The sequence below is a fragment of the Toxorhynchites rutilus genome, chromosome 1, assembly GCF_029784135.1.
Source record: "Toxorhynchites rutilus septentrionalis strain SRP chromosome 1, ASM2978413v1, whole genome shotgun sequence".
NCBI lineage: Eukaryota > Metazoa > Arthropoda > Insecta > Diptera > Culicidae > Toxorhynchites > Toxorhynchites rutilus.
The window spans coordinates 63,879,015-63,951,103 of NC_073744.1; the positions used below are offsets into that span (position 1 = coordinate 63,879,015).

The 72,089-nt window shown below is 38.3% G+C and overlaps 1 protein-coding gene across 2 annotated transcripts; it reads right to left on the minus strand.

Annotated features, from left to right (window-relative positions):
• Nucleotides 1–545: 545 nt before the first annotated feature.
• Nucleotides 546–39,972, minus strand: LOC129762949 (GATA-binding factor C-like). 2 transcript variants are annotated; one of them, XM_055761582.1, is made up of 4 exons: nt 38,794–39,972; nt 9,377–10,189; nt 2,549–2,700; nt 546–1,598 (listed from the first exon to the last, which is right to left on the minus strand). In XM_055761582.1, exons 1-4 carry the CDS (start codon nt 39,029–39,031, stop codon nt 1,365–1,367), a joined length of 1,437 nt encoding a protein of 478 aa, XP_055617557.1. In that variant the 5' UTR covers nt 39,032–39,972; the 3' UTR covers nt 546–1,364. The 2 variants fall into 2 exon arrangements, with proteins under 2 accessions (XP_055617557.1, XP_055617558.1); XM_055761583.1 differs by lacking the exon at nt 546–1,598 and adding an exon at nt 1,605–2,465.
• Nucleotides 39,973–72,089: the final 32,117 nt, after the last annotated feature.

Genomic DNA, 72,089 nt, shown 5'->3' on the forward strand with positions numbered 1-72,089 from the left:
ATATCAGATGTAGCGTTATACATCTAACACGTTGAACCCTCATTTTTTCTTGCTGCGCTTTCCATTCAGTCCGCATCAAGAGCATTTTCACAATATCAGTGTCGGTCTAAGCTCCCAAAGATATTTATTGAATTTATTGATTTGCGGTCAGCATTGGCTTATTGCTTCCATCTGGAGAAAACAGCTGCATTAACAGCTGTGGCATGTTAATGCTCCATCGCATACTGCAAAACGATTGAGTCATTTGACTGGGATGTTCTTCCACATGCGGATTCTTCACCTATGGAACATGCACTTGCTAAACACCGCCTCAATTTATACGAAAACAAGAAAAATGAGGCTTGATGAATGGTTTGCTTCTAAAGGGGAGACTTTTTTTTGTGGCGTTCACAAATTGCCATAGAAATGGGAAACTAACCCCAGAGATCGGAGTTGGATTAACCATTTCCGCGAATGCAGTTCTGATCTAATGCTCGTATTTACCACCGTTGGGGGTTGCATTTTTACGGCTCCTACGCACAGTAGCCGCAGATGGGAACGTGATTTTTACGGGTTTTCACAGGAAAAAACAAACATTTCAACGCGAAACGCAATGCTCCCCGACGTTCCACTGTTTTGCTCTTTTTCGTCGACCCTCTTCCATCATTAGGCGTCATCATCTGCACAAAAACTATAAACCCAATTTTACGACGTCCCCTCCACACTCTGAAAGGGTGCGGTGGGCCTAAAACTACTGGACTCGGCAAAATTTAATTACTCTGCCATGGACACCCCCTCTTCGGAGGGATCCGCTGGAGAGTGTCTTTGCTTGGCCGGTTGCTGACACGGAATTAAAGAGAGGGGGAAAATTGGCGCGGCACCGAGGAAATGTCAGTTAACAACAGACAAAAAGCAGAATATAATCATACACAGAGCGGGGGGTCCACCGAAATGAGGGAAATTGTGGTGTTTTCCATTCATTAAGCACATCTAATGGAAAAAATATTATTCAAATTTATGCAAAACTGCCATTTGCCTGGGTAGCGGAAGACAGTTTGGCTTGGTCTGTGTCTACGTGGTATGAAGCATTAAAAAATTAAAACTTCATCAAAATCGAATCAGGAGAAAATGAGACACAGAAAACTACAACGAAAGCCACATAATAGCACAATGCGGAACTGGAAATAAGCGGTCCGTTTTCCATGTTCGACAGCAACAGAGAAAAAAGTGATGCTACAGAATCGCAGGTGAACCAAAAATGAGTGTTATCGGGCGTTTTAATTATAATAGTCATCAAACCATCAGTGAATACATAATACAGAGCACTGCTACACATTTGGCGGATGCCGTTTGCCCTGCTGTCCTTGACAGTGGTGGTGGTGGTTTTACGGCAAGTTTTGGGACAAACACACTCGGAACCGTGGTTTCGAAATGGCAGAAGAATGCAACTTGGCTGCATTGTATAGCGCCCGCGAAGTACTTACGTTATGCAACTTGTAGTACAGTCCACAGGCGTTACAAACTGGTTCTCCGCTTTGGTTCCTCCTCCACAGTGATGTGGTTGTGGTCTTGCAGTTTGCACACGAAGTGCCCGCCCGCCTGGCCGCGCTTTGCTGGGACTGTAACGAAACCGGGGCGAAAGAAAGAAGACAGAAGTTTAATTATTTTAGTCTGACGTGTTTTTTTTTTGTTCGTTTGGTAGAAATCTAGCAAACGGCTGAAGCGGGATGAGAGATTCCGCTTCTTGTACACACACTGAGTGGTTGTGTAGAGCTTGTTCCATGGGGTTTCGAATACCGGGCACCGTATGAAACAAGATCAATTTATGTTACCGAAGCCAAAGCGCTAAATCGCACGAATCAATAATCCAGCATCCGAACAGGGACCTGCATATCGGCCGGCCGTCCGTCCGACCGGAATCAACTTGTACACACGCTCGATAATATTTCTCACACATATCTCTTTCTTTCTTCATCCCTCCGAGTGCAGCTTCTTATGTTGCGCAGCTCATATCGATCTCGTGCTTCATGAATTTCACGCTTTTTCTCACACCGAGAGACAGAGAGACAGGGAAGCACCTATCGGTATCGTTCGCATATCAAGTAGTGAGGGCCGGTCTCGGGTAATACCGCTGGCAAAAATCGACCCCGAAAACAACGACCGATCCGCCGCTGTTGATGTGCGATTGCCATACTGCCGCCGCGTGCCTTCGGGAGAATCGTTGATGATTGGAACCGTGATTCCGAGGCGACGCAGCACGCAAAAAGGATCTCGTAATCCTTTCCCGCAAAAAGGGGGCTAAACCTTGTTAATACATCGTATGTCGGATCGCTTTTGTGTGCGGAATCGGGTTTTGGGCACGTTGTGTGCTACTTTGGCTTTGGCAAGCAGTGTGCGTGAAGGAGTCGTGTTTTTGTGTTTCCCAGGACTATCGATGAGTGGCGCTGCACACTTGACGTAATAGGACGTGGCTTGTTGAGCATGCTCTGGACCATTCGGTAGAAAGCAAGGTGGTGGGAGTGTAAACAAACAAATCGATGGGAATAAATAAGGCAGGGATAATACTCACGGTAACTGGTTTCCGTTTTGGCTTGATCAACGGTCGATTCTGGCCGTTCATCTTGTAGTAGAGCCCGCAGGCATTGCACAGATAGTGTCCGGTGGCATCCCGCCGCCACAGGGGCGTCGAGGTGGCACCACAGTTGACGCACTCTCGTCCTTCTGCGAATCAGAAAAGGAAAATAAAGTTCAGTAATAGATAAGTCATGTACCTTAAAAATGTAATATGTGTATCATTATTTTCATAACGTGATTTTATAATGTTTTATACTATACAAATGATATACCAGTGTTGGGGAGTAGCGCATTTTCTGTTATTTTTAGGGTCATGTAATGTAATAAATCGGGATGCCAAAACATGTGCTAAAAATTACTATTTGGGTGTAATGCTGAGATTGTACTTCAAAATTGAACTTAGAAATTCAATACAGATATCAATACAGATTTTCTGAGAAAAAGACCAAGATGAAAAGATTTCTTCAGACCAAAAACACATATTTTATTATATTATGGCAACCCTGCTGCAAATCATTTAAAAAAGATTATTTTGACGTAAGAAACGAAAAGTTTGGAAAATCTCCACAAAACTTTCGAGTGCAGTGAACAGTAAGCCGTTTTGAACGAAGATGACACTCAAACGCAACAACAACTCTCAGAGATCAATTAAATTTTTAACTCAAGAAACCATCTCCGTACGTTCGAAGGCCATGGGTAAGATCCAGAAGATCGGGGAAATGAGTTCCACACAGATTGAACGAAAGACAACAGTAAAACCGAAAAAAATCACATGTGAAATGATGTCCGCCAGGTACAAAAAGCAAGTCGTTTTTCCATCGGATTGTGACTGGCGATGAAAAGTGGATTTATCTCGATAATCCCAAACGTCAAAGATCTTGGGTAAGTCCTGGGGAACCATCCGCATTGGTTTCACTGCTCTTTGTTCGGTGGGATCAGGAGGGTTTGATCCACAGAGTACCAAAAAAAGGCAGCACAAAGTGATTTTGTGGCATGTTAATGCTCCATCACACAATGCAAAACAGGTCGAGGAAACGATTGGGTCATTTAGTTGGGATGTTCTACCACATGCGGCGCACTCACCAGACTCCACCTACTCGTGGTTCATTCGATCTAAGGTAGACAGATGCAAAGATTTGCGCTGAACATGAATCGTTTAGCGTTGCAATAAATAGGTACAAAAAATAAGAAAAAAACAGTGAATGTGAAAATTAAATTCAATTTTGCTTCGATTCGCTTCTTGTTGTAAGGATCGAAAATATCTGAAAGAACCATCGATACGTTTTGACGTAGGATTACATCTTTTTGGAACATATTGGGACAACAATAGAACAACTGAACATCGATCACTTCACGAAAATTAACCATTTTGAGTGCCGATTACTTAATCATTTCTTGATGAATTGATCAGATGTCGATCTATATTGCGATCGATTTAGACACTCTTTATAAATCTGTTTCGATATAGACAATTGTAAAATTGCCAATATTTAATATGATAAAACAGCGTTGAGAGCTTTAATTTTCCCATACATTTTTGTAGATCGCAACATGTTTCTATAACACAGACTAGGGAATCTGTATGGTTGTATGGTATGTGTTAGGAAAACGCATTGTGTTTTACGCACATGAGGAAGCCGGCCAGGTTAGGGATTCTGACAATTTGAACATTGAATACTATTCCATTGGAGGTAAAATTGCATGAAACAGAATTGACATTATATTGGGCGGTGGGACACACATTCGTGGCCGTTGATAAGCTGGCTAATGTTTTTGAAACCCTCAAACCCTCGATTCGAAAGTTTTACCAATGATAGGCCGACTAGGCCGAACGAAAATGTTCTTTTTTCGTTAGTGTGGTAATTGCAGCAAGCCAACACGGAAAATTCGATGTTTTCAATCATAATTTATAAGTTCTAGTTCGCACATAAATTCGTATCAAATTGCAATCGTATAAAATATCAATCAAAGGATGCATCATGTGCATCCGAAATCGTACGAAATGAAGAAACACGATTTTCGATGGATTATGTGAAGTTCGGTATAACGATCATCCTAGTATCGTGACATGCAGTATCATATACGCACATTTTAGTCATTTCATATAGCATTTTCGGGTCAAATCACATATCAGTGTAAAAAGCATCGTACATCGTCATATATGCGTATTCAATATGGTATATAGGTATATCGCCTCCACTTTTGCGTGTATGAATGCATATCGCCTCCAATTATGGCTATTCATACGGTTTATTGTTTGCTGGGATGATAGCTCTCATTGAAATCCGTCGTTCAAGTTAAACACGAAACCAAACAGCAAATTTTCAATCATTTGGACGACTTGATGACCAAACCTATTTTACTTTTGTTTGAACTATGCTTGCCATTGATTAATAAGATGAACAAAACATTCCAAACAGAAACACCCGAATTGAGTCAGATTCTTTCGATAACTTTCAGAACTATCTGCTGTAATGAATCGTCGAATGGTTGAACAACGAAAGCTCAAATAAAAATATAAGTAGAGACAGCACATATCCATTTAATTTAATTTAAATGAAAATATTTCGTCAGAATCTGTCCGTATACTGAGCACATGGCTTCATAGCAGCAGTAATATCCAGTTTTAGAATTGTTTATTTGCTACCCTTAATAAATTACAACCAGTACATTTTTGTGTGTGTTCCAAAATATGTTATAATAAGAAGGGTATTTACGTAGCGCAATGTAAAAAGGCATACCTCGGTAACGGTTTGAACTTCCATTACACCTCATGAAAACATTGTGTTTCCACTACATTGTATATGTTTACTTGTGCTACGTGGATACTATCAACAAATTCAGATATAATACAGATTTTCTGAAAAAAGTGGTAAGATAAAAAGATTTTTTAGATCAAAAATACAAATTTTATTATGGCAATCCTGATGGTAGGATCTAAAATTACGAAAAATTATTTAAGCCCCTTATCACGGGGCCTCAATAATAGTGGCTTTAAAATTTCTTTAGTTCCATGCGTTGGCTGATCGCTGCCTAGGGTGGAACTGAAAATCGAATCCCAGAGCAAAACAACTTATACCTCTGGTCCGTCATCGAAGAAAAAAAAACAAACCATGTAAGCTAACGTCTGAATTGCATACAATAATGTGGCTTGTTGGGGGTCTTCGTAGCCTAACTGGTGTCCGTTGCTAAGCAAACGATCGTGAGCTCAAAACTCGGGACCCTCAATCGACCTTCTTTGTGTGTTATTCCAGCTACAACGGTCACGCAACAATCATCATGTGACGGTGATTCAGCTTCTCTCTTCGTTCACACACGCTCTGCTGCCTGTATCAAGAAACACCATTGGTGCTATTAATAATACAACAATGGAAGCCTCATATCATCTGCCCCGCTTCGTATAGTTCAACTGTGAACAGTGGAACAATAGTGGAACCATACTTTCATAAGATACAAATGTACATGGGAGGTTTTCCACAATACATAGGAAGAATCGGAGAATGGAAGAAAAGGCAAACAGCGGTGTAATTTTGTTCGATGAGAGTATTGGATCGATTTTCATGCCAGCTGGCGAGAGTGCCTCTATATATGTGTGTGTGTGTCATAAATTGTTGTTTCTATGCATTACCAAAAGTAGATTGAAGTGGTTGAGAAATACACAGTAGTGATGCTGGGGGAAAGAATATATAATCGCCTGTGATTGAATGTATCACTTGCGAAACTGTACCGCGGCATTGTTATAAGGAAACAAATTCGAACATTCTGTCAGCTTACCTGAATGAATTGCTCTTGCATGAATTATCATTCCAACTGTTTCTACAAATCCACCCATCAACCCTTTTCAGGGCCACCAAAACACGGAAGAGTTATGTAAAATATTTCGATGCGTTATAAAGTAACATCCGAGTATAATTTATGGATTATTTCTTTGCGAAATGATGTTTCTGTACTTTTCGAGTTTTTGACGCGTACACAAACGAACAGAACATTTTAAATCACTTCGAAACACAATTTCAGTTCACGATTTTGTCAAACATGTGAAAAAAAAAAGATGTTTCCATCACATAGAACACATTCATTACTGAATAGTCGATTTTCATTAGAAGCCCAATTTTAGAAACGCACTCTGGTCATATCTGGTCAAATCATTTTTCTTTCAATTTTCCAATTTTTTATGCCGTCACAACACTCCTTGAAGTGGATTGTATATTGTGTCCAACTTTGAGCTCAATCGCTTCCGTACTTTTCGAGGTATTGACGCGTACACAAACGAACAGAACATTTTTATATAATGACAATAATTTCGTAGTCCTACATCAACAACGTGGTTGTGTCGATACATCCTTTCCAGTTTTTTTTTCAGTGAGTTTAGGATTGAGAAAAATACAAACTGTAAAATTGATAAAATTCATTTGAAAATTTTACAAATTCAAAATAACACTTTATGTTTATTATTGAGGGTCTCAGAAGGAAAGGGGCGTAAGTGATTTGATCGATTTCTCTTCATCAATCCGCCGCCGCGGATTCCGCGAGTAAAACCGCAGCGGAGGATCTACAGTGTATTGTGAATGAGACATGTCACACAGAGCGGGGCGGTTTTGGAAGCGATTTCAAATCGAGAGAAAAACCGTCGCGATATCCGCGGCGGCGAATTCGCCTAATGTGACATCAGCCTAACTCATTTGCAAAAACGTTCCAATTTGAGTTTGCTATAGAATCCGATAAATGAGGTTCTGGTTTATCTTCCACTAAGCTAAGTTATGACCAAAAGAGAGTCGATGTAGAGAAATCGATGATGTCACTCACATCCCTTTCATTTTGAGCCCCTCAATTGTTATCTGTGTGAGTAATTTAGTGTAAGATACGAAAATTATAGCATTAGGTAAATGTCAGATTTGGTTGGCCGTAGTCGAGGCAATCAAGTAGAAAGTAAAACGATAAAGTTATAAGCTTAGTCATCTAATTTTCCTCCATGATTCACTGTTATCTACTCTTAGTAGCTGAAATAAAACAAGAAGCTGGCATTAAGTGGGTGTGTGAACGAAGTCCACCGCTTCGGAATACGACTAAGTATTTTGTTGTGACGCTTGAGGAAGCAACAAAACCGGAAAAATATTGAAAATATCAACTGGAAAGATTTCCGGATAAATCATAATGGTTTCGTATTTGAAACTGAATCAGTATCAGAATGAATCCGTATTTTTAGCTTTACGTAATTTGTGCACCATGAGATCGTTGAGACCATAAATTTCGTCTTTTTTTTAATCAAAAGATTAAGTTGCTTGCAGAGCAACTTAAATAACTACAATTAATAGAGGTTTGCAAAGTAGGAGTAAATCATCTATTCGCGTCGACGACATTGAGCTTCGTTTACTAGTTTAGGGAGCGTCAAAGATAGTAAAAGATTTACAGGCGGAATGAACACGTTTTTAAAATTAAAATTATTAAATTATCTGTATCAAATCAGTAGTCTGTTTGAATGAAAAACACTTTTTTTTTGCAGGTGGTGAAAAAATCTCATAAGAAAACTGTTTTTGCAGACAACTTTATATTATAATGAAAAGTTTCAGTAAAAATGTCGGAAATAAATCGACAAATGGATAAACAAGAAATACTGGTTCAAATATTTGAATAATAGATTATATATATAAATATTTAAATATTTGAATAATAGATAGAATTTTCATTCAAATTTTAGCATTTCTATAGTGGCCTGGTGCCTTCAAATCTGATAGAGATTACATTAACGATTTTGGGACCCAGATTATGGCCCCTAATTGAAAGTTGCCATCAGTACTGCCACGGTAACACTGTCATCGCGAATCAATACTTCGATATGTTCGAATATAAAATTAAAGCCGACATAAAAATATCATGATATTTTTCTCGTTTTTTCTGCACATCGACAAAATCCATCGAAACTGTCGATAAGGTAGGGTGCAAGATTTAGTCTGGGTGAAATTTACATTGGACATTATCGACATCACTTGCTAATGGGAATTTCTGCATGGAAAGATGAATAAACTGTTGGGTTGTGCAACTTGTTTTGTGGGAACTATGAGAACATTTAAAAACATGCTATTCGCGGAAAGTGGTCACAATTTTAAAGCCTGGTGCAATTGAAAACATTCGATTGATAATTTTTTTGACAGTTTGACAGGAATAACCATTGCGAATGCGCCCTTCAAATTAGGTCAAATCCGGAGGTTCTTGGACAAAATGGTTTAAACCTAAACCAGCTAACGAGGCGTGAACGTAAGAGTATTTTTTATACAAGTGAACAAGTGATTTTGTTATGTATATTTTTTTACAAAGATCGCCCGATCTTGCGAACGACTGTTAGATAACAAGCAGTTCCCTACATGTTGGCAGAATGCAAAAAAGTGCTGAGTAAAGAGTACGATACACATAGGAAGAGATACATTGATGTAAGTGCTTACTAACAACAGTGACACACGATATAGACACGTTGTGCGAACAAAACAATACTACAAAATCAGAGAAAATATACTTTACATAATAACATTGAAACACAATACTTATGATGCGCAATTTCCGCAGATAGTGTGTTATGATACATTCAAAATTGTCCTTAACCATTGTGTTGCGAAATTAAAACAAAACAATAAATAATTAAAACCAAAGCAGAATGTTCGAAAACAAGCATAATAAGATAATTTTGGTCGAATCTTTGTACATACAACCGCCACTTTATACAGCATTTTCTGCAACAATTGAACGATTTACACAATTAAAAAAATAATATTAACGTAAGAAAGAAACAAATAAAAAAATACAATCCCACACCGTGTCCATATCTTACCGGCACTGGATTTCGCTTTGGCCCGCTGCGCCTTCATGTGGGAGCTGTTCATCAGGGGCGCCCGGGAGCTCTGCTGGTACGATCCACCGTTGCCTATGCTCCCGCTGCCACCACCACCACCACCAACCCCGTGGCCGTGACCGGTCTGGTGGAACCCGTAGCCGGTGTGATCGTACCCGCTGGCTAGCCCACTGTGGCCCTGATCGAACATATTGAATGAGTTGGCGGAATTTTGGTAGGCCCCGCCTGCACTACTACTGCTCCCGCCATGACTGGCGGCACTGGATGCGGAACTGTTGTTGTTGGTGGTGCTGTTGTTGGTCGTACCTTCCCGATGTTTTGGCTGGTTCTGGTCCACATCCGCTCCGTTCCGATCGGCGAGGGAACCTCCCGTTAGGCATGGCTTCACGTCGATTCCACAATTGTCCGCCGAGTGGGATGAGATGCCGGCGTGGTTGTTGTTGTTGTTGTTGCTGGACGATGACGCGGCGCTCAGCGCACTGGACGCCGTCTGGCTGTGGTGCATGAAACTGTTGAGGGTGGTTTGGTATTCTGTGGGGGTAGTTTGTACTGAATCCGGGGTCGAATCCTTCGGTGGGGTTGGCGGGAACGAAAACAAATGCTGACCTGCCGCGGCTTGACTGCCCTGCAGCTGGTTCTGCTTGCTCTCCTGTGGATCCTGGGGGCAGCTGAAGGGACTGCTCCAGCTTCCGCTGGCCGCAAAGGGTTTGGTGGATTCGTTGAACCAGGATAGCGGGCTGGGGAAGTGCGGGCGGCACACCTGGGGCGTCATGTGTGGTGACATCCGCGAGGCTGCAATCAGAGAAGAACAAACAATAGATTAGAAGGCGATCAACGGGAGCAGTGATTTTGGGGGTGGGGTCTAGGTTACGATCGGCGACAAACAACACGCACGATTTTAAACCGAGGATCATAAAGCAAGCAACACGACACTTTTGGATATTCTCAGAATCGGATGAAAGCTCCAGGCAATTACCTGTCGGAGCTATGAATATTTGGCTAATTTTTATGACCTCCTGATTTCGATAAGAGCATCGTAGAGGACAATAAAGCGTTGGATAAAACATAAACCCGAACAGGGTTTCGGATGACAGCAATTGGATCGGTGGTTGGATAGATTGATTATTTACCCGATAGCGCGTCGATGTCATCCCCCAATAATAATAATAATAAACTCTTCGATGAACTCCACGAGTTGAAGCATAGAGAGTAGTTTTTAGTACAACATGGCTCCCGGGGAGAGATCATAAAATAATCAGAAAACAAATTGGGTGTTACGTTTTAGGGCGGGCGGTGTGCGGCTTCTGGCAGCTTCTCCCCAAATCTTTCTCTTATTTTTAGGAGTCTACGTCTCGGAGTTTCATATTCTGTGAAGAGTGCTATGACAGGCAGTCGTAAATTTTTGTCTAGGTAGCAGCTGGCTTCGTTGATTGATCGCTGGGATTCGAAAAACTGCTCAAAACGGTTGAAAGAAATTGCCAATAAAAATGCGAATGCGATGCTGTATCGTTAATAACATGTTGATCGTGAGGTAGATGATTGTTAGATTCAAAAACACGACAAAAATGAAACCATTTTATAGTTGTTTTTAATACGACTTCAAATGTAATCGTCGTAAGGGGCAAACTTATTTTTTGACATAAAATTTCCCGTTCTACTGTTTGTGGTTCGGTTTTTTGGCTGCCATATCACAACTGCTGGCATGAGCCGTGTCCCAATGTTATTTTTCAGAAATATATAGTATGTATAGTATCAATCATGCTCTCGAGTTCAGATTTTCTACACTGAGATAAATAATAAGTAACGAGTTTTTCGGTAAATGCTACCAATCTATAGTCATTCTCTACCGTACTAATTATTGGTATATCATACGAGGAGAAATGGGTACACATATATGCCAAGCAGAATCATGATTCGTAAGCCCAATATCGGCAACATTTTTCCGGCGTAACGCACGAAATGCTCGTTTTAGAATTATATCGAAACTTTTCCCTCCCTTCCCTTTTTAAAGGAATTGGATAGAATAGGCACCTAAATATAACTATAGGATATGTAGAAAAATAATAAAGTCATAACAATATCATTATAATGTTTATACTATACTTTCCCTTAATTTATAGTATGGATGGTTTGTACTGCAGCTTTTCGCGAAACCCATATAATATGAATTTGACATGTGTTATTGTTTTCAAATTAAAAAAAAATTGTTAGATCAAGTAAAAGTTGTCTACAAAATAAGTTTGAACTTCATTGAATAATTTATCCGCAAGTTGGGGCCAGCAAGAAACTCAAACACGTCGCTTTGGGCGACGAACGTGTTAATCACGTTATCGAGCAGTTTTGTGACGATATTCTATCAGTGATTTTATGGACATGAAGCGATAAATTCGAGACTCTCCAAGTGTTGCTCAAATAAAACCGATCCTTAAATCTAGTTCCACAGTAATGTCCAAGTGGTGGGAAACGTTATTTTGATCTGCTCGAATGGTATGATTAAATAATAGTTTATTTTGCTATTTCATGAGCTACATATAAATACCATATAAATGCTTCAAAGAAAATTCTATTTCTTAAGCAATGGAATGGGTAAATTTTTTTTAGATAAATTATAGTCGATCTTCCTCAAGTAAAACCAGCTCAAAGGATCCAGTTTTCTTCCAGTTTTTTAAGAACAATCTTCCAGTTTTTGAAAAATATTAATGGCAACCCTGTTCGGACGCAATGACAAAGAAAATCGTATACAAGTTTTGCATAGACCGTTAAGTTTACTGAGTGTTTTGTTTTTATTTCCGTTTAATGGGGGTATTTTAGTCTAGAAATTTAAATAAAAATCTTCATATTCCTGAAATTTAGACATAATTAGAAAGGGTGGAATCGTGTGTGCCAAGGTGCCATTTTTTAACTCCCTCACTTCATCAGCTTGTAAGTATTCTTATTTATTTTATTAAAGAAACAAATAATGAGATAATGGATAATAAACAAATTCTTTGTTTTATTTGTTCAGAGTTCGAAAAAAAGTTCGAAATTCGTGCTTCTGCCCTTTAAGTGTAACTTTTTTTTTATTACAACCAACGTTTTTTTGCGACTTCTCACAATGTTATTGGTTCAAAAAGTTACATTGGACTTCCGTACGAAGCACAGCAAGTAGAAATATAAAAATATGCAACTTGACAACGGATAAAAACTGGTTGACCATTGTTGCCAAAATTCTTCAACTTCCAGATTGAACTTTGGATCGTAGAGCTGGTATGTTCGCCGTCGTATGTTCAAAGAGTCGAGCGGTGGAATGGACTAAGGGCGAGCAAAGCAAAAAAAAAAACAAAAAAAAAGCGGTGGAGGCTTTGATTAGCTTCCAGATTTAGTTAAATGCAGTTTAAATCCAATTAGAAAACGTTGACCAACTCCAAGGTCAACGTCTACAATATTCAAATTTACGAACTTTGCATCGATGATCCTCCATCAAACAATTTGCTCCGTTGAATGTAATGCCAAGCAGTCGAACATGAGCCTTAAAACACCGGCAGCTAATGCTAATTTTGGTAGTCCGTCATGTGTTGTACAAAAGCTGCTTTGCAGTTGAATAAACGTTTTCAAATCGGTTCTCTGGCATATTACTCAGGTAAACATCGATGGTTGAACAAAAGCTTCAATTTGGTCTAAATAAGTTTTCATACAACGTATAGTTCAGCATATTTACTTAGCGATCACTCAATACTATTGTTTGACCGTTATTTAACTGATTAATTTTATTACAGTTAATGCTCGGTTTGTGTCGGTAGGGTAGAGTGTAAAAATTCGAATAAAAGATATATTTCAGGCTTAAAATGCGTCTGTTCAGCTTTGATTTGTTGTACAAATGAAGCACCCTCAAAACTATCCACTGGCGTATTATCTAGCTAAATGAAAATGGTCCAACAAAAGCTTCAATTTGGTCTGAATAACCAAATTGAAGCTTTTAAGTTGATCGACCATTATTCAACTGACTAGTTTAATAATAGCTAATGATTGTTTGTGGGGATCAGTTGCGCCCCCAGAACATCTATTTTGCAAAATATCTCAGAACTTCCAAAGGTTTCAAGAGGAGATGGAGGTGTAGCGTTACTGAGGACGACTAACGACGAAAGGTTTAAGAATTTGATAAGAATATTTATCTATATTTTTTGTACCAACCATTTGTAATTAATTAATGAAACAGAATTTATTATTACAATGTATTATCATCGAACGCTCCATGCAGAGTATTCAGAGAAAGTGCCGCAAGCAAATTCTGAAGTACCCTTCTGTTGATGACATACAGCTGTCTCTCAGAGCACCTCACTTTTGCGTTACCGAGCCCAAGAGGAGAAAGTCTCCCGATCTGAGATCCTGAAACCTGTCAGAAGAGTACAAAGTAACACAAAAAATGTATGCAAAACCTACACTCTCCGAATTCCTCCTCCTGCGCATCGAACCCATTAGAGGCATTCAGACCTTCTGACGGCGGGGGTAGAGATCTCTTCATCATGTTCCGAAGCTTGATGTCTTAATTGAAGCTAATTACCACTTACCGGCGTGAGCGGCGGTTGATGCTGCCGTTTTAGGCCGCCGCCGCCAGAGGACGAACCTTCCTTGGCATGTTGAGGAACCATGTCAAAGTCAAATTGTCTGCATGTAGGAAAGAAATAAAAAAAAAACAACGCCGGAATGGAGTGCGCCACCGAAAATTCCGAAACCTGAAATCTTCGCTTTGATTCCCGAGCGGCTCATCAGCATCATCATCATCATCGCTGGTCATGGCGAACCAAACAATCAAACTGTCATAATTCGATTTAACCCCAAGCTACTTGCTTACTTCTGTTTATCCAAACCATATGTGTTGGCTTAATTGAAGATTAAATGGACGCCGTTCGAGGGCAGCGCGGAAGAGGGGCGGATGACGCGACGGCGATTGGATATCGCCGACCTTCGCCAAGTCAAGATATTCACGAACGGTGCAGCCGTAGTCGTGGTGTGGCTGTTCGCAGTTTCCCGCGAAATTATGGTCCCAGCTTAATAGATGTATTAAAACAAATCGGTGTCTGCTGCTTGAGTGACTACGATGGCGGCGGTCCAAAATCATTCACGAAAAACTAGAGCACCACATCTCTTGTTAGAAAAAAGAGCCATCGATCCGATCCCTTAACCATCCATCAGCCATTAGCCGAGACGAGGCAGCGGTTCGTGTTAATCCATTAAGAGGTTTTATTCTGGTTTCTTCTCCCGCAAGCGTCTCCGCAAGCTCTTCCGAAGTGGGAGGATCGTTACTGCCAACTGCCTTCTTCCCCGGAGACGACGCGCTGCTCAAAACATGCCGAATCATGCTAAATAAAATCGAATTATGTTGAACTGTGGACAAAAGCCGGCGCAGTAGGGCTACAAGGGGACGCGTTCTCGCCGTCCTTGCGCCATCCGAGTTGAAGGATCCCCCGAGATTCCAAGGAATACAACGTCGCGGGACGGCCTAATGGACCGGCCGTTTGATGCGTTCGGATTCCGGAGTGCGTGTTTTGAAATGTGGTGTTGAGTTATGAAATCTTGTCTCCGTAAATTTCGTGAGATCAGGTCGTATCATTACGCTCAGGGGCCTTCACACCAATATTCCCAGGAGGAAGAATTTATACCTTGCGATATTCCGTGCTGCGGCTCGGTCAATTAGTTTACGGAGCCCCGAACGCAAGCCTCTATTTGCAATGATATAAATTTGTACCGGTTAGTGGTTCCTGTCTCGGGGATTTATCAAAATGCATCAAACTTCCGGGGGTCGGTTGGTGTATGTGTGTATGTCTGTGTGTTATCTCGTCTTTATCAGCCTTGCGGGCTGTTGCTCGTTTTCCTCCGACCACTGACAGCTAATAGATCTCGCCCTGATTGCCGCCAGCACGTACCCAAAATTACTCAACCAAAACCAAACTCCTCACCTACAAACACACAAACGCCGGTGTCCGAGGCGACGGATCTGGCGGGTGCAAAACACCGAAGGAACCAGTCACGCAGCCCCACACGCGTGTACTTGTGTACACCAGCAATGAGAAGCAATCATACTTTGTTGCTGCTGAAGGCCCATCCGGGAGGGAAGCAAAAAAGCGACTCCCTTCAGCTGCCAGCTCAAGAATGACGGGCAGCGGACCGTCTCCGATGGAAATTGGGTTTTGTAATTTATAATTTGTTATGTTTTACCCAAATTTGAATGACCGAACGGCCGAAGGTCAACACGCTAGCGACTTTCTTAGCGCGGGTGGTGTGGATCGACCGTCGTCTGTGGAACTTGTTTCCCGCAGGCCGCAGGGGCCGCGCCAGTGCCCTGCAGGTACTGTACTCTAATGGCCGAAATATGCTGATGAGAGTGATCGGCAGCGATAGCAGCAGCCAGCGTGACCAACAAAGAAAGCACTAATTACTGAATATTTAACGCATTTTTGAGATTAGCCCTCGCACATTATAGTACAAACAAATTGGACTCCATGTAAATTTTTTTTTTGAAGGCGCTCGCGGCCAAGCCATAATCCGCCCGCCGCTGATAAGTAACCGTCGTTTCGCTGAACGGATGATTTAGCACTCAATATCGAAGGAATCCTTTCCGGTTATTCATGAGCCGGTGAGTTGGCTGTGCTCAAGCCATCATTAGCAGCGGATTTGCAGCCCTTCCCCATTGTTGTCCTTCGAGCCCATTTTATCCGGCCTTGCCTTGGAGGCAGCTTTAATCCTTTTTTCTCTTGCGAATAGTCGAGCTGCTGCACTTGCAGCAGCATCGGGGATCATCCGAGAAGGTTAAGTGCAAAAATCGACCCCGTCGTCTGAATATGGCTTTTTTTCGGTTGTTGTTGTTTGGTTTTATTCGTCGATCGTGGCTATTGTTGGGAAGGTTTGGCGCCAGCGCTACTTTGGCTCCGCTCAAGGGCTCCCAGCATGTTTGCTCTGTGCTCTTTGTGTACATGAGTCATAAGGACCTGCGGTGAGGATTATCGGATAATTTGTTTCTGTTGGCTCTAAGAGGGCTCTTCACGTACCAGCAGGGGGTGGGGAAAGCGGAGAAAGCGAAAAGTGAGCAACCCCATTTAGGACACTGAAGGGCTCAGCTGGTCCTGGCGCGCAGAAGTAGAGCAAAGTGTGTGGGTGTATGTGCGCGTTGATGTGGAATTGTGACCTGGGCCGCTGTGAATTGGTAGGTGGTAAGAAGCAGTTGATGAAGTGTTTTGCGGCTGGTGGTCGTGTACAAGGAAGTTGTTCTATCACCGATAGAGGATCTCTCAAGTGGTCTAATAAATAGCCAACTCAAGAAACGTCAATTAATTGCAAGCGAAATGATTTATTTATCTGCTTTGAATGCAAAAACTCTTATTCTGTCCTAGGCCAGTCGCCGTGAGAACGGATCGCGCCCTTCAGGATTAAATTAAATTGGTTGTGTCATTGGCAACTCTTTTTAGATGCTTGATTCTTGACAATTGACAATTTAATTTTTAATCAAAGTCCAAAAACTTCGTTCTCAAAATTGACATCGAGTTTTCTAGTAACGTAACGTAACGTTTCTAATAAGGTTATAAACAGATCGCATCCACCCAAGAACATTCCATGGTAGACCAGAAGCGACACCTACACTTGACCTCAAGAACCGCAAAAGTACCGGTTGACAAATCTACGCAAAGCTGCACTAGATCATGCAACATTTACATTAGTGATGATGTTTGTATTTGTACGCGCTTCGAAGAGAGATTCGGTTGTGATTATTTTGATAAATTCCTATGCAAATTCATTTGAACCATTAAATGATGTCAGTGAATGGTGAGAATATTTGATTTTTGTATATTTACAATGATTTCAACGCGAGATTGAACCAAAGTCATAGATAATAATCGAAATTTTAAAGTTTGGAAATGCATATGATTACTAACACCTATACCAAGGAATTCCTCATACGTTATGGATGAAAAAATTGTAGAATTGTTTTTCAGCGTAGGAAGAATACAGGATACTGGGAAATATGAAGAAAAATTCTGTTTTTTCTCAAAAATGTTACGAATTTCAAACCAAAAAAAAAAAAAAAAACAAAGCATCATCATTTTACTCGCTGCGCCATCTGGTTGAATATATATAGTGGATTCGTCAAATTGCAATGACAACGGTACGGTGTGGACATCTGAATACGAAATTAGTTTTCCACTAAAACTTATTATTTTAATATAAAATTATATTCAGATACAATTTTTGAAACAGATTTTTTTACCACATGAAGAAAACAAAGTTTTCCATTGACATTGAATATTAATACTGATACGGAGATGTTAATTTTCATTCATAATTTCTATTTGGAAGGTGTTCATTCTGCCCATTATTATCTTTGACGCTTCACTAACTCGTAAAACGTAGCTCAATTGACGAATTTACGTTGGTTTTACAACCAGATGGCGCAGAGAGTAAAATGAGGATGTTTCGTTTTTTTGGTATGAAATTCGTTCAAATTTTCTAGAAAAATCAGAATTTATCTTCAAAGTTCCGGGTTTCATGTATTCTTTCCACGCTGAAAAGGTTAGAAAATCATCATTTTACAATGTGTTATGTTCATTACGAGGAATGGCTTGTTATAAATATTGTAACTTTAATTTTTTTCAACTAAGTAAACGATGAATAGAGTGTTTTGCGCTAAAAATACTGTAAATCCTTCTCGTATCGACCCTTACATAACCAATGATATCAGCCAAATTGATATGATATCGTTTTCATCGCAATTATCCATAGTATCAATAACCGGTATGCATTATCAAACTAAAAATTTTCGAAGATTATCTATGACTTTGGTCAAGTCGCGTGTTAAAACCATCGTAAATATACAAAACTCCAACTTTCTTACCATATACTGACGACATTCAATGGCTGAAATGAATCTAAATTGAAAAAAAATGAATAATCACCACCGAATCTTGCTTTTCAGTGCGTAAAATAAACATACACCCTCACTTTTGTGGTTCTGAGCTCTAATGCAGATGTCGCATGAGCTGATTCAGCTTTGCGTAAATTCGTCAATGGCGTGCCATTCATTTCGTTTTCACCGTGAAGTGTAAACGGGAATAAGGCCCTCATTCTCGAAAATGTCTTGGCTGCTAGCGTCGGTTGTAAAGTAACCCACATCTGTAAATGGCTCACCAAATCGCATTTTTCGAAGGGTATTTGGACACATGTTTCGTTCGAAGCACTCGCAGCCAGAGTTGCCATCTATAATTTTTCAAAAAAAATCAAAATAGCTTAAAATAGCTTATATTGGGTTGTATGGAAAGCTCGCAGCCAGACTCCAACATTTTTGTCGTATTGTCAAAGCGACATGGAACACGATGGAACACGACGCATCACATCAACTAGTTCCGGAAGTTTGTCCTGGATCGCTGCCCTCACTTTGTCCAGTTGCGAGCAGAATTTGTGGGAATTTATCGACTGTGTGCATGGTAGAAGCTTATGATACACAATTTCTTTCCGATCCTACCACAGACACAGAGTATCCGTTTCATTTAACTTATCTAAAGTTTTCCACCGTTCAAAATTGTTGTAAATGAGCCAAGGCTAATATTTTTTAACGTTGTTTCCGTTCCTAGTTTGATTCTATTCTTTGTTTTATTACTTTTGTTGCTTCGTTTCATACTTGGACAATATTCCTCTTGCAACTGATGCTTGCGGCAATTTCACAGCTATACGCTATTTGCATTTTGATTTGACACTATAACAACGGTAATAAAAATCAAAATAAACAATAAAATCACTTCGAAAGTGATTTTATCGCAATTAATGATTCTTCAACGCAGCGTCTCCACTTGAAGGTTCGAAAATAATGACTGAAGTTTTTGGTGACGTAAGCGCTCACCGTATGTTTCAATTGAATTACAAAAATCATAAAAGTCCTCCGGCCCACGTTTGACAGTGAATATTTACTGACAGACAATTCTATATAAATTATGCACATTCAAGGTTAATCAACTGAAAATAAGAAAAAAGGGGTTTTTCTTCACAGAGTGGTGTTGGTGGCTACGTCAACCATGCATATTTGGACAGTTATACGGTTTTTGAACCATTTATACACATATAAACTCTACCAAATATCTGTTAATATGTCATATCTGAAGTTAGATTCAGAAGTCAGTAATATAAAAAAGATCTCGCAACACTATTTTCCATGTTTATTGAATTCGTGTCGACGGCATTGAGTTTCGTGTCCTGTCATTGTGTAGCGAAAATCATAACAATTTTTAAATTAAAAACTATGAGTGAAATTTTACTTTTTCGTGTGAATATGTATTCTACGTAATAGAGGAATACATTTTTTTTGCAAATTGTGAAAATTAATAAACAATCTGATATCGATTTTATATTATAAAAGTGCAGTTTTGTGGAAACATCAGAACATGTACAGACAAATGGGTTAGTAAGAGTCAGGACTACGTTTTTTAAGCAATAAAAAAAAATTAAGTAAATATTTTCATTCAAAATATGATGATTTGAAACTGTCTTCGTGTGTGCTAGTCTGATAGAATATCTTCTTTTCACTCTAACTCCAAGCTTTAATAAATGTCGACTATACTTTCGATAACGCAAATCGCTTCAGAATAGATAGAGAAAAAAAATCGAAAGAAAGAGTAAGCGTTATACAAGTGCAGATCGGAGAGCTTTTTATGTAGGCTATTATGACAGTTTTCATTTCCAGTCAGAAAAAAGTTTTTACAGGGATCCCAGTATATTTATTATGAATCATGTTTATTCTGATTAAGCAAAAATCCGAAAAACAGGTTTGTTTCCGAAAAATCAGACAAAATTGGGTTGCTAAATGAGCAAATGATTGACATGCAGCTGTCAACAAAACCAGGCGGTCAGTCCCCAACAGGAAACATCAGTAAAGAAACGATTATATTCGTTGAGTGAAGCATAAAACATTGAATCAAATCAGATACTACGCCCCCACGCTGCATTTGTTTGCAGTTGCACACTGAGTGATCGCAGTGTTCGTTGACATAATCGATGCAGTGTGAAAACGAAACGGTCTCAAAAACAATGAAAAATCACCGAAAAAGATAGCAAATCTTATCGGTCGCTCAGGGAAACTAGTTCATAACGCGATTCAGTATGTCCGGAAACATCAAACTAGACCAAGCGAATGGCTCGTCGAGGAAAAACAACAGACAACACCAAGAATAATTAATCTCCGAATTTCAGCAGAAATTCGTGGAAGGATCGCTGAGGATTATGGGATTGAACTGAGCAGCCGAGCATTCAGAAAGAGATCCTTGAATCTTGATCTCAATCTCAATGAGCATTTGTGGAAGGACGTTAAGGAGTATACCAACATGACAACCCCCAAAATAAAGCCTACCTATGGGAGGCTGCCTAAAAAGAATGGTATAACATCCCTAATCAAAGATGTCAACGACTCTTTAAAAGTATACTGCAGCGATTGAAAGTAGTTCTGGCTAAGAAAGGATCCCCCATCAAGTACTTATCATAGCGGAGAAATATGATTGAGTTATTGTGCCCTTTTTTGAGTGTAGAGCCTCCTAGCGCGGGTTTCTGAGGTTGTCTGTTTATCAAAGTTTATCTATAGTGATCCGGTCCACTGCTCCACTTTTCGAAAGTAGAACGTTTTCCCCTCTTGCGAACGAAATTTCGAACTGAAAGTTGAGGAATCAACTAATAATGATCCGCCACTTAGTTACTTATTTTTCATCTTTATACCATTTCTAGAAGATCGGTAATTGGGAAATGGAAATACAAAAAATTCGAGGGGTTGTATCCAAGACACAATTGCTTAGGACGTAGGACTACGTAACCTTTTTTGTGAAATTTGTTGGTTTATCATTTCGGATATTATTTGCGAATACAACGAAAATTCATAAATAACACTTCAGTAAAAAGTTCCGGGGACCCTGAAAAGGTTTAATGTCTTGGGTGGTTTTGCAGAATCATTTCTAAAAGCAACGATTCTTTCTTACCAATGCACGCATTGCACTGGGTATTTAACGAGAGACATCTTCCGTTCAACAAGCATCAAACACGCGCACACAGTTGCAGCGATAAAAATGAAACATGAAACGCGAGAATGACCGTTTATGAAAAATCGATTCTCGATTCTCGGTCAAAACCGTCAACAAAACCGTATTGCATCAGAACAGAGTCGATGCGCACGAGAGCAAATACGGATGGCAACTAAAAGTATCGAAGGTGTGCTATTCACATGCACAGCTAGCGTTCACAGCTCGAGGGGAAACATAAAACACAAAACGAGCAGAATAAGCGACCTTTGTTATTTCGGGCGCAGAAAGATTCTGAGAATTTTCCTCAGAGGAGATGCAATACTTCTTCTTCTTCTTCTTCTTCTTCTTCTTCTTCTTCTTCTTCTTCTTCTTCTTCTTTTCATTTTCTTCATGATTCATTCGTCTCCGACTATTCCTATTCTGGCGGCTGCATAAGTTTCTCGTTATGGATAGCTCTGTTCGGGAAAGCACTAAAATGGACAGAACAAATGTATGGGGAAATGGGAATGCTTCCAATTTTTATCAATTTAAACCATATACAGACTATGGGATTGTAATATATAACATATCAAACAAATCTTATAAAATTTCCGATTCCATTGGTATGCAAATCGTGAAAACCCGTTCGCAACAAAAATAGTTATTAACATTAACTTTATTTCATAAAAACGTGACCTGTTTTCTGATTTGGCACCCTTAATGTAAGACGTAGTCCTACGTCAAAAAAGTCGTTTCTCCATCGGATTGTGACAGGTGAAGGAAAGTGAATTTATTTTGAGAATCCTAAGCACCAAAGAATGCCCAGGGGAACCATCAATATCGGTTGCACGGCCAAATCACAATGGACGGAAGACAGCACTTTGTGTTTGGTGAGACCAAACATCCCGAACCCGTTAATATTGATCCATCTCGATAACATATGATCAATTTGATTTGAGGTTTGGATGAAAAACGACCAGAGTGCCGAAAAAGGTAACACAAAGTGATTTTGTTGCATGAAAATGCTCCATCACATTCTGAAAAAAAAAAACGGAACCGAAACGAAACGATTACGTAATTTGGTTGGGTAGTTCTTTCACATGCGGTTTACCCCATCAGATTTGACTCCTTCCGAGTACCGTCTGTTTGCATCGATGGAAACGCACTTGCCGAGCAGTCGTTTCTATTCTAGTGTTGCTCTGGCCAGCGAGCAGTCAATCATTTGTTAGATTGGAAAGTAATTCTAAAATTTTTAAATAGCCTCGTAGCTGTAGAGTCAGCTGGAACAAAACCACACGACCAATAAAATTAAAAATAGTTAATTACTATATTTGATTTCTTTCTAAAATAAAATCCGAAATAGTGGAATTAAACAAAATAAGGTCATATTTGAATTCAGAATATTTGATTTTTGTATATTTACAATCATTTCAACGCGAGATTGAACCAAAGTCATAGATAATCATCGAAATTTTAAAGTTTGGAAATGCATATGATTACTAAAACCTATACCAAGGCATTCTCCATATGTTATGGATGGAAAAAATGTAGAATGATGATTCTCTAACTTTTTCAGCGTAGGAAGAATACTGGATACCGGGAAATATAAAGAAAAAATCTGATTTTTATTAAAAATGTTATGAATCTCAAACCAAAAAAAGAACAAAGCATCATCATTTTACTCGCTGCGTCATCTGGTTGAATATATAAAGTAGATTCGTCAATTTGCGATGACAACGGTACGGTGTCTACATCTGGATACGAAATTAGTTTTCCAGTAAAACTTATCATTATAATATAAAATTATATTCAGATACAATTTTTGAAACAGTTTTTTTTGACACATGAAGAAAACAAAGTTTTCCATTCACATTGAATACTAATACTAATACGGAGAAGATAATTTTCATTAATTCTGCCCAAAAACCCATTATTATCTTTGACGCTTCACTAGCAAATACTCGAACATCCGCCGCAGTATTTCTGTTTGGGTTAAATTAATCAATTGATCACAGGTAATCAATTAGATGTGTTTTAATCGTTATTTGTAGAAACAATTAGCAGTGTTTGAATGGGTATTCTTTTTCTGGATGGTTGTCATATCACACATATTGTGGAAAGCTCACAGTTTAGCCTATGTCAATGTATAACGCGTTTTTAAAGCCATACACTCATGAGCGTCTTTTTGCCAAGTGCACTTGAAAATTGTGATAGATTTCTTAAAATAACAGAAGAACATCGCTCTAGCAGTTTGAGGAAAATACTTATGGATTGAGCTGAAATTCCGAAACCGATGCTCCGCCGCTCGGATCGATCGTTTCGCGTAGGTACGCGTACATATGTACGCATCTCACAGGAGGCAGCATCATTAACGCAACCACACGCGCAATTCCACGGGGTTACGAAGCTTCGAGCATAATCAGAGAGTACGTGATGTCTGGCAGCTTCAGCTATGCCACGGGACGACGCATGGCATGGCTTCGAAGAATGGCCATTCCATTTTTTCCGTTGTTATTGTTGTTGCTCTGAGCTTTACTGTGTGTGAATTTGAGATGGCGATTCGGGATTGATGAGCACGACGCACACAAGTGCCATGCCCCATCACAATCACATAACGTTATTTTCTTGTGTAGTTTGAGGGCTTGAATTGGTCCATGATTTAGTACTTGGGGTTGGTCGTTATTTTCTTCTTCCAATTGTTATTCGACTGGGGTCTCATCTGTTCACCTCATTTACATTCTTTGGTTTCACGAAGCAGAGCTCCATTCTCGATGGAGAGGATAATTTTGGGGTTGTTTCATAGTTTAAAGAAGGATTCTATAGACACACCCTACGTTTACTCATATACATATTCACTCCAACCGTGTCAGATTTTGTCTATGATTTACTTTGTTTTCAATCGATGTTTTTCTTCGTTATCTTCTTATTGCGCGGAAACATTCTCTGCAAAACTTTAGGCTTTCTCCAGAAAAAAATAATTTGTTAATATCATGAAAATCAAGACAATCACTAATGCTACACTTTTTCAATCAAAAACAGCTTTCATAGTTTCGTGTTTTGTATAAAATATAGCAGTGTAAAACACACTCAGAAAAAATATATATTGAGAAGGAATGGGTAAATTTCGGGAGAAGCAATGCAATGAACTTTTTTATTCATGTTTTTCGGCTTTTGTCGATGCAATTATTAGGAATTGAGATCAAATCAAGCGTGGTATTGGGTAACCCCAAAAAAGCCAACCAGCAGCAACAGTAATGAGCTGAAATCCATTCCGACATAATCTGAAATGTCGCATAAAGTCCAGATGAAAAAAGGTAGCCATTCAATAAACCAATGTTAATCCATTCGCACCCATTCACACACCGCCATAATTGTCCAAAAAAACTCAGTGAAGTTAATTAAATGTAAACTGTAAGTACCATAAATAATACAGCTGGAGAATAAGGTCGTTTTTGGCCAATTGTAAATGGGTGACAGGACTCCGAAGGCTTGGTTTATCTTAGCGCTGGAATTTTAACAACTGCCCAGCTTATTCAATACATAAGAAAGGGTTTCTCTTTTAAAAACAAAATCGTTTGCGGTTTTCCTCGTTTGTGAGGAATGTGAGAGGCACATAAAATTGTTTTTTTTTTCAAAACGAGCAACAGCACGTATGTGAATCGCTATTAAATCGATGTAGAAAGTACATTGGTGGGAACCATTTCGAATAATAAAATCGACAAATACAAAATAACTTGTGTATTCTGTTTGTAAACATAATTGACACACTGTGAATATAATAAATAGAGACGTTTGCACCATTCATTTGAGTATATTGCAGAAATCATTAAATTTGATGCCATTTTTATTTTGGATTAACTCCTTGGGGTTCGATTAAAGATATTCGAATGCACTTCAAACAAGGAATACCCATTGAATACTGATGTAGGTTTTGTGTTTGGCGATTTTTTGTCTTTATCGGGAAAACGGAAGAACGGAAAAAAATTCTTCAAAATTGGGGTTTCTGTATAGTCAATAATCCAAATAACACCAATGGCTTTTGTTAAATAAATATTTTTTACAGCATGGTCGTTAACATTTTTGACGCCCCGTCACCCAGATATGGGTGACACTTTCCTCGCTCAAATTGAGTAGTATTTTTAGAAGGAATTTGATAGAATAGGCACCTAAATGTAACTATAGGATATGAAGAAAAATAATTAAATCATAACCATAATATTATACTGTTTATACTATACTTTTTATTAATTTATAGTACGGATGGTTTGTACTGTATTTTTTTTGCAAAACCCCTATACTATGACTTTTTTTTATCCCTTTTGTTTAATTTAGGCTCATTAGCATTTTAGCTGTAAACAGAGCCGAATTTGAATCGTGTACATGTCACATATTTATCATACCTATAATTAGCACATTACACAGTTGCCATTTTTCGGCGTTAGAGTATTCCCTTCTATACCATTGCAAATGGTACAAATTTACACAGTAGCCATTTAGGCGTAAGAGTTTTCTATCTGTTCTTCCATTATCCAGTTAAGACTGGACAGCGGAGACAGTCGTTGATCCATTGTTGAGTTATTTATAGAACAGCAGCCCGATGTGTCTTGCAGAGCAGAGCAGTTGTATGGATGAATCGATCTTATTTCGACCGTGGATCGATCTCCATCGCTGATGATTGTTGCGTGGACGTTGTTATTCTGTAACAACACAAAGATGGTCAATGGGGGCCCTGAGTTTTGAACTCACGATCGATCGCTTACCAAGCGAACGCGCAACCAATGTGGCTACGGAGACCCCCCATACTATGACTTTGGAATGTGTTATTGTCATCAATTCGATTCGGGACAGTGACTTCAATTGAAAACAAACATTGCTAGATCATGTAAAAGTTATCTATAAACTTTGATCTTCGTTTAATAATTTCATCGCAAGTTGGGTTCTGCAAGAAACTCAAAAACGTCGCGTTGGGCGTCGAACGTATTAATTGGTTAAACAACGAAAGCAAAACTTTCCGCAATTGACGCTTCATCCGCTAAAATGTCTCCATTTTCTCGCACAAAATGCAACTTACACCGATACAAGCGCACAATCGGAATTATGGTGAATTGTTTAGATGAACCTAACCTCTCATTGTGATGTTTTTGATGCTACCTTTTTTACGGAAAAAATATTTTTTTGACGAAAAACTGGTTCCACCTAATGAAATGCGGCGGGTTTCTTCAATTTGCACACCTAATAAGTGTATTCATTAGCACATTTTTTTTATTCGTTTATCATGCGATTAAATTGAGAATATTGAGAATATTTCGGATCCATTTTGTGCACAAATACAATGGCACCCCGATTATCCGCGAGCGGATGATCCACAGTGCGCGTTCTATTATAATTAATATGTCAGTTGACTCTTGCTCTTTTGTTTTGGTCATGGCTTCCACATTAGTTGACCACTGGTATGCATGATCTTACAGATGAATAGTTTAATGATTTCTGTATAGATAAAACAAGATTTCCATGCTGAAATAATTTTTTTCGCGCTTGCACTTTATTTTAAGTCGTTTATTGCGCCATCCGCAATTTCTGTTATTCCAAGTGACCGCGCGTGTAATCGGGGTTCTACTGTAGTTAATAATGTCTGGCCTTATGAAATGGCCAATTAAAACATACATGAACACATAAACATTTGTTGTCATTCAAAGACACAGTCCCGAAAACAGTTGATGTATGTTTATTTATTCATTCAAAATAATCAGCCGGCCTGAACATACCCTAATGATAATTTCACTTGAATATTCAAAGAATTATGCTAAATTGGTAAGAAAACAAATAATAATCGTGGATTCATACGCTGCATGAAGGAGTTATGCTTGAGAATTGAACAAGTTTGAAGAGTTAAGTGCGCTACACATACAACGTCCCGTCACCGTGAAGTCAACGTAAAGGAATGAAATGTCAAATATTCTCCCATGGAAATCGTATGGTAGCATTCACAAACACAATCACCGGCAACTTTGACGTCGGCAAAATAAGTCCAAGAGAATAGTTGACGGGACAGTGACGGTGACGCTGTATGTGTAGCGCACTTTAACCAGAGCATCGTCTGGAACACAAAGAATTGAATAGTCTAGGGAAAACTCTAGCAGACGCAACTTGACTGAAACCAAGCGATAACAAATTGAATTTACAATATTAATACTGAAATGAATTAATGAAACTGAATTTAAGTTAGAGCACTTCATGCCTTCTAATAATGAAAATTTGGTGTTGTCGTTTCCGTGTTTCATTCTAACGGGTGATTTTTCTATTTTATCAAAATCAATGCTCAGTTGAAAATGTGTTTTTTGTTTTATTGAGAAGTTGCCTTTATCGATGAACAGACTTTTGGCTGAACGTTAATAAGCAAAATAGCCGTATTTGGTTCGATGAGTACCTATGTCAAATCTCTTATTTATGTCGGTAAATCAGCATCGATTCGAGCACTGGAAGACTACAAGTTCAGCCAGGCCCCGGATGCAGGCCAGTATATAGAAAACGAAACGAAAACTCCACCAAAAATCATTTCTCCGGAGATTGAGTCATTCGAAAATGTAACAAGGAATATGTGTAACAACGCCATCATTGTTTCGGTGTTTGCTGCATCTTGAACGCAACCGGCCGACGGGACGTGGGAGAATATTGGCAAAGTGTTGGCCGATAATTGGCGTCAACCCTAAGCAGAAGTCGGGAGTCGAGAAGATCATTTCAAGATGGCCACATTTTGGCCACTGTTTTGTTGGGCTTCCATTCTTGCGCCGAATTTAAACGTAGGAAACATACTCCGAACCAGAGCATAAAAAAACTCTTCGCATGGAACGGTGCGCACTTTCATGTTTCACACCTTTTTCATGTGAATATGCAAATCAGCTATAACATTTCCGATATAGAAACAATTCAGCTCGTGAGAAACTGGTTCCAATAATCATGTTGGAGGCGATTGATTTATTAGTCGGACAGTTTCATCATATCGATCAACGCGAAGCCTAATGAGAGCCTGAAGATCTGTGCAGACAGAAAATGGTTAATGCAATGAAATCTTCTTTCAGAAATAAGTTTCGATCTGAATTGAGTTCCATTTGGGGATATATGATTTTGCAAGATTTTTGAGGGAATATATATTTGGACGAATCAGTTCACCTTCTTTATATTAAATTTTTGTTGTTTCGTTAAATCAGTAACTTGAGTTTAAAAATTACGAATCGTAAATCGTGGAGTTCAATTGAAGCTTTTCTGCGAACTCGTTCTTGCTTGGATTGATTTCCAAACGAAAAAAAAACATGTATCATTTTCTGTGGAAACACGCACGAATTCTGGTTCAAGTAAGCCGAAAATGGGTCTACGAGACAAGAGCTGTTTCCGCTTGAATTTTGCTTCAAGTCGTGGATATTGGGAAATAGTTATGCTGTTGAAATATCTGCTGGAAATAGCGTCTTTGCTCACGAATTTTTGATTGGATTGAAGGAAATAAAAACGGAGTCTCTGTCGAAAAGCTTCGTTTTTCCCATATTGTGCTGAACCTGTGCAATTACCGGGAAAGTCACTCGCCACCCGTGATGATCAAACTGAACTGTGAATAGTTCTGTAGATCGTGCTGGTCGTGAGACTGTTTGAATCTTTTCAAGGATCGTTCAAAATTTCAGTCAAAATTTCAGGTACACCACGAATCCATGTTGATTTCAAAATGGAGTTCAAACAGAAACTATTCGGACCCGTTTGGTACACGAATAGTTAGCTATGCCAGTAGAAGAAAACGGTATGAAACGTTCAATTAAAACATACACTAACAAATAAACATTTGCTGTCATTCAAACAAACAGTGCCGAAAACAGTTGATGATGTTATTCATCAAAACTAATCAGCCGGTCTGAGCATGTCCAAATTCGCTTAAATATATTAATAATTATGCTAAATCGATAAGAAAACATAATAATCATAGATTCATACGCTTTTAGACATACATGGACGAGTTATGTTTGAGAATTGAACAAGTTTGAAGAGCTAACCAGAGATTCTTCGGAGGCATCCAAATTTGAATACTCTGGGGAAAAACTCTAACAGAAACAACTTGTTTCTGTACATAATTTTAACGAGTGATTTATTTTCTTTTAGGTGTTTCTGCGCATTTTTTCTGAAAGATTTCAAGTTGTATAGTTTTGAAAGTTAATAATTTTATAGTGGAGGTCAAACAGTAACCAAATGTATCTTGAGGTCTGGTTTTGTGCAAAACCAAACAGATCATTATCATTATGCTTCCAAAGTTTGGTTTTGTTTTGAAGACCAATTTCACACTAAATTATGTTGTGCTTTTACTCATGATCTGTTTGGTTTGAAGAGGGAACCGAATTTGAACAAAAACCAATCGTGAATTGAGCTTGAATTTTATGTGAAATAAAAAAAAAATTGAGTTGAATCAGACATCAGAACTAAACCGAGTTTATGAAGTTTTTTTTAGTCATTATAAATCCTAACTATTTCACACTTTTCGTAATATTTTTTTCAACTGTTTCTGTGAAATCAAATCAAACAAAAATAAGCGAAATAGTAACGTGAGGTTTGGTTTAGTGTAAGTACAAACAAACTTTGAATGAAATCAAACAGGTTTTGAAGAGAACCTCTCAGATCAAATTTTTGTGTCATGCATATTTCGCAGTCAGTTAAAACTATCTAGTGGTATTTATACAATTGCGGTTCATTTTAACGAGTTGCTCGAATTTCAATGAAAAACCAATCCAACATTGAAATATGGTTCTCGCAATAAATGTTTTTGTTTCAGCTTCCAACAACGAATTCAAGTGAGTCGGAGAACACGATGAGTACTCGTGTTTTTTTTTTGAGAAGATGTAAAAAGTGTTTTTGGTGACAATTTAGTTTCACTGAATACATACGGATTAAATTAAACAAATTGTTAGCCCAAGATCCTCCGTCGCTCGTTAGTGTCTTGGCCACGGGGGCCATAATTTTCAATGTTCATAACTGGATCTCTGGATTCCAGTTTTGTTAAAATCCGTATTCCTATGGATTGTTTATATTTTTTGCAATACTTCGAATCAAAAGTTACTTTTCGTTTAAATATACAAAATAAGTTATTGACACGTTGAGCCCAGCGTCAGTTCCTAGGGGCCGACGTTGAGCTATTTGGTAGGAAAGGGCTGACTGACTGGGACTGACAGTTACAAAATAATAATATAAAAATATATACGGTTTGTTTTCGGATGTTCTACAAAATGTGACTTTCTAGTCGAATTGCCGATTTTTTCTATTTATGCAATAAGTATCTTTGGGAACTGGGACCGACACTGATATTGCGCATTTTTTCTGAAAGATTTCAAGTTGTATAGTTTTGAAAGTTAATAATTTTATAGTGGAGGTCAAACAGTAACCAAATGTATCTTGAGGTCTGGTTTTGTGCAAAACCAAACAGATCATTATCATTATGCTTCCAAAGTTTGGTTTTGTTTTGAAGACCAATTTCACACTAAATTATGTTGTGCTTTTACTCATGATCTGTTTGGTTTGAAGAGGGAACCGAATTTGAACAAAAACCAATCGTGAATTGAGCTTGAATTTTATGTGAAATAAAAAAAAAATTGAGTTGAATCAGACATCAGAACTAAACCGAGTTTATGAAGTTTTTTTTAGTCATTATAAATCCTAACTATTTCACACTTTTCGTAATATTTTTTTCAACTGTTTCTGTGAAATCAAATCAAACAAAAATAAGCGAAATAGTAACGTGAGGTTTGGTTTAGTGTAAGTACAAACAAACTTTGAATGAAATCAAACAGGTTTTGAAGAGAACCTCTCAGATCAAATTTTTGTGTCATGCATATTTCGCAGTCAGTTAAAACTATCTAGTGGTATTTATACAATTGCGGTTCATTTTAACGAGTTGCTCGAATTTCAATGAAAAACCAATCCAACATTGAAATATGGTTCTCGCAATAAATGTTTTTGTTTCAGCTTCCAACAACGAATTCAAGTGAGTCGGAGAACACGATGAGTACTCGTGTTTTTTTTTTGAGAAGATGTAAAAAGTGTTTTTGGTGACAATTTAGTTTCACTGAATACATACGGATTAAATTAAACAAATTGTTAGCCCAAGATCCTCCGTCGCTCGTTAGTGTCTTGGCCACGGGGGCCATAATTTTCAATGTTCATAACTGGATCTCTGGATTCCAGTTTTGTTAAAATCCGTATTCCTATGGATTGTTTATATTTTTTGCAATACTTCGAATCAAAAGTTACTTTTCGTTTAAATATACAAAATAAGTTATTGACACGTTGAGCCCAGCGTCAGTTCCTAGGGGCCGACGTTGAGCTATTTGGTAGGAAAGGGCTGACTGACTGGGACTGACAGTTACAAAATAATAATATAAAAATATATACGGTTTGTTTTCGGATGTTCTACAAAATGTGACTTTCTAGTCGAATTGCCGATTTTTTCTATTTATGCAATAAGTATCTTTGGGAACTGGGACCGACACTGATATTGTGCAAACGCTCTCGATGCGCGCTGATTGGAAAGCGCAGCCAGAAAAAATCGGGGCTTAACGTGTTAATAATAGATAGGCTGACCAAATAGTTCAGGAATAAAAACGAGACACGAAAGCAAAAAACAACGAAATGTAATTTTTTGAAGAATTTTTTGAAAGAGTGAATAAAACCGAGAATAAAGCTAAACAATCAAACATTCTTAGATTTACCTACTTTGTTGTTTTCCACGAATTTTATTTGTTCATATTCTGATAATGGAGAGACTTTGCGAAGCAAATCAGGATTATCCAATCACAGTTATCCAACATTGAGTCGCGAGTTTTTCGTTTCTCTCATAATGTTCATCGTACAAAAATTCTAATTAGTAAGCTTCACGAATTCCTTAAACTCTTGAAATTTGTTTTCCGTTTCTGAAAATATTTGCACTCGACGATTTGTTATTAACATTTTTCCAACATTTTATCTCATTACTTATAATTTCTTTGATCATTTCCAATATCATACAATTAGTTTTTAGCTGTCTCAATTGGAGTTTTTTCTCTGTTCGTTCGGAATGGGCTTCAATACAACCCATTTAGACTGTAGTGTTAGCTCCTAGGTTAGCCTCCCATTTTCAATGATATTTTTCATAGGCTTTAAGAACACTAATGAAATCATCAGAAATGATAGAAAATTCAGTGACAGTGACGTCGTCTTTTTCAACAAAGCAATAACTGATCTCCGGTTAAAATCAACCATAGTTTAAGGCTAGGTTTCAAATTCATCGCGCAGGACATTTTTCCTTTGGAAGAAAATAGGAACACAATCCGTCAAAACTACTCCTCTCGATAAAAGATCCAAGAGAAAGAAATCATGTGTTACCATTCACATCGAAGCTGTGTAAAATCTCTGCGATCACAATGAGTAAAATTTAATTCAAATTTGAAGAAAACTACACGGTGCTTTTTTGAAGGAGTTATTTAATTGCATTTAAAACTTTTTTATATGACACGATCAATAATCATCTGTAGGTTCTTTTCGTCAGTGGTTCTCTTAGAATAACTTATTGGACTGCATAAAAGTGTATCTTTTTTTGAACAGCATTTTCGTTTTCTTTTTAAAAAATTGTAAAGAAACATATTTTCAACAAATCAAAACGATATTCAAGAACGCTAATCATATTAATTCACACTCAGTTGATTCTTTACGAGTTGAAATAGTTATCTGATAGTTCCAATTACTATTAAAACAAGTAAGTAAAAATCAAACTAAAGTGGAAATACAAAAAAGTACCATGAAATAGAACTTTTTTCTTATAACTAGACAACCAATGTGGCGGACGCAACAAGTTTCATTTGAAACCCCATTTTGTAACGTTTGAGAACCCTTCAGAGTTTTATCGGAATCGGTCCACGAATTCCGAATATATGGCGGAAACAAGTTGTGGAGCCATAGATTCCAAAACCTTAAACAATACAAAACCCGCCATTTGCACCTGCAGCTCAAACTTTAGATTGAGATTTGAGAAAGGCACGACTCCAACTTTAGATGGATCAAATAAGATTTGGTATCCTCAAACTCTTGAATTTTGGTTTATATTACCATAGGTGAAGAACTCAATGCATTTTTATACATTTTCGTGCATATCAAGCTATGAAATAAGGAAAAAAACTAGGTTAATGAATTTCACCCCAAAGGTACGTTTTTGAAATTTTCTGCTAAAAATTTTCCAAACTAACATTCAAGGAAACTTTTCAACAAAACATTTCAGAGCGTTTTTGTGACCCTGGTATCAGTACTGGTTTCCAAATGTTATTATGTATAGATTGAACAAAACATTTCGGAAATATTTAAATTTTTCTGAAAATTGTGACCAATTTACCCCCGGTTTACGGTGTCCTTTTTAGTCTTTTGATATCTTGCTTGTAGAAAAACGGAAACCTTAAACCTTAAAACAGTGATTTTCAACTGGTGGAGAATTTGGTCATTAAAAGGGGGAATTCTTCAAGGGACTATTGCACATTTACTTCGCTTTGAATTTGACAATGATTAACAAAAATTGCCACAAAAACTTTATTGGATACGCTAAAATTTACGATCCTCGGCAAACATTTCAAAATCTGGAATGTAATGTTCAATTGAACAATTTCACAATGTTTGGAAGACTTTCGTCAGAGAATGATGATGGAACAGACGACGAAACAGTACAGAATACCATTAAAAAGGAGGCCCATTAAAAAGGCAGAAGCCCATGTAAAGGCGTAGGCAGAACTCCTGGCAGAAGAAAAGTTGAATTTATATTGAAAATAATGACAAAGAAATAAATATTTTTTTACACTCAAATTACAGTACAAGTTCAGAAAAAGAGGGACAATTAAAAATAGTCGAAAAAACGGTACTGTCCCGATTAAAACGGTACGTTTGGTCAGCCTATTATTTTTTTTTTTGATGATGGTCCCGCCTCCTTCCCCTTCAGAGGTTTGAGCAAGACGAGTTATCTAAAAGATAATTAATTTTTTTTCAACATTGAAATCAGTTTAGCAAACATCTGAACTGATTTTATTTACAGATATAAGTTCAAAAAATTGCAATGTCCAAAAAAGCCAATACTCAGTCATGTCCGCCACAGAGCCGATAGGGTCCCGACGAGGCCCTTGCAGCCAAGTGGTCCACCAGAGCACAAGTCCAACCGCCAGCCTTGTTTTAGATTGACTGTGAATACCCTCATTCAGAGAAATCGAGAAAATTTCCTTTACGAAAAATTCCTAGACCGGCACTTAAAAAAAACTTTCAATTTAATATCCTTTATATCTGTGTCTCGCACGCGACGCTCAAACTTTTGTAGACTACTTTTATTTTTTTTAAACTAATACAACTATAAGAACAACAAAATAAAAATAAAAATAGTCCATCATCACCAAGATCATGACAGACATAATAGAGATCAATACAAATTTTAAAAAAGATGATTTAAAAAAAAAATAAATAATCTACATAATATAATCCGTTCAAAAAAAAAAAAACTTCGTCAGATTCATTGAAAATATTGAAAACAAACTGCAAAAAATTGTCCACATTAAATTATCCGTTCGTATAAAACTTCGTCAGTAAAGATCTTCGTCATAAAAATAAACAAAAACTCGTTCAGCTGTTAAGAGAACACAGCTTTTACATGTGAAATACAGTGCCTCTTAAATTCTGTAAGTGTTGTTGCGCATTTAATATGTCTTGGCATCGAGTTGAACACATTTATTCCTTTGAAGTACAACGAATTTTGTGAAGCACATGACAAGAAATTAGGTGTTCTTATTTCATTCGCGTTTCTAGTGTTATAACTATGAAAGTCACTTCCTCTTTCAACTCGATCACACAAATATCGAGGCAGCAAACCGTTAATTACTTTAAAAATGAACTCCATAGTTCAATAAACAATTCTTTGCTTCACGGATAACCATTGCAGAGCGTCCAACATTAAAGATGAGGAAGTGAATCTGTTACATTTTAGTATCAACCGCATTATTTTGTTTTGCAAGCACTGTAATCTCGATATTTGTGTGTCATTGGCTAAAAATAAAATGGAAGAGCAAAAGTCTAAATGAGGAGAGATGATGCCCAGTTAGCCCAGTTAGCAAAGATTTATTAATAAGGTCCAGCAAGATGTGATCGATGACATGAAAGCAATCTTGAATAACTCTAGCATTGACATTATCCACTCCAGCCGTTTTTCCTAAAGAAAAGCAAATAGTTCTAAGTTCATTTAATGTAATTGGGTGAAAACTTTCAAATCTACAGCTACTGTTAACCGGCTGTTTTATTTCATCAGGTTCATCAACCAATTCAATGGACTGATTGATCAATGAAACACTATTGACAAAATAATCGTTAAACTAAGATGCTATAGCCTGTTCAGACTGTTCAAGTATGCCATTAAAAGTTATGGACCGCGGTTTGCTATTACGAGGTTTTAATAAAGATTTCAAAATTTTCCATAACTCCTTGCTGTTGCTTTGATGCAGATCAATCTTCCTCTGAATATATTCACAACGAGTTTTCTTAATCGACTGTGAATATATATTGCGCGCGTTTGTGTACATATTCCAATGATTTCCATCATTTGTTCTACAAAATTTCTTGTACCATCTGTCTCTCTCACGTTTAAGGCGTAAAAGATCCAAATTGTACCAGCTGTTCGAGTTTTTCATAGGAACAAATTTTTGCGTAACAAGCCGATTTGTACACTCTTTCAAGGTATTAGTTAGAACAGCTGATGATTCATCTAAATTACCGACCTTGAATGGAAAATCCAGGCTTCTCACTACGAGATTCGAAACAGCATGCTTCGAATATTTCCTCCAGCACTTTAATTTCACAACATCTTCATTTACCACGAGATTATCTACAATATTGATAATTAAAGTCTCATGATCGGTTATTTTCAAATTGGTATCCGTGACTGTGTAAATAGTATCAAAATTGGAATAAACATGATCAATTAAAGTTTTACTGTGCCTGGAAATGCGCGTAAATTCATGTACTGTTTGTTTCAAACTGAAGAAATCGGATACACGCTTCAAATGGTTCGAATTGTAGTCATCACCAGCTAATATATTCAATTTGCTAGAGTCAAGGAACATTTCAAGCCAGTTTTCTAAAATTTCAACAAAACGCAAGTCGCTTGAGCTGGGACTATGATACAAAACACCAAAATTACCCATCTTCATGCCATGTTCAACTGTAATGCCCAAGAACCAGTTACCATCAAACACTTCGTTGAGGCGAAGATTGAATTGAACTGATTCTCTGACATAAATAGCAACACCGCCAGTGTGCCTAGAATGTGATAAACACGCAGCAACATTATATCCCGGAATACTATACTGATCAAATGATTCTATTTCAACAATGTGTGTTTCAGACAAAAGGACTAGAAATGGACGCTTTTCCTCAACAATCTGACGTAACGCTACGTAGTTTGTTGACAGTCCCGCAATATTCAAATACAAAATATAATATTGGTTCACAATTCTTCTGGAACCTGGTTGCTATTTATTGAAATGCAAGCTGCTTTTTTTCAAATTTTTCAAAAAAGTCTCTGATATACTAAACATTCAGAGATAAATGCGGCATGATTGACGTCCAAATTCATTTTCCGTTCTTTATTCATTTTCAAACAATTAACACATTTCAACACAGTTGACTTGCATTCAGATGTCTTGTGTTTGAAACATCGAAAACATCGGAGGAATGCTGATCGCTGGGAACAACAGCACTATACTTCTCACCCAAATTGCTTTCGATGTCATCTTTCACATTGTCTATATTAGCTCCAGTTGCACACTCAACAATGATGGAGCCATTTCTTCCATTTCTGAAATTACTAATTTTGTGTGTTCTTGGATCTAAGCTTGTTTGGACTCTTTAGGCTTGATTACAAGAACCGGATGAGTCCTACGATTACTTTGCATGATACTAGTACTATTACTATAACCCATTATCTTATTGTTGTTAGAAGTGTTCGCACTTTTAACAACATCCGCAAAACTTATTTTATTTTCATGTACATTATCATCATCATTATTTTGAAATTTTCGTTTCTAATAGAAACATTCTGTTTGCGTGAATTTTTTTAGGTCGCGCAATGAGGATTGAAAGTGCTTGTGCAAACTATTGGAATAAAGCCTTTTTTTCTAACTAGTTCGACTAGTTGTTTGGCGGAAGATATTTAATTATAAAACTTTGTTGAATCGGAACGAGCCTTTAAATTTAATAAACAAAACTTCAATCCAAGTTGAGGTTGAACTTGGTTAAAACCCATGTTTAAATTGATTGAAATTCGGATTGAATCCCGTTGATTTTTTTTTCATAAATTTCACATTACTGGTACACAATTTAAAACCATGCCGAAATTAGACTAATTTTTTTTATGGACAAACTAAAATTTATTGCACTGAAATTTTGCGGGAGTCTTTCCCACGTGCATCTCTGATCGAAGTTTCATTGAACTTTTACCAAAATTTGCCACAATTCCGAATGATTAAGAGAAACTTAAATAAGCTTTTTTTAGCAAAACCTTTTTCTATTGCTAAGCTAAGTGTAGGATAACTCTTTTATTTAAGTTGAATGCATTTTTGCCCAAATCATAGCCATGCTTAATCTTCACTTTAATTATCTTCTATATCCGAGCTTCGAATTCATTTAAGATTCTAATTTTGTGGGGATTCTCTTCATCGAAATTCTCTTTCGTTAATAACACAGCGGTAAAAAGCATTTCCTGATGTATTCAACGATCAGGAGTGTAGAAGGTAACCTCGTTTATCAAACTATGTGACAAAACTGGCACAAAATCTGTCTGCAAGGCGAGAGAGAAAGTCAATGATGAAGAGAATTGGTCAAACTCCATAGAGATTTAGTACAATCCGTGGGTTTACCTACGGATCTGCAGATTCGTGGAAATCAAATTAATCCTTAGGTTTACGGATATTTCCGTACATCTGGCATCTCTGTATATAACACCATGATATCTAGCAGTGATAAACATTTTGGAATTGTACTGATTAATTTTAAGAGACACAATCCACATAGTGACACCATCCAAATTGTAATTGCTATATTTGACCAATTTGGTAACAAATTCAACTTAAAGTCGGGATCACATCAAACATTAGGATACAACGGCATCTTTCAAACGATTCAAATAAATTTCCACTTGAGAGTGATGATAACATGCAACATTGGAGCAGACTAATTCCAAACACTGATTCACACTCATTTTTCAGGACCACATATGTCGACAACTTCTGGGTTCTTCTGTGCGATCACTCGTCGCCCTTCCCCCACGATCACAGCCAGAACACGATCACTTGGTTTTTGGTTCGAATTGCTACTCACCATGGGTACCGTATCCGGTCGGGTAGTACCGCCGGTGGGCTGCTGCCGCCGCTGCACCGTTCTCGAACCGATAGAACGCGTTCATATCGGACGTATCGACGCCACCGGCTCCCGACTGCTGTCCAAGGGAGGCTGCTGCAGCCGCCGCTGCTGCTGCCGACGGCCCGAGCGAACTCTCGGCCGCTAGGCGCTGGTTGTCGTACCAACCGCGCGCTTCCACCGCCGATGCATCCATCATGGCGCTCACGAGCTTGGGTTGATTGTTCAAAAAACACTTTCACAAATCACTTGCGGGGTTTGGGTCGTTGTAAGATATCACGACACCTGGCGACACTCGCGCTCTGAATCGTCACTAAACTATTCAATTCAATTTCTTTTCGGACCCTCACGGTCCACTGAGTATTGTATGTGTGTTTTATTCAATGATTATGGTGCCGCATCGATTAATCTGCCACAATCAGGGTTCTTCACTGAGTTCACCGCTTTCCTCGCACAGCTTCCAAGCTCATTCAAATCTCTTGAAACACTTTCCTCCTTCTAGCCTTTAGAGGTTGGTCCGCCGCTTGACATCTGTCGTACGCGCACTTGGCCCAAGCGCCATACCGCGTATCGTTCGAGCTCCGGACCCGGGATGGGAAAGGATTGCTGCAAAATCTCCGTTTCACAAAGCTTTTCTTCGCAAACACGAAAAAAACGGAACCTTTTCTCCGTTGCACTACACTTTGGGGGGACCTTCACAATTCAATCCAGTTTGATCACCTCACACGCGCGGGTGTGCGCGCTATTCACAATTTTAATGGATTAACACTTAGCATGATTAAAGCGCAAAACACGATTCGAGCTCGCTGACGCGTCACTCCCTCGCAGCCCGAGACTAGATCCTGCCGGAGGAACCTTCCTTGCGTTCACCGCCCGTGTGCAGCAAACAGGCAGGAATCCCGGAGTCGGAGTCGAGCGCACCGAGATGAATAGCGGGACAAGAAAAAAAAACACCCAGGAGATATATCCCGACACTTTGTTTTGCTTTTCACTGTTGTGTCCCAAAAGAAACCGAGGAACCGAGTCAATAATCAGTCAGAGGCAAGGTGTCCACAAGAGATCGTCCTCTCTCTCACAGCGAATGTAGCAGCACAAAAAAACCGCGCAACCACGACGACGGCCTGGGGTCGACTGAAGCTATTAATTGTTGAACTATGGTTGTGTAATACACCTACCCACTCAGGTACCCACACCAGCCCAAACGACTCTGGCGGCCAGCACTAAGCCAGCGACAAGGCAGAACCAAGCGGTGGCTTCGGCGCTTCATTGCGTTGGTGTGCGCTGGCCCCGTATGCATGTGGATGTGCGCATCAAACCTTCAGCAGTTTCTCGTCGGCCAGGAAAAAAAGAACGAGGAAGTTGAAAGCCAACACACAAACCAACACCAATGGACCGGGGTGGCGCACACACAACCATGCGCCCTTGTTCTTCCGAAGTTGCATGCATAGTACCCCGGAGGGTTCGAGCATCACAGCAGCCACAGAGCAGTGAAGAGAAAAGCGAGAATCGAAAGGAGGCGGAGCCAAGCGCTATCCAACGGCCCAGTGGAAGGCGTGTTGAGGCGATGAGTCGAATGAAGTCGAATCATCTGAAAGCAGAAAGTGCGGTTGCATGTCGTCGTTTTATTCTCTTTTTCCTCCCACTCTTCGGAGCTTTTTCTTTTGCGCGCGCTCTCTCTCTATCTGTCTCTTGTAGGACTCTTTCCTCCATCCCGGACTGGACGATCGGGGCATATGTACCGTGGGTATGGTTATGTGTTGGCGGACCCGAAGTGACGGAGTGACATTGGCCAAGTTGTTGCAGAGAGCACAGGAGGCAACGTTTGCCACTTTTTTTTGTGTCGTTTCAGCATGTTTGCGGGTGGATACGCGTAGCGTGCGATGCAGTCCTGCTGCTGTCAGGGAAGGAAGCAGCGCAAAAAGGAAAATGGATACCAACAAGTTTTTCAGTAGTTACCTATGCGCGTTTGTGTGTGTATGTGTTTGTGTTTGCACTTCTTTTTTTTGGATCTCTTCCGAGTGTGGCGCTTCCGAAAACCCGGGCGGTTTTGAGGGTGGGTGGCAATACCGGGAAGATACATTCGACTGCGTAGACTGAATGTGTTAATTTTGGGCGAAAACACACAATTGTTTCCAGAATAGGGAAACGCGAAAAGGTGAAAAAATCGGAACGGAAACGTGAAGACGCGTCATCCCTATAGCTATCCATCATTCTATCGCCTGGGTTCGGTTTGTAGAATTACAATTGAATGGTGACCTCTCTCACTCGATGCCTCAATTGAAACAATGACAATCGTACGCCGGAGAGAGACCACAAAATCTCACCTTTCGGTGTGGAGGTTTGTTTTTTTCTGTTCATTTTTCGAGTTCTGACGGTGTGTAATCGGTTCAATTTTACGCACCATTTAATTACAAATTTTGCTGTTTTCTCCCGGCTAGCTGGCAAGCTGGCCAGCATAATTCAGGCCTAATGAATACACAAAATGGACTAATTTGATTTTCTAATGTCTGTGCGTGCATTATTTCCGGAGAACTCAACTTTGTTTTAATGTTTTGACAGCCGGAATGGACACTGAACGCTGGAGTCATTATTTCTTGTGTTTACAGTTTATCCAAATAAGATTGTTTGATCCGGGTGCCCGTCGGCATAATTCACCAGCATTTGAAAGAAAAAGTTATGTCCTAAATATGGTCCTAAATATCTACTGAGCGGCTAGATTTGATTTTTGAACCACATAGTTCAGCATGCATTTAGCAGACTAACCAGTTGAAGATTTGAATTTTTTGCTAGTTCGTTCAAGAAAATTCGTTCAGCAACTTTCTGATGTGGGCATAGGCTACTGTCAAAGCAACGCGAATTCGTATTTTTTCGTAGCAAAAGCTTGGGAAGTTCTATCTTTTTTCGCTCTTTCGCAAGTGATTCCGCGCTTCGTTCTGATTGGTTCGAGAAAAAAGTTCGCAAAAATTCACGTAAATTTGTCTTCATTGTGAAGGGTTGACAAACAAGCTTAAGTGAAACGCTACGCTACATACATCGGTTACCTTCTCAGATTTCCCACAGTTAACTCTCCGCCATCGGAATTGGATTTCGACAAAACGGTACGTAAGTTCAATAGTAGAATATATAGACAATCCAATTAATTAAACAGGTCAACCTTCCTAGGCTACCTAAAAATAATTTATGTTGTGCTTTGTGACACAAGAGATTTTCTGAATTTCGCTTCGTTGAGTGGTCGATAGTTCGCGTTTACATAAGGCGTCGTGCACAAATTACGTGAAAATACTAAAAATGCGATTTTTTGACCCCCTCCCCACTCTGTAACAAAAAGTTGCGCAAGACACAAACCCACTCCCCCTTGTGTTACGTAACACTAACCTTCACACAAAGTCAAAGTGGTTCTTTCAACATAAAAAAATATTCTTCTTTTTTTTTTTTATTCTTTATTTGAGAGGTTTTCAGCCTCCTGGGCTGGTTCGCCTACATAAAAAAATAGATATCTGCCCAAGTCGGAATCAAATGTTCTTACGGAAGTTTCTTATATGCAAGTAGTGACACCAGAGGAACTTTCGACAAGTTCATAGCATTTTGAACAAACATAGACAGAATTTTAACGCTGACATCAGTTGGGATTGGTACTTTCAACCCATCTGGCGTTAAGTTGAGAGGAACATGGACTCATAAATTGATGTTGATTTACACTACTCCTTGGTTCAATGCAGGAGTTCCTGTCGTTACATTTCACTACTTGCAAAAGGCTCTGGGATGTCCTCACGTGACGAGCAAACCAATTAATTAATATCGTACTAATTCCGCTTTATTGATTTTGGAGTTGTTTATTCCACACATCAGCTAACAATTTCCCTGCATACCTAAAATGTTTCGTTTCCAGTTGAGATCCCTAAGGATCATGAGGAAATATTGAATCTACTAACTCCCGGGGAAGAGGAACCATCCGACGTTCAACGATTGAAAGCACTGCGTCCTGGGGCATTTGTAGTAACGCGTATTGGATCAATATTCAGTTGATTAAAATGATGAATCGAAAATATCTATGACCTATTTAAAACGAGTTCTCGTCTGGTCTTCCATCCACATTTATGATTGCTGGCTTGATTTTTTCTTGATACTGAATGAACTCGAATTCAGGCAGTTCGCTCACTCTTTTAAAATCCAGCCCGTGAGAAAATGCGTTCAAAGAACAGTGCCTTCCTGAACGAACTGCAACGTACATTGGACCACTGTATTAAACTGCTTCAGCATGATCAAGGTATTCTAGCATCCTACGATACCAGACGGAATGAGCTTTTGTTTAACAGCCATGACAATACAAGGTCTGTGGTCTGATCTGTTGGTCTGAAAAATCTTTTTATCTTAGCTATTTCTCAAAAAAATTGTATTAAAATCTGTAATAGGTTTATAAGTCCAATTTTTAAGCATAATTTTATCTTTAGTATCATTGATTGGCATAGCAGTAATTGATAAGACGATGTTGATGGTATCCACGTGATCCCAAGAAACATATACACTGTAGTAAAAATACATTGCTTTATTGAGCTGCAATATAAACTTATTCAGTTACCAGGGGATGCTTGTAAATACTTTCATTATAATATATTTCAGGTACACACAAAATGTAATGGTAGTAATGAATGAAAAGGTAGCATAATAAGGCTTAACCGGAAAACTGTCAACGCTTGAGAAGGGCACATAAAGTTACTATATAGCTAATGCTTGGGATATGGACAGGACGGGAATTTTTCATGTTTTTATTAAAATTTCTATTTGTCATTCAAACTTTAGTCGTCCAACCATTTGATGGCTAAAAGTTATTGTTTTGTTCTTGCCCAGTTGAGTAGCTTCTATTTCTACATCTTCAACACCTACGTAGATATCTTCATATGCTTTTCTAAATCTCCGATGTCTGGTCCTGGAACTTCAGATTTGATGTTTTATTCTTGGTATATATCATTGAAGAAAGTAAGATAAAGTCTTCTGGTGTCCGAATTAATCTGAGTGAATTCAAGTGTTTCAGTTTGTTTTGTTCAATTTAACAATCAATAGCAATAGAAACTCTAGGTATGTTTAACGACGGATTCCAGTGAGAGCGGGCGAATTCAGAATTTTCAATGGTTCGAGCATCAATATTTCCTGAACTGATTTAATCCCTTCTATGTATTTTCAATTCATTTGAAAAATAAACTTTAAAAGGAAATTAGTTTTCGCGACAGTATGAGTGCACTATAACATTATATGAATGAAACAGGTGTGAGGGGAAAATTATTATTAATCTCGAGTCAGTATTGCAACGTTATTTGAAAACTCTGTAAATTTTGTATGAAACACAAACAAATTGTACTCTGTATCTACAGATTCTTGGTTTAAAAAAGTCTTAAATATCTGTAGAAACACAGATTATTATGTAGATATGGTAACTCTTTTCAAGATGTATCCATTCGTGCTTTCTTTTCTGGCGGCTGGTAAATCCATTAAAACACGTATTATCATATTGGCTCAGGAAATACACCCCATTCGGTCCCAGAATCGAAGCTAGCTGCTCAAGCATTTAGGACCCGTGAATTTATTTAGGACCCGGCAAATTTCGTCCCGCCCAAAATATATTTTTTGTTATCAATACCTCCAAACATTCACGTTTTCTTACTTACGATCATGGGTCCAATCGCAGAACTGCTCATTGGTTCATCTTCTAATTGACCCTTTACAATTTACTTTTAATATAAATTTCCTAGGACTTCTACCAAAACTCGTCATTATAATATCATATTATTTTCAGACAAAATTCCCGTTCAAGATTTTTCAATCACTTGCAAATAACATGTTTCTCCGTTACATCGAATAAATGTTTGATACAGAAAATCAGATAGAATGAAGATAGCCCTAAATCAGATAACTCCTTCTTCGAGTTTTGCTCTTATCAACACATTCGACGATTCATTTTTATTTATACAAATAGAAGAAGATATAGGAGTGCGTTTTATCACATTAAAGTCCACATTAAGTTCCACTTTCGAAAAAATCAATTTCGTTGGCGCAAACATCGACTGGATCAACAACGCTTGTAACTATGTAACCATAGAATATATGAAAATTGAATTTTCCGAATTTTCCCATTTACCATTTATCATGTTTGGTTGAAATATGTATAATACTTTTATGCGACCCACTCTCCATCCCAGAGGAGGGAGAAGTGTCATACCGTCATAGAAACATTTCTCGTACCCAAAAACCCTTACATCCCAAATTTGGCTCCATTTGCTTGTTTTGTTCTCGAGTTATACAGAAGTTTGTGTTTCATTTGTATGGCAGCGTGTCGAACCACCATAGAAACATTTCGTGCCCTCTAAAACCTCCACATGCCAAATTTGATTCTGTTTGCTTGATTGATTCTCAAGTTATGCGAGTGTCAAACCACTATAGAAACATTTATTGCTCCTTATATTATTACTATTCATTGATTCTCGAGTTCTGCAGTATTCCCCCCTGAGGGAGGTGGGAGGAGTGTCAAACCACCATAGAAACATTTATCGATCCCTAAAAACTTTTTATGCCAAGTTTGATTCCATTTGCTTGATTAGTTCTCGAGTTATTCAGCCCCCCTCCCCTCCAGAAAGAGAGGAGGATTGTCAAACTATCATAGAAACAATTACTCTTGATTAATTCTCGAGTTATGCTGAAATTTGTGTTTCATTTGCATGGTAGCTCCCCCCTTAGAGAGGGGGGAGGAGTGTCTATCCAACATAGAAACATTTATTGCACCCTAAAACCTCCACATGCCAAATTTGGGTTCGTTTGCTTGAATAATTCTCGACTTATGAAGAAATTTGTGTTTCATTTGTATGGCAGCCTCCCCTTAGAGAGGGAAGGGGAGTGTCTACCCAACATAGAAACATTTATTGCACCCTAAAATGTCCAAACGCCGAATTTTGATTCGTTTGCTTGATTAATTCTCGAGTTATAAAGAAATTTGTGTTGTATTTGTATGCCAGCATGGCATAGAGTCGACTCTTCTGGCCTTCAGGCGGCGAATATCATACTAACTTTCTTTCGCTTCCCCTGGAGACGTGGCCGGCGTCGTTATTGACTATTTAAAGCTCGAATCACCGATACTTGCACAATTATTTGCGAATCCCAAGCGCCATTCGGTGTGTTCTTTGTGCAATTTCGCTGGTTCAGGTCAATCACGGAGAGCAACTACGAAGTGTACAGTCTTCCCAAGCTCAAGCTCAAGCTCACATAGTTTAACATGCGTTTGGAACTGGATGTCAATTGAATATTCTTACAATGGTTCAGTTTTTGGGTATGCTTTTCCAAATCAGATATACCTGTAATAGGGGTAGTGGGGGCAAAGTGGTCACCTGCTTGTTTGGTAGTATAACTATTTACTGTAGATATTGATAGTCACATTATGTTTGAAGAATTTAATGACTTTTGAGTCACCCTGTATTTCAGTAGAGCTGTCGCATGCCAAAATATAAATAAAAACAGAAATTGTTCTCTCGATAGCCATTCGGCCGTAGTTCTGTGCGCATGGTATCAAGGAATCTCTCGTGAAATTTGGTTTATTCCATCAGATATGTTGGACAAATCATCAGTTTGGACGACTGTTATTCTAGGAGAGGAGAACAGATATTCTGTTTAATCTCACCGATTAATTAGCATAGAGATTTCTTTGATGCAAAGTGGTCATAGGTAGGGGTGGGAGTACCGGTTTTACCTTTACCGAAAACCGTTATACACTCTACCGAAAATATCGGTTTTAGGTGACGAGAAGGTATTTTTTTAGAAGAAAAATATATATAATTGTTTAAACCTAGCAACATTGGGATCCCTACGACACTGTTTCATGTTTCCTTCGCAATCACACAAAAGATGAATCGTCGCATCATAACCATTCCAACTGTCCAATGTTCCAATTCAAAGCAGTTCAACGAAATGCGTTGCCAAGTGGACTGTATATTCTTCGACTTCTCAAAGGCGTTCGACTAGGTACCTCGTGGCCTTGCCATTCGAAAGCTCAGTCACCTGGGACTTCCAAGCTGGATAACAGAATGGCTCAGCTCGGACCTGGCTGGAAGAGAAGCATTTGTGAAAATTGGAGACGCTCGCTCACGTATGTACAGCATCACCTCAGAAGTTCCTCAAGGCAGTATTCTCGGCCCTCTTATTTTCGTTTTATTTGTAAATGACCTCACCGATCGTCTGAAGTCTGGAAAGCTATTGTACGCTGACGATTTGGACAATTTACACAGTTTTCGGCTGTTGTGCTTTGCAAGCTACCCTAAGTAAACAGTCTGTAGGAATCTTTAAATCCAAGACGGTGAAATTAGAATCCAAACCTTCCGATTTTAGTATTTCTCTTTCTGATGTTGTAATTTTTTTTATTCTTTATTTTTGAGACATTCAGCCTCCTGGGCTGGTTCGTCTAAGCAGATGATGTAATTGCAATCACAACAAACGCTGCTTCAGTAATGAAGAAAGTAGGAAGGATTGCTTCGTTGCCTTGCTCATGAAATACATCTTTCGGTCGTTTCCATTCTATATAAGAAGAACCAACCTCATGTTGATGAAAATTTGCAATTAATTTAATTAAGTTCTTTACAAAAAAATATTTTCTTTTAGAACTCAACGAAGTATATGACTCTGACGACGAATTCTGTGATGAAGATAATAACAATAATAACATAAGAATACCATGGGAGAGAATGATAACAAGGAGTTTCATCACATTCATATATATATAGTTAATCTTTTCAGAAGATCCCCAACAAAAAATGATATTCTACAGCGATACGTTAAAGCTGAGTTTGGAAGAGAAATTCAGTTCATTTTGGATTGTAAGACGAGAGAGAGATAAAGAGAGAAAGAGAGAAAGAGAGAGAAAGAGAGAGAGAGAGAGAGAGAGAGAGAGAGAGAGAGTAGTTTATCGAGTATTCAACGTTATTAACCGTCAGTATCAACCGCGACTTGGTGATTGTTTTATATCCGATACTATATGCTCGTGGAAGGTAGAACAAAGTTGTTTTGTATTGTTGAATATATATATGATACAATTCCCACACAATCATTATTACAATATTACCCTACAAAATTACATCCTCGTAGATGCAGATTTTGAAAAGGTATTTTCCATTTTTAACACCCTTTAACTCACAACTGAACAGAACAAACAAAAAATAGCAAAAGATGTTTTTGACGTAGGACTAAGTCTTTCATTTCTGTACAAGTTCAAAGCTTCGAAAACGAGAGAGTAACGCTGGAGTGCAAGGTTTTGCACGTTAATAACTCTTTACCGGCTGAATGGAGCGGTATAATAATCACTTCATCCGAAAGATAAAATGTCAACGAGTTATATGATTGTCACTTAATGGTCCAAAAAATCTTTTCAATAGCTTTAAAATTGCTTTGAAAGCAAGCTATTGAAATCATCATTGCTCATTGATGATGATTGGTGATCGCAATGTGTTCCCGAACACGGACGCAAAATCTAAGCACCTGGATAAACCGTCATAGCGAATACATGCAAGCTGCGACTTCTTTTTCTTGCTTGCATTAGTGTTTGGGAAACCATAGCGGACACATGCAAGGCGTGAGTACTTTTACTCGCATCAGTTTCTGTTCTGCTTTCGCATGGAACAACCATGAAACATTGTTTGCGTGTAAATGCGTCCAAGCGAAGGAAGATTCGCATTTACGCATTCGACTTGGTGTTCCCGTGATGCAATCCAATTGACGAATTCACGCAAAGCTGAATCAGCTCATGCGACACCTACATTAGAGTTCAGAACCACAAAAGTGATGATGTTTGTTTATTCTACGCACTGAAAAGCAAGATTCGGTCGTGATTATTCATTTTATTTCTATTTAGAATCATTTCAACCATTGAATGTCTTCAGTATATGGTAAGAAAGTTAGGGCTTTGTATATTCACGATGATTTCAATCGCGTGAACCAAAATCATTGATAATCTTCGAAAATTTTGAGTTTGAGTGGATAATGGTGATGACTTCGATATCATATTAAGTTGGATTATATCATTGATAATGTAAGAGTCGATACAAGAAGGATTTGCAGTATTTTTAGCGCAACACATGCTACTCATCGTTTATCTAGTTGAAAAAAAAATTTAAGTTACAACACTTATACCAAGCCGTTCTTCAAAATATACATACCACATTGTAAACTGGCGAATTTTATGCAAGCTTATATAGACTTTATTACGTTTTCACCGTGAAGAGGCGCCCTCAGTTTCTATTCTGTGCATGGAGGGATCATGAATAATCTCAAAAACAAAAATGAATCATGTATTAAATATCTTCAGTTGCTTTTACAATGCCACTCAAATTCCATCGGTTCGTTTTGGGACCACTAACAAGTTCGAAAGAGTTGAATTTTATGTTAATAACAATTCCATACTTAGACTCATAAAACCACACACTAACAAGAAAAAACTTTCAGCATCTTTCAAAATATTCATTCATTCATTCATTTAGAATTGATCCAGATGCAATTTCAAATAAATGATTACCGAGGCAACGGTAGTCCTACGTTTACCTTGCGGTTATATCACAGATATAACCCACTTCTTGTTTTTCAGTGTGAAATGTCATCTTAACAACGAGCATAAACTTGAAATTCTAGAATCTTTATTATGCGAGATATTGATCATTACAGCCAGTTACCGAGAAAATAATGGATTCCTTTTCCCCAACCTAATACAGGTCGGACTCGATTATATACAGTTTGAAAAAAAAAATTCTTTTATTTCAAATATTTATTTCGAAGAATAATGTAATATTACGAAGTTAAGATGAAGGTTAATTGTTTATTATAACTACAGTAAAGTAGAAGTCGTGATTTTTTGAGATTTTAGTTGAAGGATCGCCAGGATTTGTCGAAAATGATATTGCTGTGAAATTAAGAAAGATAGAAGTTGGGTGCCAAAGAATAAATTTTAAAGCGGCTAGAGAACGTTAATTTGGTTGATAGAAAAAACCATGTTTATTATGCATATTTGAGGTGAAATTAGCAATAACACTTTAAAACCACAAACTTCTAAGTTTTTCATATCCAAAATGTTATTGAAATCCATAAAATCAGACGTTTCACAACTATATTCTGTACTAAATTTTATTATTTTTTAAATGGAAGCAACAAAATCGTCCTACGTACAATATTCTCACATGCTGATAAAAAAATTTCAGCCAAATTGGTAGAGTAGATCCTGAGATATTGATACCACCAGTTGAAAAAAACATGGTATCAAGAAAAACGCGTTCAAATTTCCTACGGCAATACTATATCCCTTGAGGTGACCTCATACTTTCGGCTGTAACTTTCCAACGATGTCAAATATCGAAAAATCCTTTTGGGACAACATTTATGAGAGCTTCTCAAAAATACATTAAAAAATTCAATTTTTTTGCCGGGGTTCCTCCTTAAGCCAAAACAAAAAAGAAGTTCAAAAACTCCTTCACACTTTGAAAAAGTGTACGTTATATCGAGTGACATTATATCGAGGGTACATTATATCTTCAGCTTTCGCTTATAATCATATAAGAGTGTATAGATCACGTTGGCCATGCTTCACTGTCAATTTTTCGTAAATTTGGAAAAATGTCGTCGAACGAAAAAGAGCGTCGTGAATTAATCCTGTGCACTCATTTCGAGAATCCGGAGTTGTCACATCGGGACATCGGTAAGATGCTGGGAATCGTCCAATCCACGGTCAACAGAGTACTAAAACGATACTTCGAGAACCTAACCATCGATCGGAAGGTGAAGAACGGCAAAAATGGATGCTCCGTCAGTGAAAAAGATCACAAGCACGTAGTTAAGCAGTTTAGACGTGATCCGAGAAGTTCGGTCCGGGATGTCGCCAATAAGCTGAATTTGTCAAGTTCATTCGTCCAGCGGACCAAGCAGCGGGAGGGCCTGCGTACATACAAGGTTCAGAAGGCTCCTAACCGCGACGAAAGGCAAAACATGGTGGGGAAGACGCGAGCCCGGAAGCTGTACACCGAAATGCTGACGAAGCCGCATTGCCTGGTAATGGACGACGAAACCTACGTCAAATCGGACTTTCGTCAGCTGCCGGGCCTGTTGTTCTTCTCCGCAGAGGACAAATTCAGCGTTCCGGAGGAGATTCGCAAGCAGAAACTATCCAAGTTTGCCAAAAAGTACATGGTGTGGCAAGCGATCTGCTCTTGCGGAAAGCGGAGCGCCCCCTTCGTGATGACCGGCACGGTAAACGGGCAGGTTTACCTTAAGGAGTGCCTACAGAAGCGCTTACTACCACTATTGAAGCAGCACGAGGGCCCGACCATCTTCTGGCCGGATCTCGCTTCGTGCCACTATTCAAAGGACGTGTTGGAGTGGTACGAAACCAACGGGGTCACCTTCGTGCCAAAGGAAATGAACCCGCCCAACGCGCCGGAGCTTCGCCCAATAGAGAAATAAAATTCTGTTCAAAAAAACTACAACCTGACGTTTAACAGAACCTTATGAACGGGGTAAAGAGGAAGGTGCCAGCATACGGGCTTGGGCTCGAAGTATGAATAAAAAGAAAATGCCAAAAGTTGTTTAATAGTTTTTATTTTACTGTCTATAATTTTCAAAAGGATCGGTCTACTGGGCGAATTTCTACAGCGTTTTTTCCGTGATGCAATTTGATGTGACACACCCTTTACTCCAAAATGACCATACTCTGATGGGGGTAAAATAAACTTGGTTGAATGATAAACTTTTCTGAATTTCTCATTCTTACTGTTCATTCTAATTTCTAATACAATAAAAAAGTTTTTCGTATGATAAATAATAGAATTATCAGAGAGATCATGTATTCAGTGCATCAGTGTATTGTTCCAATGTATTAAAATTATTAAAAAAATATCTGTGTCTGAATGCTGATAGACCATCACAATCTATGTATCAAGAAAGACTGTTATCATGAAATACAATGGCAGACAACTTTCAAAATCTTTCATAAATTATATATTTGGCTTTTATATCATTCTGAAGAAGCAAACCCCAACTCGAATTCGAAGTGATTCATGCTCGCGCTATTTATACAACATTTCGACATTAACGCGTTAAAGGAGAAAAACAAATAACAATTCCTGCGCTAGTAGCACTCAAACCCCATCCAGAAGCCATAAAATGATTAAAGATCGATATATGCATTCACATTATAATTCTTAGCGGCTGGCAGTCCCATCCAAAGAGACAATTTTACGATCGAATAATGACATCATTAGACAACAACTTTGGCCGCCACTATAAAACGTCATAAAACCTGCGCTCGAGTGAATCCATCGAAAACTAATAAAGCATTCGAAAAACTACGAACGGTGGTTTGTATTTGTTTTATTTTTTTCTCTCTCCATTAGATGTGTTTTTGGTGTCTTTATGGAACCAATGAGTTCGAGGCGAGCGTGCCGGGAAACCAAAATTAGGACCACCACTAGAAAACCTTAAAAATTATGCATCATCCGGTACGCGTTGAATATTCGATCACCAGTGAGTGCCGGTGGGGGTTAAGGTGAACCTTGAGATTGGCTATTTGCTGCTGGGAACGACGCGCAGTGGATAATTCGATTCGGGTGGGTGGGTGCTGCGTAACGCTGGTAGCAGTTGACGGCGTAAAATACAGCTCGGATGCACTTGTCTCGGCTAGAATACTTCTGAAAATTTATAAGGTATTTATGCTAATCGGAAAAAAAGCATGCTTAGACGCATGCTGGAATTTTATGGTATTGTTATTGTGCGCTGTGAGTTTACTGCTAATCAGATAAAAATCGGCGGTTATGTAATGTGTACACGTGTGAAAAACACTTTCCACGGGCTCCGTGTTGCTTCGAAGATAAACAATAGCTCTCGATGAAATCATAAATTATTCCTCCGACTTTCCATAAATACTTTCCATAATTAGAAGGGATTAAAACAATCCAATCGAAATTCCTCTGTGACTCTGCGCTACGACCGGAAATCGGCTGGTGGAAGATATCTCGCAAGCGTAAAAAATGAACCAAAATTTCCCCTAAGCACGTGTCAATGGTTTATTAGCTCGGTACTGACGCTGTCAGTTTTGGCACTCACTTCGGTAGATCCCATGAATTTGACTTTTGTTTCCCTACATCGGGAAGGGGAATGCAGCAGCCGCGTATCATAAACTAGCAACCAACCCTCGTTTTTGTAGGCGAAAAAAGAGCAGCGATGCTGAGTCGTTATTCTGCCGCTTCTGACTGCCACCCCTATTGCTACTGATGCTTCTGCTGACGATGATGATGCTGAATCAAAATCGGATTTATTTTACATATGTTTCGAATATCCTCGTGGGAGTGTGACGATCATTGTCGCTCACACCAAGTCAAGATTTGGTTGGTTTGATTTATGATTATGATGACCACCCGTGATCCGAGCTTCAGTTACTGCGTCCGGCTACTGCAGAGCAGAGATTATTTATTTATTTATTTATTTATTTATTTATTTCCATCTAGCTTGACGCCTTAACGAAATGTTTCATGATGAGGAAAACCCCTTTCGAGTTAACGTACTCATGAGGGCATAAAAACCTCATATCTTTTCGTGTTTGGAACGAAGAACAATAAATTTACAATAAACGGTTAAGTTGAATTAGAACATACTTAAAAACATATTGCACCTCAAGTGATCAAAAAATAAAATAAAAATATAAACAAAATAAAAATTCTTAGAACTAAGTCAATGTTAGCTTGAAACGTTATTCACAAAATCATGTAACCGGTAGAGTTAATATTAGGCTGTCAAAAAAGTCCTGCGGTATTTCCGCGAGGTGTCGTTGTAAGCGCGTAGTTCTAGTTGTATTCATTGTATCGAGTCATACTATAGCTTGTTGGAAAGGTATTTTCCTTGTCCTTGATAGTCCTATAGTCCTTGACAGTGTTTTGTTTGGTTAAGTCGTTCGTGAGTTATAGTGTCGCAAATATGGAGCAAAATAAAGAGAAAATCCGACATATTTTACAGTACTACTATGACAAAGGCAAAAATGCATCTCAAGCTGCCAATAAAATTTGTGCAGTTTATGGACCCGATACAGTTTCCATTTCCACCGCACAACGATGGTTTCAACGTTTTCGTTCTGGTGTAGAGGTCGTCGAAGATGCGCCACGCTCCGGAAGGCCTGTCGTCGAAAATTGCGACAAAATCGCTGAATTAGCCGAGAAAGACCGGCATAGTAGCAGTCGTAGCATCGGCCAAGAGCTGGGGATAAGTCATCAAACCGTTATTAACCATTTGAAGAAGCTTGGATTCACAAAGAAGCTCGATGTATGGGTGCCACACACGTTGACGCAAAAAAACATCTTTGACCGTATCGACGCATGTGAATCGCTGCTGAATCGCAACAAAATCGACCCGTTTCTGAAGCGGATGGTGACTGGCGATGAAAAGTGGGTCACTTACGACATCGTGAAGCGCAAACGGTCGTGGTCGAAGCCCGCTGAAGCGGCTCAGACGGTGGCCAAGCCCTCATTAACGGCCAGGAAGGTTCTGCTGTGTGTTTGGTGGGATTGTCAAGGAATAATCTATTATGAGCTGCTTCCCTATGGCCAAACGCTCAATTCGGACCTGTACTGCCAACAACTGGACCGCTTGAAGGTAGCACTCATGAAGAAGAGGTCATCTTTGATAAACAGAGGCCGCATTGTCTTCTATCAGGACAACGGCAGGCCACACACTTCTTTGGTGACGCGCCAGAAGCTCCGGGAGCTCGGATGGGAGGTTCTTTTGCATCCGCCGTATAGTCCGGACCTTGCACCAAGTGACTACCACCTGTTTTTGTCCATGGCGAACGAGCTAGGTAGTCAGAAGTTAGCCACAAAAGAGGCCTGTGAAAATTTGCTATCCGAGTTTTTTGCCAATAAGGAAGCGAGCTTCTATAACAGGGGTATTATGAAGTTGGCATCTCGTTGGGAACAAGTCATCGAACAAAACGACGCATATTTGACTTAAAACAGATGATTGTAACTAATTTTATGAACAAATGAAAATTCAAAAAAAATACCGCAGGACTTTTTTGACAGCCTAATATCCTCTGCTCAACAGTCTGCGCTGAAATATTGCCGCTGAAGTATTGAAGTCGAAATGCTCATGAACTTCGTTAAATCTTGCCGCCATAAATCTGATTGGGTCGTGTTGTCCATAACCTGCATTACGTGCATCAAGTAGTAGGAAGTCTCTTCGTCTTGGAACTCTCTCAGGTGCGTAAACGTTAAGTTGTGACAATATTTCCGCTGCATCGGTTTCACGTAACAATTTTTTTGCAACAAATACAGCTTGAGCGACAAATCTCCTACGTTCCAGTGTATCAAGTCCAAGCAGCCTGCATCGATGTTCATACGGTGGTAAATTAACGGGATCTCGCCAAGGAACTTTCTTTGTATTGACTGGAATCCATTTATCCAGGTGCTACGATATGGACACCACACGATAGAATTTGAATCTAAAATCGAGCGTACAAGTGCACAATAGAGTGATCGAAGGCAATGAGGATCGCGGAATTCATTGGCTATTTTAAAACTGAAACCTAATTGTCTATTGGCTTCTGTGATGATTCCATCGTAATGAAGGCGGAACGTGAGTCCTGAATCAAGGATAACTCCCAGGTCACGTATATGATTAACGCGTACAAGAGGTTGGCTGGAGATGTTATAGTCGTAGGTAATCGGATTCAATTTCCGTTGAATCGATATTACATTGCATTTCGAAATGCTCTAGGATTTGAAACTGTAGAGAGATGCGTCAAAATTAGAGATTTAGGTATAATTCTTGATTTGAAATTCACTTTTGGCGAATATTACAATACAATGATCATTAAGCAAATAGTATGCTCGGTTTCATAAAAAGATTTAGTTACAATTTCAGTGATCCATACACAATAAAAACATTGTATATAAGTTTTGTTAGATCTATTTTAGAATATTGCAGTGTTGTATGGGGACCCTATCAAGAACTGCACTCCAATCGAATAGAATCAGTTCAAAAGCAATTTTTATTATTTGCCCTGAGAAAGCTAGGCTGGACAACATATCTCCTTCCCTCATATGAAGCTCGTTGTATGTTAATAAATATTGAAACACTTGAGAAACGCAGAGAAATTGCCACAATGTCATGTTTAATTGACTTAGTTTCACACAGGATTAGTTCTGAAAACTTACTTGAAAATCTAAATTTTTATGCACTAACACGAGCCTTGCGAGCACGCAATTTGTTCAAACCAACTTCATTTCGAACTTTATATGCTATGAATGGTACACTTAATAGAATGATGAGAACGTACAATACGTACAGTAATGTAATTGATGTGACAATGACGAAGAAATTATTGAAAAAGTCACTGACTGAAAGATCATTGTATTCGTGAATTACAGTTTTGTCATATATGTTTGCTGCGTTGCATTTCGTAATTCATCATTAATACAAAATACATGATACCTCTAATAATTGATTTTCATAAATATAGCTATTAATTATTCATTAAGTATAATGTAATTGTAAGCAATGTATGTAATTGTTGTCTACTATAGTTTGACGAAATAAAGAAAATTCGGAATAATAAGTACTCCACCACCTCGTGTTTTCGTGCTATTGGAGCGGTTACGATCTTTCCTGAATACATCGTAAGAGTCACCGAAAAGCTGAGCTGAGCATATCCTATCGTCGAGCCATGTCTCGGTGAGAACAATTACGTCGTAGCGTGATTCAGTGACTGCCAGAACAAAATCGTCGATTTTTGTAGTAGATTCCCAGGTTTCCAGGCAATGATGTATTGAGGGAAATACTACGATGCTCGGAAACAGGTTCGGATAGGGAATCTTCATCCAAACGTTCTATGTTGGTACAATCCTCCGTACGAACCTCCGTAGACCCTTCGATGGAATTCTCTTCATGACTTGTCTGAAATGGTTGAGTACTACTGAGGGGAGGTGCAGCATGATTTTCAACTTCAGCCAGACATATACCAGTCAGTTCATTACCTGACAAAGCAGGAGTATCGTTTGCTATAGCAAATCCAGTGTAGTAGTTTGGTAAACATTTGCATGCATTTGTTGTCAAAGATTCGGAAGCATTCTTCATGTCATTATTGATCCAAGTTGTGTTCTAGTGCATGACATACGCATGAGCAACGATTGGATCTGTAACACGTAACAGGCAGATGGACGTTACAAGAATTACAAGTTACAAGCTGGTAGGGAGATCTCTTGACCAACCGCGACCGAAGGACCAGGATGAATTTGAAGGCAGGAACTATTGTGGCAAGAACTATTCAAATTTTTCACCACAGCTAGGACCACTTTCGACAGTTTTCAGTCAGCGGTAGGAACAAGAGCTAGTGCGACATCTTCTCGACCTAGATTCTATGGGAAGTTCTAGACGGAAGTCAGAAAATTGGCTTCCGAACTGGCGAAAAAAAACGGACCGAAGCATTCTTTCAACAAACCAAATCAGATGGCTTGGATGGCTGAAATACATCATCTCAGATGGCTGGCTTAGCGGTTTTCAAAACGTAATCCGAATCTGTCATTCCAGAAGCCGGAAGCTATTTTAGACTTGAAAAAATGAGAAAAATTACAAGGCCCTTCTAGGTGATTTTAGTCTAGCCTTTTTGTTCAATCATTTTTAAGGCTTATTTGAAGTCCTCCACTTATTGAGTACATCAACTTGAATTTCAAAATATAACTTTACAGTTAATGTCCATCTATCCCACCCCAGGTGGGAATCTTTCGCTTGAAGTGTACGTTTTCCCGACTCATTTTTATTTTTTCAAACCTGTCGGACACATTCATTTTGTAAAAATTCTGCCTCAAAAACAAATGTTATTATAAAAAGAGACTCAGACTATCAATTTGTGGTGAAATCTTCATATATACGAGAGGGGGCTGCCATAGAAATGAAACACAAATTTCTGCATGACTCGAGAACTCATCAAGCAAATGGAACCAAATTTGGCATATGGATGTTTTAGGGAGCAATAAATGTTTTTATGGTGGTTTTACACTCCGTTCTCCTTTCGAAAGAGGGGGGGGAGGGTGCTGAACTACTCGAGAACTAATCAAACAAATGGAAACAAACTTAGCATAGATAGAGGTTTTAGAGATCGATAAACGTTTCTATAGAAGTTCGACACTCCTCCACCCTCTCTAAAGGGGACTGCCATACAAATGAAATACAAACTTCTTCATAACTCGAGAACTAATCAAGCAAATGGAGCCAAATCTGGATGTGAGGATTTTTGGGTTCGATAAATGTGTTTATGATGGCATAATTACGAAAGGAGAGGGGGCCCCGTAAAAATAATACACATACTTCAGCCAACCATATTCCAACCAAACATGACAATTGAAAATTTTCGGAAAACTCTGAAGGAAAATGGGAAAATTCGAAAAATTAAATTCGCATGTGTTCAACTATTACTTATTGGCAAGCGTTATTAGTCCATTTGATGTTTGCGGTAAGGCGTCGTGCACAAATTACGTAACGCGATAAGGGGGGAGGGGGGTCGAGGTTGCGTTACTTTCTGTATATTAGAGATTGGAAATTGCGTTAATAAGGGAGGGAGGGGGTCCAAAATCCGGATTTTTAGCGTTACGTAATTTGTGCACGACGCCTAAGGAAATTGATCTTCGTTCAAAAGTGGAAATGGATTTTAATTTGATAAAACTCACTCCTATATCGTCTTCCATCTATATAAATAAAAATGGATCGCCAAACGTGTTGATAAGAGCAAAACTCAAGAAAGGAATTGTCCGATTCAGGGGTGTCTTCATTCTATCATATTTTCTAAAACAAATATTTATTCCATGTAACGGAGAAACATGTTATTTGCAAGTGGATGAAAAATCTTGCACGAGAATTGTGTCTGAAAATAATCTGATATTATAATGACGAGTTTTTGTAGAAGTACTGAAATTTTATAGTAAAAAATAATTTTAAAGGGTATATTAGAAGATCAATCAATGAACAGTTCTGCCCGGAACGTGCGCTCAGTAAGAAAACGAGGATGTGATAACGATAAATTTTGGGCGGGACAAAGTTTGCCGGGTCAGCTAGTAGGTATATATTTGTTGTGATGTTCACGAAAAAAATCATCTTTCACTGAAAGTGTCCGTCTTTACCACCCTTCCCCTTATACATTATTCAAAGCAGGGCTCGGCAAAGTCATATTCAACTGAGGATAGTCAGGGGAATATGGAGAAATTCGTCTTCGTGTTCAATTGGAAATGAGTTTTGGCTTCTTGCAGCAGTTTCTCCTTCAACATGGCTCAAAAGTTATTCGAGTGTTTAGTTGCTATCTCACTCTACGATTCGACTATCTGATTTCATTCTATGCCGTCAACTGGACTTCAACGCATATTGAAGTGACTCCCCCAGAATGAGTTCGTTTCTCTCTCTCATGTATCAAATATACATGTATCGATGTTTGAGTTCAACGTGGTTGGACATATACTACACGTGAGCTAGATTTTTTGACGTAGGACTACGTCTTTCATTTCTTTATAGGGGGGAAAATGTAACGTTTATTAAGAGCTTTCAAATGCATATTACGCAGAATTGTACTTATGATATATTTTATAATATATACGGCAAATTTATCCAGCATTTTCGCCTGGGACATCATCAGTCGAAATAATAAAACAAGTGAGCAATTTAACAAACAAAACAGGTATGTTTTGCGAGCGGATGCGAAGGTAAATCATGTATTATGCATTCTTTCTTTCAACTACGTTCCCATGAATGTTGTATGCAACACAAAATTGTGTGCAATAATTCGATCTATCAAACAAATTAGCAAGACATACTTCGAATGTTGAAGTAATCAGATGCAAGATTTCATCAAAGCAACGAGGAAAGTGTCACCCATACATATATGACGGGATGACGAACATCTTAAGCCAGTGTCTTCCGGGCTGCGAAAACATGGGCAATTGTACATCGAAAAATGATAGCAATACTAGGAGGATGGCAGCGATTACAATGTGAAGAATTATTGAGATCGGCATTACATCGCTTCACAAAAATGAAACGAAATAAAATATTAATAATCTTCATGACTCATATTCATAATTCTCAATGACTTAATTCATTCTATGATAGATTGAGCAGTAGAACCAATACGACTTGATTGTGATAGTCTGCAAACGAACATTGTTTCACAAGCTTCTGCCAATAAGTAGAATAACACAATAGAAAGGAAAACAATATCACCATTTAAAATAAAGCAACTTCATGATTTCATGTGTATTTTACCTCATAATATCACGAAATCGTAAGTATTTTCAACTTGTTTTTTTGTTTCTTCACCATAAACTTCATATTCAATGTCATTAATGACGAAGGAATATTTGTGTCTCAATTATCCACTTCTGAAATCATTCCCCTCCTCTCATCAAATGCTCTAAGTTTTTCTAAGTTTTTGCATGACATGATTTCTAACAGCAACACGTTTCGACATGCAACTAAAAGCACAAAACAGCACCGCGCGACCTAACTGCCTCCTGGTTTTGATTGGCCCAATTTACGGTTTCCCCCACACAGCCATCAAAACCATCAGCCTTGGGGAAATCGGCATTGCAAACACATGAAAGTAAGGGGACTTCTGTTCTCACCGAAATGTGTTCCCTAACACAGACTTCAAAACCATGCAGCGTTGGAGAAATCGGCATTGCAAATACATGCAAGTCGGTGGTATTTTTGGTTTTACTTCAAATCCATGGAGTGTGGGAAAATTGGCATTGAAAATTAATGCAGTCGGGGGTATTATGACGTAGAACTACGTCATTCAGGAAGGGTGCCAAATCAGAAAACAGGTCACGTTTTTATGAAATAAAGTTAACGTTAATAACTATTTTCACTGTGAACAAATTCTCATGATTTGCATACCGATCGAATCGGAAATTCTCTAAAATTTGTTTGATATGCTATACATTACAATTCACTAATCCATAAACGGTTCAAATTCATGAAAACTGGAAGAATTTCCTTCTTTCCCAAACATTTGTTCTGCCGATTTGTGTGCTAACACTACCCGTATTTCGAATGCTTATAACTCGACCATTTCTTAACAGATTGGAAAGATGTTTGCATCAATTGATAGGAAATATTTCTACGCGTTCATCACAATTAATAAAATGTTATTTTTCATGAGATGAACAATTGAATAACTGTGAAATGTCAAGCGTTATCTAAACACCCCAACTGCCAAGTTTTGATTGGCCCGATTTACGGTTTCCCCAACACAGACTTCCAAATCGATGTACCTGTGGAAATCCGCTCTGCAAATACACATGCATGTCAGGTGTATTTTCGTTTCTACCGAGCTGTGTTTCACTAACACGGGCTTCGAAATTAATGTGCCTGGGGGAATCCGCTTTGCAAATACATGTAAGTCGGGAGTATTTTTTGGTATTGAGGTATACTTTTGTACTCGTTTGTCGTTGTGCAGACCGGAATATGTTTCCCTAAAACATACTTTTAAACTGAGAAGCCTGGGCAAATCGTCATTTCAGATACTAGAGGTAAATGAACTTTCGCGATTCGAGAACTACGTAAACATGAGAAATGCAATAATTTCAGAGGGAAATGTAAATTACAATGATCGTTTGACAAATCTTCCGTTCACATATTTTGGTATTCCCTAGCATCATATCAAACGGAAAATGACATTCATCAAATTTATTTGTTAAAAAGAACATAATCTATTACAAAAAAAAAATCTAAAATAATATTCGAAGTGGTAAACAAGTGGATTGCATACTATAATTGCGTAGTTCTACGTCGAAAATATGCAGTCGTGTCCTAGATACCACCCCTTACAATTTTCAACTACGAATTTTGGTGGAGGCTCATGCATGGTTTGAGTGGGATTCCGTGCAACCGGAAAGCTCAAGATAGCTTTCACATCATTCAAGGATTACACACATGTTCAGGAAAAAAAGTCACATTCTAGCAAAACAATGCTACTATTCATACCAGCAATTAAAATAAGTAATAGATTAAGGATCAAAAACTTAAGTTTTTGGACTGGCCGGCTCGCTCTCCAGACTTGAATCCTGTTGAAAATCTTAGGGGGGATCCTTATCTACACTGAGGGAATACGGTACACCACGATTGAAGAGCTCAAGATCGCAATTTCCGAAAAATGGAAAAATATCGAGAAATCCGTTCAGCAGAATTTGGTAAATAGTATTCCAACACGAATTTTCAAGGTTATTAGCCCAAATGGCAAGGTTGCCAATTATTGACATGTGAATCAGTCGATCGTTTTGAATTTTTCATTGATAATACTTATGAATTTTGAATTGGTCTTATAGAAAGTGGACAGCTGAAATTATCATATTTAAGCAAAATAAACAAACAACTCTTTTGAACGAAATTGACGTTAAATATACTTTATTCTAAGCATTCAACAATGTATGAATGTATCTTGTTGAAATTCTAACTGTTTTGGGTTGCAACGAAATAGAATCAGGGTGGTCTTATAGAAGTTGGACAAAGTGTATTTGCAAGTCGATCAAGCAGTTAAGAAATTTCATATTTTTACAATTGTGCTAATGGACGTTGGAACGCTCACTGATACGAGCTTTGAACCAACTGTGGAAGCAGACAGATATTTCACAACTTTCTGGTCAGACGACAACACTACACAAGCTATTATTCCTACAGACTGGTGTACTGTGGTGTTCTTGAACACCAGATCCACTCTCTTCAATTTCGGGAAGAATGGCTTCCAGCGGGTGAAGCAACGCTTCATCCTTTGAACCTTTGAATGCATATCTGGCAAAGATTTGAACCCTTACCAAGCGGAAGAACCTGAGTGGAAGAAAGATCAACATCTAGGAGCACACCCGCTCAGGGAGAAATTGGAATACATTCTTCAGTAGAAGGAGAAAATTTTTTTGAATTTGAAAAAAAAAGCTTATTTAAAGTTTCATAGTAAAGAAGCACGCTTTTTTGTAGTATAAATACTAGGAAAATATTATATGGCACAGCAACAACCAAGTGAGTACTCTTGCTCAACTTGCCTGTACGCGTTCCATGTGTTTGTGAAATATGTGTCATAATCAAATGTAGCGCCAACTGCATCCTCATTCTACAAATTAGTGATGGCCAATTAGAAAAAATGCGAATGAAAAATCGCCTCCCGCATATCGCAATTGAATGACAAAATGTCTCCGCCACCACCACTCTAATTAGCCCACACAGCGCGCGAGAAGATCGGGTGCTCTCTGTCTAAGTGAGCCATTACACATCAAACTTGAGCCCCTTGACGGGATGGAAAACTGCAGTTGCCCCGAAGACGACTAATTAACAGTCAGACAGCATGTTTAACGCGCATTTTTCACTCCCGCCCTCTCGAAAGAAATTTGAACAGAAAATAAAAAATGCGGCCACGGAACAATGTGTCGATGGCAGTGATGTGAGTGGCGGGAAAGATGCGGTGGCCGATGACGACCGTAGGAATGTTGACAAAAGCAAATGATGTTGAAAATTTTAATTGTTCGCCAGAAGCGAGCCTCACCCTCCTTCTCTTCGGCCACATCTGATGCGTCTAATACCATTGGCAGGATCTGTCATATGCATATTAGCAGTTGCAGTTGCTGTTGCTCTGGAGCGGAAAAGCGTACACGGATGGCGCCTTAATGCTTCCGCAGTTGTTTTTTTTTGTTTGACGTGTTCAGCGAAATTGCTCGTTCCAAGACGAATCACTTTCGGAAACTCGCCGAAGAGGGATTCAAACCTCATGAGAGTACCATGAATAATTGATTTTGATCAGTTCTTTAGTTGGTATTGATGTGTTTGTATCCTTTTTGTGCGTTAGTGCTTAATAAAAAATATCTGCAGTACAGGCACATGGAAAAAATAAAAAATAAAAAATTAAATTATCTGAAACTTGTATTGAGAAAAAATAAATGAAATAAGTCACACGTATCGTTATGGGAGCTACAAGTTCGATTTTCTCGATTTCCATTTGAAGATAGGGTGTTTGAGGTTTTTGACTAAACTTTTTTCACAACTTATAAGTTTGTATTGTGAGTTTGTGCTCAAGTATTTAATAGAATGTTAGTATGACTTTCGCGACCATGCTCGCCTCGTGAAAAATTTCCCAATAATAATTATCCTAGAAGGCATAATTATTATTGGGCATAGGTTAGAACAAGGTAATTCTGAAGGAATTAAGGAATTAATTCTGAAGAAGTGATCCTATGAATGCGGGCAATCAACGACTCGAACAAATCGAGTTCCGCGAATAACCGAGAAATCTTCGATTCATCTGATTGAAAAGTACATAAGTTTTGTAATATTTCAGAAAGATATGACGCCCAAAACATTACATGGTTGAACAAAGAAATCACATCAAACGGCTAATTGTAAGTGGAACAACGGACGTGAATCGTAGGAAATTTCACACTGAACATGCCATTTATATTATTTAATGAGAATTCGATATCAATTATGAATCAAGTGCGAATTGAAATAGATTAGATAAACCTGAAGAATACTAGTTACGTTTAAAAGATGTCAAGTAACTGCTATTATATTAAGAAAATCGAATTATTTTAAGAAAATCGAGAACAAACATCAAAGTGGTAATCATACAATCATACAAATTTGAACTGAACTGAAATTGTTTTTAAAAAAAGTCCAAGAATTTGAAGGATATTGTAACCGAATTGCAATATAATAATGCAGTAATAACTGTCCTGATTCAGCAGGACATGTCCTGATTTTGAGATCTATTTGAAGTGTCCTGATTTATTTTTCACAATCTAGCCTTTGTCCTGATTTTCTTTAATTTTGTTGCAGAATCAGATTTGTTTTCAGTGTATTATGTTTTTGAGTAAAACCTTTGTTATTGAAAACCGAAGCTTTGTGAGCATATAAAGAGTAGCAGTTGGATCCTCCACGAGATCTTTCACTGGCCACGTTGATGTTTTTGTGTTATGTCTCAATATCCCAAGTTATCTTTTTTTTTTCCAAATGTCTAAATGAAAGGGTCATTTTACCGACGAATTGCGTCAGAAATACCTCTTTTTCACAAAAGGACTTAAGGATTATGAGGCCAACGCTGCATATGTGATTCATAAGGCTCATAGCGGTATTCAGATTCAGCCATTTTGTTGCAACAGAAGTTCGAAAGCAACAATTTACAATTTACATTTACATTACAGGTAGATCTGATTAGTGAACGCATATCCGAGCACCGAATATTGCTAGAATATTTGATTGGCATCCACTTCCAAATCCATGCTGACCCATAGTGTGTGTGTCAGAAGAGAAGATGCAAACTAAGTGTAGGATCACAATGGTTTGGTTATAATCGCAATTGTGACAGGTGTCCTGATTTTCAACTCCGACCAGATGGTATCCCTAGTAATAACTGATAGTATTGATAAATGCAATATTTTTAATAATAACTTTTCAACTATTCCTAATGAATTCCATATCAGTTTGTTGAATAATTTTGTAAATCAAGAACAAATATGCACATTGGATAGAAGTATCTCTGGTTCGCTTTTTCTGACTCCAGCTTCTGCCATTGATAGTTATATATGCGATATGAAAAATTCAAGGACTGCAGGAGTTCATTCGGTACCGTCTACATTTCTGAAAAATAACGCTTATATAATTGTTCCAAAATTAACAACACTTTAAAATTTATCAATGGAAGGAGGTGAATTTCCCGAAATCTTTAAAAACTCACAAGAAAGGGCACAAAGATCTAGCTGAAAATAATAGACCAATTTCAATTTTCCCTGCCTTCTCGAAGCCTTTTGGAAAGGTTATACACAATAGACTAGCAAGCTTTTTTACAATTAATAATCTATCTATACATATAAAAATGGATTTCTGTCTGTCTGTCTGTCTGATTCTTATGGACTCGAAAACTACTGAACCGATCAACATGAAAATTGGTATATAGGGGTTTTTGGGGCCGGGGAAGGTTTTCGTGATAGTTTGAGACTCCTCCCCCCTCTGTAAGGGGGGACTGACATACAAATTAAACACAAATTTCAGCATAACTCGAAAACTAATCAAGCAAATGTAGCCGTATTCGGTATTTGAAGGTTTTTGAATATGAGAAATATTTCTATGATGGTATGACACCCCTCTCTCCTCTGAAATGGAGAGGGGTCCCGTAAAAATAATACACATATTTCAACCAAACATGACAATTGAATTTTTTTTAATGTGATAAAATGCACTTATATATCTTCTTCTATCTTATATGAATTAAAATGGATCACCGAATGTGTTGATAAGAGCAAAACTCGAGAGAGAAATTGTCCAATTTAAGGCTGTTTTTATTCTATCATATCTTCTGTATCAAACATTTATTCCATGTAACGGAGAAACATGTTATTTGTAAGTGGATGAAGAATTGTGTCTGAAAATAATCTGATATTATAATGACGAGTTTTGGTAGAAGTATTAGGAATTTTATAGTAAAAGGTAATTTTAAAGGGTAGATTAGAAAATCCATCAATGAACAGTTCTGCGATTGGACTTATGAACGTGCGCTTAGTAAAAATCATGAATGTGATAACGAAAAATAAATTTTGACGGGACGAAGTTTGCCGGGCCAGCTAGTTCATCAATAAAGAATTTAGAATAGCGGAAACTGTTGCAACACAATGTTTCAATATCAATTGTGAGAACACATGAACACATGTTCATTTGAATCGAGAGAATTCAATCCATTGGGGATACAAATCTTGATGGGTAAGAGATCACTGCCTTTGGGATCTCAAAACACATTCCACTTGCTATCTAATGACACTAAATTCAAACAGAGGGAGTGGCCAAGAGCACTTCTTTTAGCAGGAAGTTTAGGAAGTGTGGCCAAGAGCACTTCTTTTAGCAGGAAGAGTTGGTGTTATGTTTCATGGAAGGGTAGTTCTAAAAACGAATGGCGCTTATTGATCCCCAATCTATATAAATAAAAATGTAAGGTAAAATCTGTTGGTAAGCGGAAAACCCGAAGGAGGGATGGTCCGATTTTAGCCTCCTGTATTTTTTTGTATTCGTCTCTTCCCGTAGATCAATATAGTGGAGAGCAAAATCAGAAAATTTTCGGAAAATCCTAAAGGAAGGTCGGAAAATTCGGAAAAATGAATTCCCACATGTTCGAAAATTACATCATCATATGCGTTGTTAGTCCATTCAATATTTCAGCTATCAAAATTGATCTTTGTTCGTAAGTGGAAATGGATTTTCAGGCAAAATAACGCATTTCCATATCTTATATCTATAAATAAAAATGGAAGGCCAAATGGGTTGGTAAGCGTAAAACCCGAGGAAGGAATCATTCAATTTCAGTCATCTATATTTCGTTGTATTCGTCTCATCCCGTAGATCAATATAGCGGAGAAAAAAAAAATCGGAAAATTCGGAAAATTGAATTCCCATAACAACGCTAAGCGTTGTTAGTCCATTTGATGTTGGCGCTAACGAAATTGATTTTTGTTCGAAAGTTGAAAAGGATTTTCAGGCGAAATAACGCATTCCTATATCTTCTATCGTCATAAACAAAAATCGAAGGCCAAATGTGTTGGTGTGCCCTAAACCCGAGGAAGGAATGGTTCGATTTGAGCTGTCTTTATTCTGTAATATTCTCTGTATCAAACAGGTATTTCATGCAACGGAGAAACATGTTATTTCCAAATGCTTGAAGAATCTTGAGCGAGAATTGTGTCTGAAAATAATTTTATATTATAAGGACGAATTTTTGTAGAAGTACTAGACAATTTATAGTAAAAGGAAATTGTAAAGGGTCAAAGGGTAATCAATCAATCAATCAGAGTTCAGTGATTGGACTCACTAACGTTCACTTAGTAAGAAAACATGGATGATTCAGATCAAAAAATCTATTTTGGGCGGGACGAAGTTCGTCGGGTCAGCTAGTATATATATAAATGGATTCCTGTCTGTCTGTCTGATTCTTATGGACTCGGAAACTACTGAACCGATCGACATGAAAATTGGTATGTAGAGGTTTTTGGGGCCGAGGAAGGTTTTCATGATAGTTTGAGACCCCTCCCCCTCTGTAAAGGGGAGGGGGGGCTGTCATTCAAATGAAACACAAATTTCTGCATTACTCGAGAATTAATCAAGCAAACGAAACCAAATTTGGCATGTGACGGTTTTAGGGTGCAATAAATGTTTCTATGGTGGTTAGATACTCCTCCCCCTCTCTTAGGGTGAGCTGTCATACAAATGAATAACAAATTTCTGCATAGCTCGATAACTAATCAAGCAAATGGAGCCAAATTTGGCATGTGAAGATTTTAGGAGGCACGAAACGTTTCTATGGTGAATAGGCACTCCTCCTCCCTCTCTAAGGGGAGAAGAGGGGAGGGGTCTGTCTTTATTGTATCATATTTTCTATATCAAACATTTATTCCATGTACAGAGAAACATGTTATTTGCAAGTGGTTGAAAAACCTTGAACAAAAATTGTGTCTGAAAATGATCTGATATTATAATGATGAGTTTTGGTAGAAGTACTAGAAATTTTATAGTAAAAGCTAAATTCAACAGGGTCGACACAAAACAGTTCTGCGATTGGACTCAATAACTTGCGCTTAGTAAGAAAACGTGAATGTTTGAAGGTATTGATAACCGAAAACAAATTTTAGGCGGAACGAAGTTTGCCGGATCAGCTAGTGTTATAAATAAAAATCAATTTGGTTTCCAATCTCGATCAAATACTTCCAGTACGGAGGTGAGCCTGATAAACAATATCCAATCAAGTATTGATCATCTTGTTCAGCTATTTTTGTTGACATATCCAACGCATTTGACTTTTTTGCCGTCTATCGTCAAGAGTAAGTAGAAGTTATCAGGCCGGATTCATGCCCAGTTGCTCGACGACTGATCATATTTTACACCGCGGCAAATCCTCCAAAAGTGCTGCAAGTATCAGGTTCCTACGCACCACATATTCGTCAACTTCAAAGCTGCATATGATACAATCGACCGACGACAGCTATGGAGAATCATTGACGAACATGGCTTTCCTCGAAAGCTGACAAGACTGTTTCAGGCAACGAGAAACGGTGTGCGGTGCAGTGTACGGATTCCAGGGTCGGAATCGTTTGAGACTCACAGGGGACTTCGACAAGTCGATGAACTCTCATGTCTGTACGTAGGCAGGAAATCATGACGGTATTTTTGGTAGTAGTGTTGTGATCGACGGCGACGAGCTCGAGATGGCAGAGGAATGTGTCTACCTTGTCTCGTTGATAACGACTGATAACAACAACAGTCGTGAAATTCGAAGACGCATATTCAATGGAAGTTGCACTTACTACGGATTTCACAAATCCTTAAGGTTTGACAAAATCCATAGGTCGTATGAAGTGTACCATGTACAAATCCCAGATTCGACTGGATCTTCTCCATGGGTATGAAGCGTGAACGATGCTCAAAGAGGACTCACAAGCATTTGGTGTTTCGAACGCCGAGTGCCGTGAAGGTGGATGAACCACGAGCTAGCGCAACTCTACGAACGCAGCATCCAGTTAGTCGCCAAGGCTGGAGTGCAAGGGGCAGGGCATGTTGCAAGATTGCCGGACAGTAGCCCTGCAGAGGTTGTGTTTGCATCGAATCTGGTGTGAAGTAGAAGAAGAGGAGTCCAGGTGGTTGGACCAAGTAAACCAGGACTTGGAAAGAATCGGTGCGGCCAACAGTTGTAGAACTGCAGCTATGGACCGGGTTCATTGGTGGAACAATGTTGTGAACAAGATCCAATCTCTTCACGGGATGTCACATTATAGTGGCTGTGCTTATATGGCGGATGGGTTTCCGAGAATTCCGTAATATCCAGGAACCCAATGGAAGATGTTTTTCTTCTGAAAAGTATGCGTTTGTTGTCTGGTTCAGCTTATATGGGGTCGGTTTCGTACATGTCACGATTGCGTTCTCTTAAGTTTAATAAACAAAGATAAAAAGTATGTAACATTGCACTAGACTAGGCGTATTAATTATTTGGTTTAGCGTCTTTTCGTTTCACTCTAGACAGCGATCAGCTAACGCCATATGCTACGGCTGAGACTAAATATGAAAATTAAAAACTGTTCCCGAAGGTTACGACAAAGTTACAGTAAACATACGTATCAGGGCCACCAATCAACCAATAAAGAAGCAATTAGAAAATTTCGTTCCTTAGTTCCTTAGTTAATATCAAAAATTGGAAAAAAAATCCTGAAATGAGGTTAACTCTTTGTGGTCGTTTGTCTGCTCTCAGCCACCACAGCAAGAAACCATGCTAATCTTATATTTTACGGAACCAATTATTAGTTTATAATATTCCTAAATGAAGCTTGATGTCTAGTGAACCCGTTGACGAATCAATACGGTGTTACTATGAGTAATAGATAACGGTACTCAGTATCAAACAAAGTAGTCACCCACACAAGACAACACACAGTGCGTTGAATGCATAGGAATGTGGGACAAAAATCATAACAGCCGAATTTAGCCATTGTAACTCTTTGGTGTGGTGGAAAATATTGTTCATTAGTATCAGAACTACTGTTTGCATAAATGTCTCATGTTATTTGTATAATCGCATAAGTGTCTCAAGCGACAACATATTTGTTCATCTAAAGTTCTGATCATTTCGGATACGTATAAATAATTTTTTAAGTAACTACTGGTTTAAGTTATGTTGAAGTAGTTGTTTTTAAGGGCAAAATAATTCTTGGCATAAGTGTCTTATGTCATCTGAATAATCTTATGTAAAAAACTCTTTGTTTGTTAAAAGTGAAAAGTGCTGATCTTTTCGGATACACATTGTTGGCATTAATCACACATTTATTGCATCAATGGCAAAAGTGTCTCATATTCAATGGAATTCAAAATAAAATTATGTATTGAATATACTTCAAATGATTTACTATTGACGAACTATAAAATATAATTTTTATATAAAAACATCACATTAAAATACAGGTCAAACTCCATTAGCCGGAGTATTGATTTTTTTTTCACTCCGGATAATCGAGTCAAAACAATTTTTTTTCTTTATTTGTTTTTTTTTGTATGTATTTTTCGGTTTTTGAAAATAAAAAAGGAATTTGATTTTTGATTCATCCCCTTAAAGTAAGAAAACACCTATCTCACATGAAAAAAAAAATTATCCAGATTCTCTCAGGAGGTGATAGACGATCATATTTGATGAAAAGAATCCTCCTACGCATATGTTCGAATTTCAACAATGACAAAGTTACAGAACTTTTTTTTTGTTTCGGACTCTGTTGCTTCATACTGGTTCTACATTAAAAAGTACGCTACGGAAGACGATTCTGATGCTTTCATTTGAAAGATGAGAAAATTTAGCACAGAATATAGTAGTGGAATAACTAAATTAGTGAATTAGACATTTTGGAAGTGAAACACTTAAAAGTTAATCATTTTTAATGTGTTATTATTAATTTTATCCTAAAAATTTATATTAAACTAGATTGTTTCTATCAATTAAAATGAAGTTCTTTAACCGCTCCACAATGTGTTCTTTGACACACAACATCTATTTTGGCTGCCAAGTCAAATCTTCAAAAATCACGATTTTTACCCCACTGTACATGAAATAGCCACTTAAACTTCACCTCTACGTTGAAAGGTTACATTTTTTCATGAAAAAAGTCATATTTGAAACATAAAAAAATATATTTTTCCAAATTGAATATAATCGAGTTAAAATTTGTATATAATCTAATCACATATAATTGAGTCCGACCTGTACTGTATTCTATTAGTCAAATCATTTCATCATCTTCTTTGATAGCACTAACGTTCCAGTGGAACTTTTGCCTTCTGAACGTAATATTACTTGCGTCATTTTTATTAGTAGTACTTGATTTCTATGCCCAATAACACGCCTCGAATGTACTCTGGAGTGGAGCTCTAGAATACGCGTGACCACAGTGCAAGCCGGAAGAACTTTCTTTGACGAAAAATCTCCCGGCCAGAACGGGAATCGAACCCGAACCCCCGGCATGATAATGTGGGACGCTACCACTCGGCCACGGGAGCACTTAAAATCATTTCATTTGATACCAATATTGAGGGGATTGCAAAAAATACATAGTCGACCATTTTGTGGCGGCGAACTTTTCGAATTTATGTTGTTCATATATAATAATGTAGAGTTTATTCCCCAAATCAAGCCATTCAGCCATTTTTTTGCGGCGGCCAGATTG

What these genes read in the sequence shown, in the direction of transcription:
- LOC129762949 (XM_055761582.1), bottom strand. Translation starts at nt 39,031, where the DNA reads ATGATGGATGCATCGGCGGTGGAAGCGCGCGGTTGGTACGACAACCAG. An exon ending in CAAAGCGAAATCCAGTGCCG is followed by an intron (nt 2,701 to 9,376) that starts GTAAGATATGGA and finishes TCTGATTCGCAG; the next exon opens with AAGGACGAGAGTGCGTCAAC. An exon ending in CAAAACGGAAACCAGTTACC is followed by an intron (nt 1,599 to 2,548) that starts GTGAGTATTATC and finishes GTTTCGTTACAG; the next exon opens with TCCCAGCAAAGCGCGGCCAG.